This window comes from Saccopteryx leptura, chromosome 2, assembly GCF_036850995.1.
Source record: "Saccopteryx leptura isolate mSacLep1 chromosome 2, mSacLep1_pri_phased_curated, whole genome shotgun sequence".
In the NCBI taxonomy this organism is placed as follows: domain Eukaryota; kingdom Metazoa; phylum Chordata; class Mammalia; order Chiroptera; family Emballonuridae; genus Saccopteryx; species Saccopteryx leptura.
Genome location: NC_089504.1, coordinates 382,307,682 through 382,368,403, shown reverse-complemented (window position 1 = coordinate 382,368,403; position 60,722 = coordinate 382,307,682). Strand labels below are relative to the sequence as shown.

At 46.8% G+C, this 60,722-nt stretch overlaps 1 protein-coding gene across 1 annotated transcript; it reads right to left on the bottom strand.

Annotated features, from left to right (window-relative positions):
* Window positions 1-712: 712 nt before the first annotated feature.
* Window positions 713-55,694, bottom strand: UBE2L3 (ubiquitin conjugating enzyme E2 L3). Its single transcript, XM_066365451.1, has 4 exons — window positions 55,612-55,694; window positions 26,066-26,161; window positions 14,094-14,280; window positions 713-2,671 (listed from the first exon to the last, which is right to left on the bottom strand). The coding sequence occupies exons 1-4, from the start codon at window positions 55,636-55,638 to the stop codon at window positions 2,517-2,519; spliced, it is 465 nt and encodes a 154-aa protein (XP_066221548.1). The 5' UTR covers window positions 55,639-55,694; the 3' UTR covers window positions 713-2,516.
* Between the last annotated feature and the right edge of the window lie 5,028 nt (window positions 55,695-60,722).

The following is a 60,722-nucleotide window of genomic DNA, read 5'->3' as shown; positions in this document are numbered from 1 at the left end:
TCCTCTTCAGACCTCAATAATCTGGACTCTTCAGCCTTTTCTGCTCTTGTTGGGAAAGACTTCTATGTACCTCTTTTGGAGGCTGAGACTGGAGAGAGAGGAGTAAAAGCTGCAGGAGACCAGAGGCCACAGCCACCCCTGCCCACCTCTAAAAGCACAGGCCCCCAGCACTGACCACCGCCAGTAAGGAAGAAACCCACACGACCACACCAGTGTTGGAGAGCATTTTTATTAAGGGCAGCAGAACGGGATTGCAGCATCTTAGAAAGCCTATTCTCTGCCATGGGTGGCAGGGGCAGGGAGGAAAGGGAGGACCAGGCCCACTTTGGTTCGGTTCAGGCAGGTGTGAATTCCTGAGCAGGCTTAGGTCAGTGGTGACAGCTCTCCCCTTCCCTAAAGGACCCAACTATTGTGAAACTGCCAGGGTGCCAGCGTGCTCAAAGCCTGCCTTGAGGGCTCAACAACCAACCACGGCCTCCTTCTCCCAGGGCAAACCATGGCGTACAATACCAGGGCCGAGTCCCCCAAGGGGCTGCTGGCTTTGATACAGGTATCCTCACGTGGTGAACAAAAAAGTAAGGGGTGACAGGCAGGCCAAACTACACTGGTAGAAACATAAAGCAATGGGATAGTTTCCAAAAATGGTAATCATTTTGGATTCAGAGAAGCAACAATGGTGGCTTATTTAGATCATTTCTGACGGATTTTGGCATTTATTAAAATCTGTGAGTGAAGTAAGTCTACCATCATCTTCCTGCTAATGACACAATATGTGGAAATGCCGACCCAGCCCTCCGGACATCTCCAGAACCTGCCTCTTGAGTATCTAGGACTAAAGAAGCTGAGTTAATTGACACACTGCAGGGGCCACGCACCTGGACAACTAAACATTATGCTGCCTAACCTACCCATCACTCCCATTTCTGCACAGGTAAAAAACCAAGCTGTGTTACAGGTCATAAATCCTGGAAAGTCCTCAAGTTTTAGAAATAAATTTAAAATAAAGCAAAGTTTTCTTAAGTCATTTCTCCACAAAATCTAGTACCCCAGAGAGCCAAAAATGGAAGCCAACAGTGGCAGAAGTGTATATAGCGACGCATGGCTTTGGGACCATTGGCTTCCTCTGGGTGTCAGTGACATGTATTCTCTACTATTTCAGTCCCACCTGCTTTGAAAAAGACAGTAACATTCAAATCCTTACAAGTTTATCTGAGGATAAATTCTAAGGTCAATTTTTATTTCTACAAAAAAAGGCAGTCAAAACAATATAAAACACATGTAAAGGATATTATTGAGTGAGCTTCAAGTGGAGCTTGACTCTGCAAAGGCTGTGAGTCCAGAGGGAGAGGGAAGGCCATCTTGTTCCTGGGTCAGTCTGGCTGGTTGTTTCGAAGGAAAAGGCCGGAGGCCAGTCGGGTGCTGCTGACCCCAGACTGGTACTGGCTATAGCCAAGTCCTGCCAATTCCAACCCCGCAAAGGGTCAAACCATGCTGAGGGAGGGCTGAGATGGGGCTGCTGCACTGAGGATTTGGAGAGTGAGCTCCGTGGCACGTTCGGATGGAGCCTGCTGACAGGTGAGTGTGAAATTTCAAATGGATATTCTGGCTTTAGCGTTGTCTGCAATGACAAGCACATCTTCTAAAATGGCTGCAGAGAAGAGCGCCAACCTTTGACCTCAGAAGCCTCTCTGAAGAGAAATTCCTCACACAAGTGCAGCGTCGTCCTCCGGCTGGCAGGCCCTCCCCTGGGGTGGCCACAGACCTGATATTGCAGGGTTTCCCCAAGCAGGCTGGGCCAGGCTGGAGTTCAGTCATCCACAGACATCAGGGTTGACTTTTAATCAACATATTGTGGTATCATTGGTCAGAGTTTTACATAAGAGCTGGGTCTCCCTTTTCACAGCTTTTTTGGGGGGTTGGTAGTGGTGGTGGTGGTGGTGATAGTAGTTATTTGTTTTAAAAATTTTTTAAAAAGATACTATAAATTGGAACCAGGACAATTTGAACAAACTCCCACACTGGGCAGTGCAAGATGAGAGAAGAGAAGCCACCAGACTGGACAGAGCTGTCTCTTCTCCTTTGTGGAGGAGATATGGCATGGGTCTGGGGAAGTGAATGAGTGAAAAATAAACTGAATGCAGGAAAGTGGGAGTTGCAAGGGCAGGGGAAGAAAGGGGAACCACAACCTTTTATTTTAAACCTTAAGGTCTAAATGTAAATCGAATATTTTGGATAAATTGGGACAAGAAAAGAAACACCATTCTTTAAGAGTAGAATGAAGCAGTGATTTTTAAAACAAAGAAAGCAGAACTAGAACATCTTAAATTTTTAATCCTTTCTTTACAGGTTACCTAGATCACTTTTGATTAAGAAAACTGTAGAAAGTTAGTAACTGCCACAAGCGAACACCAGGCGGTGGCACCTGTCAATTTTCCACAGAGTCCTGCTTTGCGGGGTGTCTCAATGCACTGCTCGGGGTCTCTGCTCACACTCGCTGGAATCAATTGTGGCAGATTTTAGTCCACAGGTCGCTTTTCCCCATATTTCTTTGTAAACTCTTCAGCATTCTTACAGAATTTTTTACGGTCCTTAGAGTATTCTTCAGCTAGGTCAGCCCGAAGTGGGTGCTCAGGCTGGGGGTCATTCACCAGTGCTATGAGGGACTGGATTACTGCCAAGAAAAGGAGAAAAGCATTGATGGTTAAAATAGTCTCAGAAAGAGCCAGGCAAGATGTGCAACTCTGACCTGAAACGTATATAATTTTAAACAATGTCACCTCAATAAATTCAATAGCTTGACCAGGTGGTGGCGCAGTGGATAGAGCGTTGGACTGGGATGCGGAAGGACCCAAGTTCGAGACCCCCAAGGTCTCCAGCTTGAGCGCGGGCTCATCTGGTTTGAGCAAAAAAAAGCTCACCAGCTTGGACCCAAGGTCGCTGGCTCGAGCAAGGGGTTACTCAGTATGCTGAAAGCCTGCAGTCAAGGCACATATGAGAAAGCAATCAATGAACTAAGGAGTCCCAAAGAAAAACTGATGATTGATGCTTCTCATCTCTCTCCGTTCCTGTCTGTCCCTATCTATTCCTCTCTGACTCTCTCTCTGTCCCTGTAAATAAATAAATAAATTCAATAAAAAAATTTAAAAATAGGTTGTGGCTGGTTGGCTCAGTGGTAGAGTATTGGCCCAACATGTAGATGTCCCAGTTTTTTTTTTATTGTTGTTGTTTTTTAAAAAGATTTTATTTATTCATTTGAGAGGAAGAAGAGAGATAGAGAAGGGAGGAGGAGCTGGAAGCATCAACTCCCATATGTGCCTTGACCAGGCAAGCCCAGGGCTTGGAACCAGCGACCTCAACATTTCCAGGTTGACACTTTATCCACTGTGCCACCACAGGTCAGGCTAGATGTCCCAGGTTTAATTCCCAGTCAGGGTACACAGGAGAAGCAACCACCTGCTTCTCTACCTCTCCCTCTCCCCCAAACCTTTCTTTTCTCCTCCTACAGCCATGCTTGATTGATTGAGTGTGTGGGCCCCAGGCACTGAGGATGGCTCAGTGAAGCCTTCACCTCAGGTGCTAGAAATAGCTCAGTTGCAAGCATGGCCCCAAATGGGCAGAGCATTGGGATTGCCAGGTGGATCCCGGTCACTTGAAAAAATAAAAAATTTTAAATAATAAAGTGCAATTTAAAAAAAGGTATTCAACTCTGACTCTAATACTGATGTACATCTATGTGCTTCTAAGATATATCTACGTGTCCTAATTTACCCAAAATTCTAACCACCAGCACTTAACTTTCTCTGTGATTAGGAGAAAGTGATGGACAATAAACAGTCAACAGGAGTAACTGTTCAGAATGAGGCCTCCTCCTCCCCCAGGAACCTTCTTGAATGGACACCGTGAGGATGTCCCAACCCCTAATCACTCCTATCCCTCTCTGAACTCTGGAGACTTCAGGCCTGGCACACTCACTGTCTCTCTCTCTCTTTCTCATGCACACATGCAGCTTTTCCAGGGCAGGACTGGGTGATGTTCCAGAACTGCGTTCAGTTCAGCGTAGTTTCAATGAGTATGAGAATGAAGGGTATGAGATAGGCCTGCACCATGTAAATGAGCCCACCCTGAAAGACCCCAAGGACTTTCTGAACCAGCTGAGAAAGGTTCATTTGACCACCTTGTCTAACCACTGGGAAGTTAAGCCCCAGTGGCATCACACTGTCCATTCCAGAGGCAAAAGTTACACTAATGGCTTGGGGTGGGTTCTACAATGCTACCCCAAAGAGCAATAAATCTTAGATATGCTAGAAGGCTAGCCCTGCCTGGATCAGAAAGCTAATGAGGGAATTGAAGGTGGGAGAGGGAGATCAGGGAAAAAGAAGTATGGAAGGTCCAGGAGTCCCATGCCTCCTCAAAGTGGGTGCATGCATCCACCACACCTTTTCATATATACTTCCTCTTACCCCCTGACTTCATCAGGACCAGTTCCCCCAGAATGCTGCATTCCTTCCCATTGCCACATTCCTAGCAAAAAGACCACCTCTCCTCTGGAATGCCAATACCATGGATTCCTTTATCAGGGGCCCATGTTTTTCATGCCAGCATTATCAGGAATGGATTAAAATGCTAGTGCTGAATGAGGGGAACAGCACAAAGTACTCCTGTCCAGGAATCCAAAATACGCCTGCCCCATATCTGCTACCAAATGAGACAGAAGCCATCAAGGGTTCCCATGACCATAGTGGGCACAGGTGAGATAGGGAAATCAAGGCAGGAAAGGGTCACACTGCAGGATAATGGGGCCAAGGCTAAGCAAGGAGGAAGGATGTCTGGGCAAGAAGGGTGGACTGTGAATAGCAAGCAGGAATGAAAGACCTGGAAGTTTCTCTGCAGGTCAGGGCAGTCTCTAATTCAATATCCATGCCACTCTCAAGGACACTATACCTGTAGTATTTCTAACAGGAATCACATCCTGTTAGAGGTATCTTTTTATCTCCTTTCTTTCTTTTTAAAGATTTATTTATTTTTTATTCAGTGAGAGGAGGGGAGGCAGAGAGACAGACTCTCATATGCACCCAATGGGGGACCCACCCCACAAGCCCACTAGGGGGCGATGCCCTGCCCATCTGGGGTTTTGTTCCACCGCTTAGCGACTGACCAAGCTCTTCTTAGAACCTGAGGCAGAGGCCATGGAGTCATCATCAGTGCCTGGGGTCAAACTTGATCCAACTGAGCCATGGCTGCAGGAGGAAAAGAGGAAGAGAGCGAGAGAGCGAGAGAGAGAAGAGAGAAGAGAGAGGGGGGATGTGGAGAAGCAAATGGGCGCTTCTCTTGTGTACCCTGACCAGGAATCGAACCCGGGACATCCACACACAGGCCAATGCTCTACCACTGAGTCAACTGGCCAGGGCTTTAAAGATTTTATTTACTGATTTTACTGGGGGTGGGGGTGGGGAGTGGAGTGAGAAACCAACTCATAGTTGTTTCACTTTAGTTGTTCATTGATTGGTTGTCCTATGTGCCTTGATTGGGCAAGCCAGGCGTTTCAAACCGGTGACCTCAGTATTCCAAGTCAACCCTTTATCCATTGCGCCACCAGCAAGACTATCCACAAGCCAGGCTATCTCTCTTATTTCAAAATGCATCCCTTCTATATTTGATTCTTACCTACCTGAGCAGAAATGATCATAAAGCTATTTTGCTTATTCTTATTTCCCCAACTTCAACCATTGGTATTCCACTATTTGCCATATATCCACATACAGCCTAAATAAAAATTTACTTAATATATTTCTCAAAATTCCACTTTTTTTTTTTTTAACAGAGAGAGAGAGACAGACAGGGACAGACAGACAGGAACGGAGAGCTGAGAAGCATCAATCATTAGTTTTTCATTGCGCGATGTGACACCTTAGTTCATTGATTGCTTTCTCATATGTGCCTTGACCACGGGCCTTCAGCAGACCGAGTAACCCCTTGCTCGAACCAGTGACCTTGGGTCTAAGCTGGTGAGCTTTGCTCAAGCCAGATGAGCCCGTGCTCAAGCTGGTGACCTCGGGGTCTCGAACCTGGGTCCTCCACATCCTAGTCTGACGCTCTATCCACTGCGCCACCGCCTGGTCAGGCTCCACTTTTTAATATAAATGTTCTATCTATCTATCTATCTATCTATCTATATTTTTTAGAAAGAGAGATGAGTAACAACTTGTAGTTGTGGAACTTTTTAGTTGTTCAGTAATTGCTTCTCAAATGTGTCTTGACAGGGGTAAGGGTGGGGGCGGGGGCAGCTCCAACTGAGCCAGTGACACTTTGCTCAACCCAGCAACCTTGGGCTCAATCTAGACAAGCCAGACAAGTACTCAAGCTGGTGACCTCAGAGTTTTGAACCTGGGACCTCAGCCTCCCAGGTCGGCGCTCTATCTGCTGTACAATCACCAGTCAGGCAACATATAAATATTTTAAAAGTAAATGTTAATAACTCAAATGGAAAATCCCTTTTACTTTCCATAAACAAAAGGCATGCATCAACTAAAGGACAAAGAACCCCACGTCGAAACAGTCACACACAAACATTAAAATAAGCAACTAAGGCTACCTCCTGTCAGGTCAAGGGAGGCGAACACACTGGGACACTCTTCCAAACAGAACCGTACAGCTTCTCTAAAACACTGTGCTCAGCTCACAGGCTACGCTGTAGTTCAGTGCACTCCCAAGATTCTCGACCCCTCACATCCAGACACAAGACTGCTCCATTTTCCTTTGTTTTTCTTTTTTTTTTTTTTTGTATTTTTCCACAGCTGGAAACGGGGAGAGACAGTCAAACAGACTCCCGCATGCGCCCAACCGGGATCCACCCGGCACGCCCGTCAGGGGCGATGCTCTGCCCACCAGGGGGCGATGCTCTGCCCCTCCAGGGCGTTGCTCTGCCACGACCAGAGCCACTCTAGCGCCTGGGGCAGAGGCCAAGGAGCCATCCCCAGCGCCCGGGACATCTTTGCTCCAATGGAGCCTTGGCTGCGGGAGGGGAAGAGAGAGACAGAGAGGAAGGAGGGGGGGGTGGAGAAGCAAATGGGCGCCTCTCCTATGTGACCTGGCCGGGAATCGAACCCGGGTCCCCCGCACGCCAGGCCGACTCTCTACCGCTGAGCCAACCAGCCAGGGCCTCCTTTGTTTTTCTTTTCTTTTTTTTTTTTTTCATTTTTCTGAAGCTGGAAACAGGGAGAGACAGTCAGACAGACTCCCGCATGCGCCCGACCGGGATCCACCCGGCACGCCCACCAGGGGCGACGCTCTGCCCACCAGGGGGCGATGCTCTGCCCCTCCGGGGCGTCGCCATGTTGCGACCAGAGCCACGCTAGCGCCTGAGAGGCAGAGGCCACAGAGCCATCCCCAGCGCCCGGGCCATCTTTGCTCCAATGGAGCCTTGGCTGCGGGAGGGGAAGAGAGAGACAGAGAGGAACACGCGGCGGAGGGGTGGAGAAGCAAATGGGCGCTTCTCCTGTGTGCCCTGGCCGGGAACCGAACCCGGGTCCTCCGCACGCTAGGCCGACGCTCTACCGCTGAGCCAACCGGCCAGGGCTTCCTTTGTTTTTCTTGATTTCATTTATAGCATGCTAATATGCTACTTAGAGCACGGAGGGATAGAGCAAAGAAATAAAATGGAGTCTCTGTGATCATGTTGCTAAATTATTAAAATCAAGTAGGCTGAGGTATGAGGCATGCCTTAACCAGTCTTAAGTTTCTGAATTTGCACCAGATTGCTATGCACATCAGATTACTGTGTGTCAATGCTTGGACATACATCAAACCTTCAGATGAGCCTGACCAGGCGGTGGCGCAGTGGATGGAGCATCGGACTGGGATGCAGAGGACCCGGGCTCGAGACCCCGAGGTCACCAACTTGAGCGCAGGCTCATCTGTTTAGAGCAAAAGCTCACCAGCTTGGACCCAAGTTCGCTGGCTCGAGCAAGGGGTTACTCAGTCTGCTGTAGCCCCACAGTCAAGGCACATATGAGAAAGCATTCAATGAACAACTAAAGTGTCGCAATGTGCAACGAAAAACTAATGATTGATGCTTCTCATCTCTCCGTTCCTGTCTGTCTGTTCCTGTCTATCTCCCTCACTGACTCTCTCTGTCTCTGTAAAAACAAACAAACAAAAAAAACCACCTTCAGATGAGCCTGACCAGGCGATGGCACAGTGGATGGAGCGTCAGACTGGGATGCTGAGGAACCAGGTTTGGGACCCTGAGGTCACCAGCTTGAGCGCAGGCTCATCTGGTTTGAGCAAGGGCTCACCAGCTTGGACCTAAGGTCGCTGGCTCTAGCAAGGGGTTGCTCGGTCTGCTGAAGGCCCGTGGTCAAGGCACATATGAGAAAGCAATCAATGAACAACTAAGGTGTCGCAATGCGCAATGAAAAACTAATGATTGATGTTGCTAATCTCTTCGTTCCTGTCTGTCCCTGTCTATCCCTCTCTCTGACTCTGTCCCTGTAAAAAAAAACCCAAAAACCTTCAGATGACCATCCAAATAACTTCAAGAAGAAATTGTTCCACTGTCCAGACAATGGACATCTACAAATCACTTTTTTGGACCAATCCTGATGCTAAATATGCAGGACTGGCCTTGGCTCAGCAATAGTGTCAGCCTGGTGTGTGGAAGTCCTGGGTTCAGTTCCCACTCAGGACACACAGGAGAGGTGACAATCTGCTCTCCACCCCCAACCTCTCTTTCTTTCTTTCTTTCTCTCTCTCTCTCTCTCTTCGTCCTCCTCCTGCATCCATGGCTCGATTGGTTCAAGCACATCAGCCTGGGCGCTGAGGATGGCTCCATGGAGCCTCCACCTCAGGTGCTAAAAATAGCTTGGTTGCAAGCGGCCCTAGATGGGCACAACATCAACCCTAGATGGGAGTTGCAAAGTGGATCCCAGTCAGGGCGCATACAGAAGTCTGTCTTTGTATCTCCTCTACTCTCAAAAAAACACAAAACACAAAATAACCGCAGGACCGATTCTTTTCAGGAATGTACTTTTCACTCCAAGAACCAACCCCCCTCAGCTTTTCTTTCTCCTTTGAAATATTTCTACATTATGCCCAGTGTGTTGCCAGACTGCAAATTCTAAGAAGCTTGAATAAATCTTCTTGCAAAGCCTCTTCACTCTTTGAGTCCAACAGCATAAATAGGTGGCTTCTTGTGTCCCCCCCCCCCCATGATTAGAAAGGGTTTTGTAGCAGAACTGCTGCTTCATTAGCATTTCAGGACCCCATAGAATTGAATGCTTTGGGGCAGATGTGAGCAGGCTCTGATTACATTTCAAGTTTTCCTGCCCACCCTCTGTTATGGATATTCAGGCTCTCAGCTTCTTACTATGATTATCTTAATACCGAATATATTAGTATAAAATCATATGGTAATTATTAAGGCATGCTTTTTTTTTCTTTTTCTTTTTTTTACATTTTTTATTTATTCATTTTTTTAGAGAGAGGAGACACAGAGAAAGAGACAGAGAGAGGAAAGAGATAGAAAGAACAGAAGGAGGAGCAGGAAGCATCAACTCCCATATGTGCCTTGACCAGACATGCTTTTCAAAAGATACTTTGCAAGTTTGCTACTTGTCTTTAATTCTTTCCTGAGAACTTGGTTTTACTTATTTGATCAAATCTAAATATTTTCTCAAGTCGCCTGACCAGGTGGTTGCGCAGGGGATACAGTGTCGGCCTAGGAGGCTGAGGACTGAGGTTCAAAACCCTGAGGTCACCACCAGCTTGAGCACAGGCTCATCAGGCTTGAGTGCAGGGTCACTGGCTCAGCTGGAGGACCCCGGACAAGGCACATATAAGAAAGCAATCAATGAACAACTAAGGTGCTACAACAAAGAGTTAATGCTTCTCATCTCTCTCCCTTCCTGTCTGTCCCTCTCTAAACAAATAAATATATTTTCAAGTTTATTTAGTAGTCCTGATGAGTATTTCCTTCTTTCTATGTTCCTTTGGGCGCATTTCTGGCTCCTCAGCTAAACCCAGCTAAGCTTATCCCGTTTTGATAGTAAGAACATTGATAGCTATGACTGCTTGTCGAATTGCAGCTATGGACCTATCTCATCATTTTATTTTTCATTTCTTGATTTGAGAGAGACAGACAGAAATATCAATCATCCCTGTATGTACCCTGATCGGGGACTGAACCTGAAACCTTTGCATATCAGGACAATGCTCTAACCAACCAAGCTATCTATCTGGTCAGGACTCTTTCTTTCTTTCTTTCTTTTTAAATTTTTTTAATTTTATTTATTCATTTTAGAGAGGTGAGAGAGGGAGAAAGAGAAAGAGAGAGAGAGAGAGGAGAGAGAGACAGGGGGGAGGAGCTGGAAGCACCAACTCCCACATGTGCCCTGACCAGGCAAGCCCAGGGTTTCGAACCAGTGATCTCAGCATTTCCAGGTCGACACTTTATCCACTGCGCCACCACAGGTCAGGCCAGGACTCTTTCTTTCTTTATAATTTACTGATTGATTTGAGGGAGGGAGTAAAAAGAAAAGAAGAGAAGAAAGAGAGAGAGAAATAGGGAAAGAGAAGCATTCATTTGCTGTTCCACTTGGCTGTATACCCATTGGTCATTTCCCATATGTGCCCTGACTAGGAATTGAACCTATAAACCTTGGTGTTTCAAGATGATGCTCTGATTGAGATAACCAGCCAGGGGGTCTCACCATTTTGTGGGTATATAATAGTATGCTCATTTTACTTTATAAATGTCTGGCCAGGGTTTCTTGATCTCATTCTTGACCCAAATGCTCCCAGAAACACATGCTTTTACTCCAAAATTTACCTCTTATTCACTCATTATACAGGGTATGGCAAAAGTAGGTTTACAGTTGTTTGTATGGAAAACAGTATAATGACGAGTAATAATACAAGAATAAAATGTTTTGTGTACTTACAAGAGAAATTCTACTTTTGTCCCACCCTGTATACGATCAGAGAACAGAGTCTATAAAATTTCCTCATTTTTGTTCTTATTGACAGTTTTTTTATAATAGAGGATGTTAACACTATAATTTTCCCCATTATATGGAGATCTAGGGTGCTTCATTCTCAGAGTAGCATGTGAATGGTGCCTTCAGTGGACTGCATTATAAAAATGTTAACTAATCTATCCTGGCTGGGTAGCTCAGTTGGTTATAGCATTGTCATGATACGCCAAGACTGTGAGCTCACTCCCCAGTCAGGACACACACAAGAATCAACCAATGAAAAAAAAAAAAGAATCAACCAATGAATTCATAAATACCGCATTTCCCCATGTATAACATGCATCTTAATTTTGGGGCCCAAAATTTGAAAAATAAAATGTATTACATAAAATTATTGAACTCAAGTTTCTTTTGTAGTTTTTGTTTGTTTGTTTTTTTAAAGTGGCAGAGAGAGAGTCAGAGAGAGGGATAGATAGGGACAGACAGACAGGAACGGAGAGAGATGAGAACCATCAAATCATTAGTTTTTTCGTTGCGACACCTTAGTTGTTCATTGATTGCTTCCTCATATGTGCCTTGAACATGGGGCTGCAGCAGACGGAGTAACCCCTTGCTCGAGCCAGTGACCTTGGGTACAAGCTGGTGAGCTTTTGCTCAAACCAGATGAGCCTGCGCTCAAGCTGAAGACCTCGAGGTCTCGAACCTGGGTCCTCCGCATCCCAGTCCAACGCACTTTATCCACTGTGCCACTGCCCAGTCAGGCAAACTCAAGTTTTCATCATAAAATTCATACAACTCCTCATCACAGTCAGAACTCCCATCCATTAGCTTGTCCTTATCTGTGTCTGATGACGAATCACTGTCTTCAACAATGAGTGCAAAAACAAGTGTGAAAAAGTGGGAAATCCAAGTGAAGAACTACAACTACTATATAAAACGCACCCAGTTTTCAGACCCCAAATTTTTCAAAACAAGGTGTCTTATACATGGGGAAATATAGTAAGTGGAACAACAAATTGATGTATCTTTCTTTCCCCCTTCTTCTCTCACTGAAATCAATAAAAAGATTCCTCAGTTATAAATTTTTTTCTAAATGTTAACTAGCCTTATCCTGTTTGTTGTATTTCTTAAGTCCTTTTTATAAATTTTATCTACTTGATTTGTTATAATAGTGTACAGGGGATCAAAACATTCAATTTGTAATTGTTTTATTTTTCTCTATATAATTTTATTTTAATTTTTTACTTATTGATTTTTAGATAGAGGGGAAAGAGAGAAAAAAAAGAAAGAGAAAGAGAAAGAGAAAAAGGGGGGAGAAGTGGGAAGCATCAAGTCATAGTAGTTCCTTCCCGTATGTGCCTTGACCTTGGGCACGCCCAGAGTTTCAAACCAGAGACCTCAGTGTTCCATGTCAACGCTTTATCCACTGCGCCACCACAGGTTAGGCCATATAATTTTATGTTGTTTTACACCTATAGAATCAGTATTATGCTGGCTTTGTTACTAGCTATATCTTATATGTCATCTCATTAAATCACCCAACTGAGCTCTTGCTCTGCTGCTAAGATATCTACTGGAACCAGACACACGACTGAGCAAAACTAGTTTACTAGTTTCTCCTGGTATTATTATTGCCAACTCCTACAAGCTTCCGGTTTGATATAATTTTGCCTTGTTTCTAACTTTTCTCAAGCTATTTCTGCTGCTTTACCTTAAAAAAAAAAGAGAAAAATTCACATGCCAAAAAATACTCTTTTAAAAGTATTTACCAGAATATTTTTATCAACCCAAAATAGGAATAATCAGCCCTCTTGGGAAGCCAGCCCCTGTAAGAGGTGACAAAACACTTTTCCTTGTGTTTATCTCCTGCAAGTCTCTCTAATCCTGGTGTGTCACAACACATCTTGTCCAGCCCACCTTCCACCTGTTAGTCTGGACTGGAAGGATTTCCCCTCCCCAGACATGGTGTTTAATACATACAATTTGGCAAATGTTCCTTGCCAGCTACAGGCTTCCAACACAAAGCCAGGAATTTGTGTAGAAAAGGAAAAAAAATCAGGCACATGCACTTATTCGCTTTGTTAAGCTTTTATAAATGTCAATTTGTACACGACCATGTGCCAAGTCTACTGGAGATCTTTCTATTCTGACTCAGCATTTAGCACCCACTCCTTTCCACTACTTGGTTGTGTTGAGTCTGAGGCTGAACTGTCCATGTGAAAGACTTTCACTCCATCTTCCAGGGGTTCTACTGAAAAATGACTAGATCATTCACTGAAAAACCACTTGTAACCTCGCAAATTCCAGCAAAGACCTTATAATGGTTTGACTGGTTACTTATAAGAAAGCCACCCAAAATACAAGATTAGGACTTCAAAAGAAAGTTCTGGAATTAGGAAATAAAAACAAGATGTAGTCCATAACAAAATCTAGTAACTTCCAGGGGACAAGGGGGAACAACAATAACAAATTAAGTACTCCCCCCAACCAAATGAGCATGTGTATGTTTACACAGAGACATCAGGACACACGGACACACATGGCCACATCCAACTCCAGGAAGTTCCAGGCCTGCTAAAGCCAACTATGTACTTTCATCTGGGAACACAGGTCTTGAGTCTGACTGTACTCCTACCCCCACAACACCCACTACGAGCCACTGGCTTTCTGTTGCTGCCTACTAGGTGGCTTTGGCTTGTCTTTTAGTCTAAAGGCCCTCTCCAATCTCCCTTTGCCCTCCATATCTAAGTACACATGCTAACTGCTGTGTGAGGCTACCTTAAATACTATTCCACCTTTCCAATTGAGGCAGCCCCATAATCCTTCATGAAAACTCCCAGGAATAGTGTTTACATGCCTCACTGCATAGGCAGCAAGTACTGGGCTGGTCTGTCTACATGTATCCTCACTCCTCAAATACCTGCACAGGTCAAAAGTCTGACTGAGATGTGCCATGCCCACAGACTGGTGGGACCTCAAGCAACACTGTGTGTGCATTAAAGCTGGTAAGGTAAGATTTCTCTGGACTATGTGTGACACAACATTAGCAGGCACTGAGGAACCCCTGTCCTACAGCAGCATACCCAGAAGAGCACCATCAGAGGACACAGGATTATGCCTTACCTTGGTCGGTTTTGGTTGCTGGCTTCCAGTTTTCAGCACTAATTACTGGCAGGCAGACCTGCCCCTTTTCATCGATGTTGGGATGATAGATCTTTGTTTTAAATGTGATCTTCGGTGGTTTGAATGGGTACTCTGCTGGAAAGTTTATTTCGATTCTGAAAGCCCCCTTATCATAGGGAGGGTTGTCCTGCAGGGAAATAGAAAAGAGCAAAATGAACACACATGGTAAACAAATCTACAGCTTAGACAGGAATGTTCACTTCACTTGATCATTAATTTATTTCAAGTGGTGTATTAACTGAAGCTTTGTTACCTTTAGGGCAACTAACAATCAGTATTTCTACAGCAAGATGTCTGCTAAACTATGAAAAGTTCTGAGATTGATGTTCTGCTATATTCTCTTTAAACAGACTTTATTTATTTAACAAAGAGATAGGGACAAATAGACAGGAAGGGAGAGAGATGAGAAGCATCAACTCATGGTTGCAGCACCTTAGTTATTCATTGATTGCTTTCTCATATGTGCCTTGATGGGGGACTCCAGCCGAGCCAGTGACCCTGCGCTCAAGCCAGTGAGCCCACACTCAAGATGGAGACCTTGGCTTTCAAACCTGGGTCAACAGCATCCCAGGCCGACACTCTAACCACTGCACAACTGCTTCGTCAGGCTAAATAGACTTTATTATTATTTTCTTTTTAAATTAATTTTAATTTATTGTGTTAACATGAATTCAAGTGTCCAACTCAATATAATTCCATTACTCCCACCCCCCCTTGCTGGGCCCTCCCCCGTCCCTATTATTATTATTATTATTATTTTTAAAGTTGAACAGTTTCTGGTATCACAATATAGAAAAAGGCATTCAAAGGGATCAGTGATATCTAGAAGACTTGGTATAAACTCCAAATGGAAAATGAAAATTAATTTTCTGGTGCTTTAGAATAATCTTGAAAGTCTGAAATGTGACTATTACAGGCTAGTTTCTTCTTCATTTCTCTGGTTTTCTCTTGGATGGGAGATGAGCAGGGAGTTGGGGGTAAACGATTCCTGAACTCACTCCTCAGAGGATTTTGGTCTCCTTATGGACAACCACCTTGGTCACGGACATAACAGACTTTATTTTTAAAAGCAGTTTTAGAGGCCCTGGCCGGTTTGCTCAGTGGTAGAGCGTCGGCCTGTTGTGCAGGAGTCCCGGGTCTGATTCCAGGCTAGGGCACACAGGAGATGTGCCCATCTGCTTCTCCACCCCTCCCCCTCTCCTTCCTCTCTGTCTCTCTCTTCCCCTCCCGCAGCCAAGGCTCCATTGGAGCAAAGTTGGCCGGGGCGCTGAGGATGGCTCCATGGCCTCTGCCTCAGGCGCTAGAATGGCCCTGGTTGCAATAGAGCAATGCCCCAGATGGGCAGAGCATTGCCCCTGGTGGGCATGCTGGGTGGATCCCAGTCGGGCGCATGTAGGAGTCTGACTGCCTCCCCGTTTCCAACTTCAGGAAAATACAAAAAAAAAAAAAAGGCAGTTTTTGTTTCACCGCAAAATATTGCCCTGGCCTACACTCCCCAACTATCAACATCTTACAATAGATAGCATGGTATATTTGTTATAATCGATCATCCCACAGTGACACATCATTATCACCCAGATTCCACAGTTTACATTAGAGTTCACTCTGTTGGTGTTGTACATATGGTATCATACACTATAGTTGGAATCATACAGTAGGTAGTCTTTTTTTTTTTTTTTTTTTTTTTACAGACGTCAAGAGATAGGGACAGACAGACAGGAATGCAGAGAGATAAGCATCAATCATCAGTTTTTTGTTGCGACATCTTAGTTGTTCATTGATTGCTTTCTCATATGTGCCTTGACCGTGGGCTTTCAGCAGACCGAGTAACCCCTTGCTCAAGCCAGTGACCTTGGGTCCAAGCTAGTGAGCTTTTTGCTCAAGCCAGATGAGCCTGCACTATCCACTGCACCACCACCTGGTCAGGCGGTAGCCTTTTTATACTGGCTTCTTTCACTAAGCACTTTGCATTTTTATTATTTTTTTGTATTTTTCTGAAGCTGGAAACGGGGAGAGACAGACAGACTCCCGCATGCGCCCGACCGGGATCCACCCAGCACGCCCACCAGGGGGCGATGCTCTGCCCCTCCGGGGTGTCGCTCTGTTGCGACCAGAGCCACTCTAGCGCCTGGGGCAGAGGCCAAGGGCCATCCCCAGTGCCTGGGCCATCTTTGCTCCAATGGAGCCTCGCTGTAGGAAGGGAAGAGAGAGACAGAGAGGAAGGAGAGGGGGAGGGGTGGAGAAGCAGATGGGCGCTTCTCCTGTGTGCCCTGGCCGGAAATCGAACCCAGGACTTCTGCACGCCAGGCCGACGCTCTACCACTGAGCCAACCGGCCAGGGGCACTTTGCATTTAAGGTTCCTCCATGTCTTTAAGTTTAAAAAATTTGGCTCTGCTGACTAATGAGTTTGCTGACCACTGCACTAAATAATACTCCATTGTTTAGATGTACCACAGCTGAATTGTCAATTCATCTACTGAAGGGCATCTTGGTTACCTCCAAGTTTTGGCCATTACCAAAAAAAAAAACTCCTATAAATATCTGGATGCAGGTTTTTACGTAGACATAAACTTTCAATTCCTTTGACTTAAATACAAGGAGCGTGACAGCTGGATTGTAGGGTAAGAATATGTTTAGTTTTGTAAGAAATCACCAAAACTTCTGGCTGGGTAGCTCAGTTGATTAGAGTGTTGATCCAATACGCCATCATTATGTGTTTAATCCCTGGTCAGGGCACATACAAGAAACATACATAAGTGAAACAACAAATCAATGTTTTTTTACCTCTCTCTCTCCTTTCCTCTCCCTCTAAAATCAATCAATAAATTTTATTTATTTATTTATGTATGTATGTATTTGTAAGTGAGGAGGGGGAGAGGGAGAAAGGAAGGGAGGAAGGGGAAAGATGAGAAACATTAATTTGCAGTTGCATAACTTTAATTGTTTATTGCTTCTCATATATGCCTTCATGGGGGCTGGAGATGGGGGACTCCAGTGGAGCCAGTGACCCCTTGCTCAAGCCAGTGATCTTGGGCTTCAAACCAGTGACCTCTGGACTCAAGCCAGCGACGACAGACATGACTCCACGCTCAAGCTGGCGACCTAGGGGTTTCTTTTTCTTTCAGTGTTTATTTTATTGACTTTAGAAAGAAAGGAGGGGAGACACAGAAACAGGAACATCAATCTGTTCCTGTATTTTCCCTGCCTGAGGATCAAATCGGCAACCTCTGTGTTTTGGAACGAGGCTCTAACCAACTGAGCCACCTAGCCAAGGCTGGGATTTTGAATCTGGGTCTTCAGCATCCCAAGTCAAAGCTCTAGCCCACGGGTCCCCAAACTTTTTACACAGGGGGCCAGTTCACAGTCCCTCAGACCACTGGAGGGCCAGACTATAAAAAAAACTATGAACAAATCCCTATGCACACTGCACATATCTTATTTTAAAGTAAAAAAACAAAACAGGAACAAATACAATATTTAAAGTAAAGACAAGTAAATTTAAATCAATAAACTGACCAGTATTTCAATGGGAACTACGGGCCTGCTTTTGGCTAATGAGATGGTCAATGTCCAATTCCACATTTGTCACTGCTAGATGTAACAAGTGATGTGACGTGCTTCCGGAGCCGAGAGGCGTGCATCCCACGTCACTGGAAGTAGTACTGTATGTGAGCGATGCCATGCTTTGCGTCTCTCACTGACCACCAATGAAAGAGGTACCCCTTCTGGAAGTGCGGCAGGGGCCGGATAAATGGCCTCAGGGGGCCGCATGTGGCCCACGGGCCGTAGTTTGGGGACCCCTGCTCTAGCCACTGTGCCACCACAGGCCAGGCCAGTCTCTGTTTTCTTTCTCTCTTTCTCCCTTCCCCTCCCCTCCCTTTTCTTTTGTGACAGTGAGTGGGACAGACAGACAGGAAGGGAGAGAGATGAGAAGCATCAATTCTTTATCAATTGCAGCACCCTAGTTGCTCGATTGCTTTCTCATATGTGCCCTGACCCAGGGGCTACAATAGACCGAGTGACCCCCTTGCTCAAGCCAGAGACCTTCACCTCAAGCTGGTGAGCCTTGTTCAAACCAGATGAGCCTGCGCTCAAGCCAGCAACCTTGGGGTTTCAAACCTGAGTCCTCCACGTCCCAGTCCGATGCTCTATCCACTGCACCACTGCCTGGTCAGGCTAGTCTTTGTTTTCTTATTGTTGAGTTTTAAGAGTTCTTTGGCCCTGGCCGGTTTGCTCAGTGGTAGAGCGTCGGCCTGGCGTGCAGGGGACCCAGGTTCAATTCCCGGCCAGGGCACATAGGAGAAGCGCCCATTTGCTTCTCCACCCCCCCCTCCTTCCTCTCTGTCTCTCTCTTCCCCTCCCGCAGCCAAGGCTCCATTGGAGCAAAGATGGCCCAGGCGCTGGGGATGGCTCCTTGGCCTCTGCCCCAGGCGCTAGAGTGGCTCTGGTCACGGCAGAGCGACGCCCCAGAGGGGCAGAGCATCGCCCCCTGGTGGGCGTGCCAGGTGGATCCCGGTCGGGCGCATGCGGGAGTCTGTCTGACTGTCTCTTCCCGTTTCCAGCTTCAGAAAAATACAAAAAAAAAAAAAAAAAAAAAGAGTTCTTTGTATATTTTGGATAACAGCTCTATATCAAATGTCTTCTGCATATCTCTATTTTTTTAAAATATTAAGAGTCACACCAGAGGTAAAGAACCCAACCCAAATGACCGTGAGTGTTGACTCACTCTAGATCCTGGCCAGCTTAGTCTCGCCAGGAGGAGATAGCTGGATAGCTGGTCCCTAGCTGGTTGCTAGGCAGGGCCAGAGCCATGCCCCATGCTCTTGTTCCTATGACCACTCAAAGATCTAGTCCCCAGGCCCTGGACACTCGAATGGCTTAAGAGCCTCAGAGAGATACCCGAAGGAAAAAAAAAAACCTCTGCAACTTAAAACCACAAGAGATAGCACCTCACACGTGTTAGAAGGCTACCATCAATAAATCCACAAATGACAAGAACTTGTAAGGATCTGGAGAAAAAGGAACTGTTACACTATTGGTGGGATTGCAAATTAGTGCACCCACTATGGAAAACAGTATGGAGGTTTTTAACCTCAAAAAGTTACAAACAAAACTGACTTATGACCCAGCGAGATTCCTCTTTTGGGAATTTATCCGAAGAAGTCCAAAACACTAATTCCAAATAATACACGCACCCCTATGTTTGTTGTAGTGTTATTTACAATAGCCAAGTTATGAAAGGATCCCAAGCAATCCAACAGATGAGTGAATAAAAAAAGCTGTGGTACATATACACGATGGAATATTGCTCAGCCATTAAAAAAAACATACGAAACCTACCATTTGCGAAAGCATGGATAGACCAAGAGGGTATTATGCTCAGTAAAATAAGTCATCAGAGAAAGACAAATATAATTTCACTTATACGTGGAATCTAAAGTATAAAATAAATAAACAAAATTAAAACAGACTCGCCTGACCAGGCGGTGGTGCAGTGGATAGAGCGTCGGACTAGGATGCAGAGGATCCAGGTTCGAGACCTGAGGTCGCCAGCTTGAGTGCGGGCTCATCTGGTTTGAGCAAAACTCACCAGCTTTGACCCAAGGTCACTGGCTCAAGCAAGGGGTTTCTCAGTCTGCTGTAGCCCCACAGTCAAGGCACATTTAAGAAAGCAATCAATGAACAACTAAGGTGTTGAAACGAAAAACTAATGATTGATGCTTCTCATCTCTCTCCGTTCCTGTCTGTCTGTTCCTATCTATCCCTCTTTCTGATCTGTCTTTGTAAAAAAAAAAAAAAAAGAAAGAAAGAAAGAAAAAAACTTAAAACAGACTCATAGACATAAAGAAAGAACTGGTGGAGAGGGTTGGGGTACTCGGTATAAGAGGTGAAGAGACTAAGCAGCACCAACTGGCAGTTCTAAAACAGTCATGCTGACTTAAGTCAAGCTTAAGACATACAGTCAATAATATTGTGATAACTATGTATGATGCCAGTTGAGATACTAGAAATATAGAGGTAACACTATGTAAGGTATAGGACTGTCTAACCCCTAAGCTAGACACATTAAACCAACACAAAAGAACACTGAAAGAAAAAAGGAACAGAGTCTCAGCTGTTCCTCCAGCTTCCCCTCACCTATAGAGCTGAGCAAGGACAAAAACCTAAAACACTGACACTACCAAATGCTGGGAGGATGTGTCAATGAGCAACTCTAACTGTTGGTAGGAATAGAAAAGAACTTCCTCACACGAACAAAAAGCCACATATGAAAACCTTGAAGCCTACATCATAATCATTGGTAAAATCAGGAGCAATACAAGGGCGCACACTTTTGCCACTCCTATTCAACATAGTATTTGGTACTTCTAACTAGGTTAATCAGGCAAGAAAAAAAAGATAAAAGATATCCAAATTGGAAAGGAAGAAGTAAAACTACTATTCAGAAAAGACAAGATCTTATACGTAGAAAATTCTAAACACTAAACACACATAAAAAATAAAAATGTTTTTCTTCCTTTTTTTCAAAGTAAGAGGAGGATAGATAGAGAGACAGACTCCCACATGTGCCCCACCCTGGGATCCACTCAGCAACCCCCATCTGGGGCCAATGCTCTGAGTATCTTGGGCCATGTTTGCAACCAAGTTATTTTTACTGCCTGAGGTGGAGGCTCCACAGAGCCATCCTCAGCGCCCAGGGCCGATGTGCTCAAACTAATCAAAGCCACGGCTGCAGGAGTAGGGAGAGAGAAAAGGGAGGGAGGAGGGGTGGAGCAGATGGTGGCTTCTCCTGTATGCATCACTAGGAATCAAACCCGGGACATCTACACACTGGGCCGACACTACCAATCAGCCAACAAAAAAAACCTTTTAATAAATGAACAATTTGCAGGACATGTCTACTAGTGGTGGTGCTGTGGATAGAGCATCACCCGGGACACTGAGGTCAAAATCCTGATGTTGCCGGCTTAAGCCCAAAGGTTGCTGGCTTGAGCAAAGGGTCACTTACTGGATCAGCTGGAGACTCCTGGTCAAGGCACGTATAAGAAATCAATGAACAACTAAAGTGAAGCAACTATGAGTTTATGCTTCCCATCTCTCTCTCTTCCTGTCTCTGTCTCAATCTCTCTCTCAAATATATATATATATATTTTAAAAAGAATAGATAACAAAATATAGTTAATGTTGTACAACTGAAACATATACTACTGTATGTAAACTGTAACTGAAAAAAAACTTTGTAGGACACAAAATCAACAAATGATTATCAGTTGCATTTCTACACACTAACAATGAACAATCTAAAAAGAAAATTAAGAAAGCAATTCCATTTATAATAACACTGAGAATAAAATACCTAGGAATAAATTTAACTAAGGAGGCCGTTAAAGACTTTATGTTTGTGTCCCCTCCAAATTCAACCTGCAGTGTGGCTACATTTAGAGTATAGAAGTAATTAAGGTTAAATGATGTCTAGGGTGTCATAACTTTTTTTTTTTTTTTTTACATTGACAGAGAGTCAGAGAGAGGGATAGATAGGGACAGACAGACAGGAACGAAGAGAGATGAGAAGCATCAATCATTAGATTTTCATTGGGACATCTTAGTTGTTCATTGATTGCTTTCTCATATGTGCCCTGACCATGGGGCTGCAGTAGACTGAGTAACCCCTTGCTCGAGCCAGTGACCTTTGGTCCAAGCTGGTGAGCTTTGCTCAAACCAGATGAGCCTGCGGCTCAAGCTGGCGACCTCAGTCTCGAACCTGGATCCTCAGCATCCCAGTCCAACGCTCTATCCACTGCACCACTGCCCAGTCAGGCTATGGTGTCATGCCTTTGTCAGCCTGGCCTGCTTTCACCGTAGCAGGTAGAATTTCCTATATTGACCCAGCCCCTACTCCTACTGCGCAGAAAGACCTGAGGCTCAGGTGTGAGGTACTAGTAAGGACCCTGGAGGGATGAGTTCCCAACTGGTTCCTTGAAATTCCTCTCACAGCAACTGAGGGGCCCTGGGCAGTGATTTCAAGAAGAAATGAAAGAGGAATGGCAAGAGGCAGTGTGAGCCTGACCAGGTGGTGGCGCAGTGGATACAGCATTGGACTGGGATGCAGAAGACCCAGGTTCTAGACCCCGAGGTCGCCAGCTTGAGCGAGGGCTCATCTGGTTTGAGCAAAGCTCACCAGCTTGAGCCCAAGATTGCTGGCTCGAGCAAGAGGTTACTCAGTCTGCTGAAGGCCCGCGGTCAAGGCACATATGAGAAAGCAATCAATGAACTAAGGTGTTGCAATGCACAACGAAAAACTAATGATTGATGCTTCTCATCTCTCCGTTCCTGTCTGTCTGTCCCTGTCTATCCCTCTCCCTCTCTCTGACTCTCTCTCTGTCTCTATTTAAAAAAAAAAAAAAAAAGGCAGTGTGAGTAGGGGTGAGGGCAGCCCTGGTCATGGCCTACTATCTCTGGGCAAACTTCCCCAAATGGAAGGTGAAGCTTGGGCTGAGACTCTCCCTAGAACCTTGGCTCAAGCACACTGGGATTCTACCAGCCAGTCACCACCTTGGGCTTAATGAGACGATAGCTGTTCCACAGGCTCTACCAACATAACACCAGAGGGAGGCCTTGGTATGCACTCAGGTCAGAACCTGCTTGACAACCATCTCTTGAAGCCGGCCTGTATGTAGTCTTTCAGGCCACTGAGCTCACAGTGTAGACCAGTGGTAGTCAACCTGGTCCCTACCACCCACTAGTGGGCGTTCCAGCTTTCATGGTGGGCGGTAGCAGAGCAACCGAAGTATAAATAAAAAGATAAGATTTAACTATAGTAAGTTGTTTTATAGATTTATTCTGCCAAACTTAGTGAAAATCTGACATAAAGTACTTGGTAAGTAATTATTATTATATGCTTTAACTTGCTGTAACTCTGCTTTATAAATTTTATAAAGTAAAGTTACTTCCCTACTTTATAAATCACCATTACTATGGAACCGGTGGGCAGTTAGAAAATTTTACTACTAACAGAGATACAAAAGTAGGTGGTAGGTATAAAAAGGTTGACTACCCCTGGTGTAGACCATCCAAGTCTGACTGCTTAATGTTGTCCCATTCATTCTTTATCAGTTTTCAAATGATCCAGGCTACCTTTTTATATCAGCAGGATATAAAATCTCAATTAGAAAAGGGTCATCCTGCCCTGGCCAGATAGCTCAGTTGGTTAGAGCATCTTCCCAAAGTGCAGAGGTTGCCAGTTTTTTGTTTTTTTTTCCCTGAAGCTGGAAACGGGGAGAGACAGTCAGACAGACTCCCACATGTGCCCGACCAGGATCCACCTGGCACGCCCACCAGGGGGCAACGCTCTGCCCACCAGGGGGCGATGCTCTGCCCCTCTGGGGCGTCATTCTGTTGCAACCGGAGCCACTCTAGAGCCTGGGGCAGAGGCCAAGGAGCCATCCCCAGCACCCGGGCCATCTTTGCTCCAATGGAGCCTCGGCTGCGGGAGGGGAAGAGAGAGACAGAGAGGAAGGAGAGGGGGAGGGGTGGAGAAGCAGATGGGCGCTTCTCCTGTGTGCCCTGGCCAGGAATTAAACCCGGGACTTCTGCATGCCAGGCTGACGCTCTACCACTGAGCCAACCGGCCAGGGCCGAGGTTGCCAGTTTTATCCCAGGTCAGGGCACAGACAGGAACAGATCAATGTTCCTGTCTGTCTCTATTCCTCTCTCTTACTTTCCTTTAAAAAAAAGAAAGAGCCTGACCTGTGGTGGCGCAGTGGATAAAGCACTGACCTAAGGTCGATGGTTCGAAGCCCTGGGCTTGTCTGGTCAAGGCACATATGGCAGTTGATGCTTCCTGCTCCTCCCCACCTTTTCTCTCCATCTGTCTGTCTGTCTCTCCCCTCTCTAAAATGAATAAAGTCTTAAAAAAGGGGGGAGGTCATCCTTCCACTTAGCCTCTATGGCAGGGAAGGGCTGGGATCAGTGCCTGACACTCCCCAGTCAGGGGCTTCTCCACTATCCACACCTGTGCCCTGAGCCCCACCAACTCAAGACTGCAGAAATCTAAAGGACTCCATCTTCAAAACCCGAATAGATACTCTCGGGTTAAAATTTTTTCAGTGTGTACTGAGACTACAAAGTATATCTTTCCTCATTCAAATGAATATGAAAATAAACTCCTGGCTGGTTGGCCCAGCATTAGAGCTTTGGCCTGGCATGTGGATGTCCCAAGTTCGATTCCCAGCCAGGGCACATACGAAAAGCGCCCATCTGCTTCTCCACCCTCCCCCTCTCCTTTCTCTCTATCTCTCTCTTCCCCTGCCACAGCCAAGGCTCCATTGGAGCAAAGTTGGCCTGGGTGCTGAGGATGGCTCCATGCCTCTGCCTTAGGCACTAGAATGGCTCTGGTTGTGACGGAGCATCACCCCCTGGTGGGCATGCCGGTTGGATCCCAGTTGGGCACATGCTGGAGTTTGTCTCTCTACCTCCCCGCTTCTTACTTCAGAAAAATACCAAAAAAAAGGAAGGCATGACCTATACCAGCATCAAGAAGAAAGTATCTATATGTATGGCCTTGGTAAAGCAACCAATCTACCCATCAGGAAAGATTTTATAGACGATACAGGGCAGGGTCAGGCATAGGGAAAGGGCCTGAGGCTCATATGGAAAATGTGGAGAAGAAAAGAGAAGATGGGTGGATGCAGAAGAACAGGGAGGAAAGAGAGCACATCGGAATAAGGTCCCAGCTGTGAGACAGAGAGACAAGGCAGACAATATCAAGTTAGGATGCCTCGTGGACAGATGGTACGATTCTAGGGAGAAGGCAGGAATGAAAGCAAAGAGGAGGTTCCATCACATACAGTAACCTTGCAACCAATGATGCTGGAAAAAGCAGGGATTCAAAAATAAATAAATAAATAAATAAATAAATAAATAAATAAAGCAGGGATTCCAATAAACAAAACAGAATGAAAGAAAGGTAAGAAACTAAACTAAATCCATATCTAAGACTTAAGAGGAAGCAACAGAAGAGGAGCAAATAGCACACTGGTTATAGAACATGAAGCTGGCACATAAGAGTGGGCTCCAAAGGCTGGGGAGGGCAAGAGGGGTGCACAGTGCCAGGGCTGTGAAGACTAAGGGGAGCTTGTGTGCATGGTGTAAAGTAGTTTACGAGAGCAGGAGAAATTGGGATCACAAAATAGAGTTAGTAGAGAACAAGTCTCTTGAGGTGTGAGGAAATGAAAGGTTGGAGAAAGAGCAGACACTAAATCAAGAAGCACTAAAATCATAGGAAAGCTGCTCTTAGGGGAACCTGGAGCCTGCCTGAAGACAGAAGTCAGTGAAACAGGGATCGAGAGCCATGTGGGGCAGACAATGGAGGCATAAACTCCAGCAAGGATAGTGGGTGAAGGGAGCAGGTGGGCCATGAAGCAAAGGGATTTGAGACAAACGGGAAGCACAGAGTGGAGGGTACCAGGAATAAAGCCTGGAACAGGGGTGTCCAGAGGGTAAGAGACACAGATGTAAGCCCAGGCAGGAAAGCAAAGTGAAGATCTAGATGGGAACACCCGCCATCTCCCAAGAGAGGTCAGAGAAGGCAGTCCTATCTAGACAAATGAAGACAGGCCAAGAGAAGCCAGGGAAGACAGGAGCACAGACACACACTCCACTCCCTCCTGGGGTCAATAATAACAGACCTAGAAAGTTTGGGACCCCCAAAATGTTACAAAACCAGCACAAAGTTGGGATTCTACACAGGACTCTAAGGCTATGGTCCCTACCTCATTACCCTAAAGTGACTGCCCACCTCTGTGCATCTGTTGGTTGCCTATATTAAAAGTCTCCTTGGGAATAAAGAGATAAGCCCAACAGTACGCACATCAACTTGAGAATAATCTGATAAGAAGTGTTCAATACTCACAGGAACAATAAGCCCTTGCCAAGTCAATAAATTAGCTTCATCAACCTGGATGTTACGGAAGTTTTTCATTCCACATTTGCGGATTTCTTCAAGCTCCTGTTGATTGACAAAGCATAAAGGGGTGTCAAATAGGGGAAAGCACCACATATTAAGATCCCTCCTGATGCCCTCAAATTAAAACAAGTGCCAACACCACTGATGATAAAATTTCAGAGTGTGGACTAGACCATGCCTGATCTAGTTAAGAGGCCCAGAGCCACAGTGGTTCCCTCAACCCATGCCCCAGACCAAGACAAGCCCCCAAATTGGTGGTGAACCCAGGGTACTTAGCCAGGTAAATAACTGTGCTTCTACGAAAGCACTGCCTCCTCTTTGAGCTGTTGTCACTATGCAGCAGGGGCACAAGAAAGGTACTACAGACCTGACTTCTTCCAACCGAGATTCATTAAACACTGACTATGTATCAGAGAGTGAGAATATAAAGATGAATAAAGTGGGACCAGGAGAACACTCAGTTTTCTACCTAACACTAAAAGTGCAATTTCAGCACTCCATCTTAGCATGGGCACACAGCAAAGAGAATAACTATTCAGTCTGGAATGGGAGGGGGACAGAAAACCTTCATTGAGCTTCAGTTTCTTCAGCTGCAAAACAGGGATAGCAAGGCCCAAAGCTGTAGACAACAAAGGGGAAACCACATTGGAAGCAACAGAACCCCTTGCAAATAGGAGGAATTATTATTATACACTCAAAACAGAAAATACCAATTCACCCAGAAAGCACGATTACCCTGACTACTTCAAGGTTCTGCCTGAGATGTACTTAGTCTAAAATTGCCCATCAGTTGTTGTTTTTCAAGTGTGCACCAGACTGACATTTCCCACTGCTTTACCTACTTAAGTAAACATCCGATAGGTGTTATAGCCCAAGCCACCCATCATGTGCCTGCCAGCATCCCAACGTCTTCCATTCTCAGATACCTGGAGTGACACGCTGTCCCCCAATTCCCCAAGCTGGCCTCTTATCCATGGCACAACATCCTCCTCCACATCTTTTGAGTGCCTTCTCTTACGCAACCTTGGAACATCACCCACCTGAGCTCTGCCTCCTCTGCTAGGCTAGAAGGACAGCTTCCTCACTGGCCTGGCTTCCTCCTTGGTGGTCCAATCAGTGAACCCCTCCAGAACTGGGAGGTCCCTCCTTGTTTAGTGCTCTGGCTCACAATGGCACGGAGGCTCTGAATCAGCTCCCACATAAAGCCTGAAAGGTATCTGCACCCCTTATTCCAATAATACAGCTGACAGTTTACCCTGGGGACACAATTTCCAAGGAAGGGGAACTGAGCCAGTGCTACAGGTTCTAGGTTGGAGAATGTGCAGTATATCTGGCATGAAGTGGGCCAAGGACAACACATCAAATAATGTGCAAGAGGAAGTTGGGACACACTGGTACTTCATGACAGGCAACAGGCCCTAGCTTATTCTCACAGGGTTATGCTGCTTGTCAACCCTTGCTGCCCACCACAATAGTCTTGGTCTGGGCCCTAGCCTAGGAAATTCTGGTTCAGCAAGTATGAGGTGGAGTTTAAAATGGGGATTTTTAACAAGCTACGGTGAGATTAAAGAACTGCTGCCACTGAGAGATTGAGTTCCATGTCTAACATTTCAGTGAGGAAAAGTGCTATAGGCAATGGCTGTGATCCCTGCAGTAGAGAAAGCATGGAACCTGAGAGACCATTTAACCTGCTGCCATCTTGGTCCTCCTGCTAATGTCTGGGACTGATCAGAAATGCTCAACTGGGGATTATGCAGTCTGGGCAAATTTAGGAGAAGGAAAAGGCCTCACAACCACACCTTGGCCCACTCCTCTTCAAACAGAATGTAAGCTTTGTGAGGGGAGGTTAGAGGACAGGGATCAGAAAGCCTCAGAAGCTTATGGTCAAGCCCTGGCCCAGCAGCTAAGTTAGTTAAGAGAGTTGTCCCGATTCAACAAGGCTGCAGGTCAGGGCACATACAAGACTCAACCAATGAATGCATAAATAAATGGAACAACAAATCTACGTTTCTCTCTCTCTAAAAATTAATAAATAATTTATTTTAAAAGAAAAAGAAGCTAATGGCTGTGCTCTGTCAAACACCTGCTTAATAATCAGGTTAGTGAACAGATGGGAAGCTGGGACATGGGGAAGGAAAAAGGGCTCTAGGATGTAAAGGAGTCTCTATATATTTTGATTTTCTGTTCCTTAGCTCAAGATACTAGAGCTAAGGCCCTGTCTGGCTGGGTAGCTCAGTTGGTTAGAGCCAATATGCCAAGATTGTAGGTTCAATTCCCGGACAGGGCACATTCAAGAATCAACCAATGAATAAATAAGTGGAACAACAAATCAACGTGTCTCTCTCTTTCTCTCTCTAAAAATCCATCAATAAATAAAAATTAAGATAATCGAGTTAAGATCCCTGGCTAGAGACATAAGATACCATGTCCCTTGAGGGATGAAACCTACCAAGCTATCAAAAATGCAGAGAGGAGGAAAAATTCCAGATAGAACTTTGAAATTAGACAATCAGAAAAAAAAGAAACAACACAGGAGAATATATTCATGGGAGAGAATACCTTTTTTTTTTTTTAACAGAGACAGAGAATCAGAGAGAGAGAGATAGATAGGGACAGACAGATAGGAACGGAGAGAGATGAGAAGCATCAATTATCAGTTTTTAATTGTGGCACTTTACTTGTTCATTGATTGCTTTCTCATATGTGCCTTGACCGGGAGGCTACAGTAGACTGAGTACCCCTTGCTCGAGCCAGCGACCTTGGGTCCAAGCTGGTGAGCTTTTTGCTCAAACCAGATGAGCCCGCACTCAAGCTGGCAACCTCGGGGTCTCGAACCTGGGTCCTCCACATCCCAATCCGACGCTCTATCCACTGCGCCACTGCCTGGTCAGGCGAGAATACATTTTTTTTTTTTTTGTATTTTTCTGAAGCTGGAAACGGGGAGAGACAGTCAGACAGACTCCCACATGCGCCCGACAGGAATCCACCCGGCACGCCCACCAGGGGCGACGCTCTGCCCACCAGGGGGCGATGCTCTGCCCCTCCGGGGGCATCGCTTTGCCGAGACCAGAGCCACTCTAGCGCCTGGGGCAGAGGCCAAGGAGCCATTCCCAGCGCCCGGGCCATCTTTGCTCCAATGGAGCCTCGGCTGCAGGAGGGGAAGAGAGAGAGAGGAAGGAGGGGTGGGGGGTGGAGAAGAAAATGGGCGCTTCTCCTATGTGCCCTGGCCAGGAAACAACCCGGGTCCCCCGCACGCCAGGCCGACGCTCTACCGCTGAGCCAACCGGCCAGGGCCAGAGAATACATTTTAAAATAATATAAAACTTATTTTTTATGACTTCAGAAATCCATACTCTAACAACATGAAGTATGGGTGATAAACACAAGCAGGAAAATTTCCAAAGAATTACAAAAACATGGCAAGATGGGGTTCAACAGTAATATGGCATTGGGAAACTTCATCTTACCCCAGCCAGGTAGCTCAGTTGGTTAGAATGTTGCCCTAATATACCACGGTTGTAGGTTCAATCCCCAGTCCTGGTACACACAAGAATCAACCAATGTTTAAAGCCTGACCCAACCTACTCTTCTACCTGGTCTCTGAGCATAGTCTCCTCTACATCTAATATACTTGACCTCAGTCATGCACCGCATGCTTTCACATGTTTGTACCTTTGCATATGAATGGAATGCCTTTGGCCTTCTTCGCCTGCCACGAATTTCTATCATTTTTTAAAAGTATGCATACAGGAAAAAAAATCTCAGCCTGACTTGTGGGGGCGCAGTGGATCAAGCGTCGACCTGGAACACTGAGGTCTCCAGTTCGAAACCCTTATCGTGCCTGGTCAAGGCACATATGGGAGGTGATGATTCCTCCTCCTCTTTCCCTTCTCTCTTTCCCCTCCTCCTCTCTAAAATGAATAAAAAAGTCTTAAAAAAAAATTAAACAATAAAAACATAAATAAGTGGAACAAATCGATGTTTCTCTCTCCCCCAATCTCCCCCCTCCCTCTCTCTAAAAATCAATAAATTTCTTTATTTTTTTTATTTATTTTTTTTTTTTTACAGGGACAGAGAGAGAGTCAGAGAGAGGGATAGCTAGGGACAGACAGACAGGAACGGAGAGAGATGAGAAGCATCAATCATCAGTTTTTCGTTGTGCCTTGACAGCAGGCCTTCAGCAGACCGAGTAACCCCTTGCTCAAGCCAGCGACCTTGGGTCCAAGCTGGTGAGCTTTTGCTCAAACCAGATGAGCCCGTGCTCAAGCTGGCGATCTCAGGGTCTCGAACCTGGGTCCTCCGCGTCCCAGTCTGACGCTCTATCCACTGCGCCACCGCCTGGTCAGGCTAAAAAAATGTTTTTAAAGAAAAACTGAGCCCTGGCTGGTTTGCTCAGTAGATAGAGCATTGGCCCCAAGTATGGACACCCTGGGTTCAATTCCCAGGTCAGGGCACACAGGAGAAGCAACCCTATGCTTCTCCTACTCTCCCTCTCCCACTCCCCTCCCTCTTCCCTTCCACAGCCAGTGGCTCTACTGGTTCCAGGATCATCTCCAGGTACTGAGAATAGCTCGGTTCGTCTGAGGGAGAACCAGCCTCAGGCACTAAAAATAGCTCCACTGATTCCAGCATCAGCTCTAGATAGGGGCTGCAGGGTAGATCCTGGATGGGGGATATGCCAAAGTCTGTCTCACTATCTCCCCTCCTTTCACTTAAAAAAAGAAAAGAAAAAAACTGAATCTTGCTCAAGGAAAGGGGAGGAACAAATGCGTACCATATATAGGGCTGAAGGAGGGCACCTATTGATGTTTTTTTTTTTTTTTTTTTATTTATTCATTCATTTTAGAGAGGAGAGAGAAAGGGAGAGAGAGAAACAGAGAGACAAAAAGAGAAGGTGGGGAGGAGCTGGAAGCATCAACTCCCATATGTGCCTTGACCAGGCAAGCCTAGGGTTTCGAACCGGCGACCTCAGCTTTTCCAGGTTAACGCTTTATTCACTGCACCACCACAGGTCAGGCCCTATTGATGTTTTTTTTTGTTTGTTTTTTTGGTTTTTTTTTTTTTCATTTTTCTGAAGCTGGAAACAGGGAGAGACAGTCAGACAGACTCCCGCATGCGCCCGACCGGGATCCACCCGGCACGCCCACCATGGGGCGACGCTCTGCCCACCAGGGGGCGATGCTCTGCCCATCCTGGGCGTCGCCATGTTGCGACCAGAGCCACTCTAGCGCCTGAGGCAGAGGCCACAGAGCCATCCCCAGCGCCCGGGCCATCTTTGCTCCAATGGAGCCTTGGCTGCGGGAGGGGAAGAGAGAGACAGAGAGGAAAGCGCAGCGGAGGGGTGGAGAAGCAAATGGGTGCTTCTCCTGTGTGCCCTGGCCGGCCTATTGATGTTTTGATAACAAAAGACACATGAACAGAGAGAGACAAAAGCCATGAAGTGGGAGGAGGAGGCACACACATCCTGGCAGCACTAATGGTGGCAGGGCTGGGAGGCACAGGGAATCCAAAGTGCAGCTATCAGATAAACCCTCACCTTATGTCAAGCTCACCAAAGACTGAAGAGGCAACTTCCTTTGCATAATTCTAACCAACTGAATATAAGGCAGAAGAGACAGAAACAAGACAAACAAACAAGTCCATAATACCCAGGGAACACTGGAAAGCCAGCACCCTAGGAATGTTTCCCAACAGGGTGGTGCCAGCATCCAGCAGGACTCTGCACGTGAGCATCCCCAGCCCCACCCCACTAGCTGCCAAGTATTGTGATACCACCCCACCCTGATTTCTCAATCTTCTCAAGAGCCCAGCTGTTGAGAACTATTGGCACCACCATAGGCCAAGATGCTAAAAGTCCTGCATTGCACAAGATGATCCTGCAAACAAGAACTGTTCAAACCAAAATGCTAATCACATCTCCACCAAGGAGAACAACTTAGAGAAGATGGATTCAGGTCATTCAAAGGAAAGACAGGTTTATCTGAAGGAATAAAACTCGAAAAGGCAAGATGACTTAAGCTAATGACAAACCCTTAAGCAAAATTGCATCCGTCACTGAGAATGTAAGGAAACCAATGTAAATTCAAGAGTTCAAATTTACAATTTCAAATAATAGATGAAAGGACCTGACAACAACAACAAAAAAGTGCGAGGGAGGTCCCACTCTAGAACAAAGTTAGGAAGAACAAGGCCAACAATGACGGAAACTTACAAAATATGCATGCCCCACAAAGGTTTGTTTCAGTTCTGCTCAGAGCAAGAAGCAGTCCTCAGTCAGCTTCTCTGGGCTGATGGCACAATGCTGACAAACCAAGAGATGAGAGCTCAAAGGAAAGCAGAACCAGCCAACTCACACATTCTTTCTCCCATGGGGGAAGCAGGCTTGCCAGCCAGGGTAAGTGATAAGGGAGAAAGAGCAGTGCTTCTCATAATGAGGTCCACGTCTGAGCCCAGACGTGTATCTCAGTCTACTGCAGGATATGAGAGAGCCTGGATTTGCTTCTCAGCTCTTAAAAGGGGGCAAAGCTAATCCCCCCCACCCCCTGAAACTCAGAGAGCTTGATCCCACTACAAGCCAAAGTGTGGCATGCAGCAGAAACAGACCACTGCCTAACAGCTCTGCAGACACTAATAAGGAGATGGCCCTGGCCCCAGCAGGAGAGCACTACTCCAAGTCCTGCACAGAAGGCTCAGCTCAATCAGTCTACACAATAGCACTCCTATCATACAACTCACATACGTGCATCAGAGTTTGGGCAATGTATTTAATAAAGTTCTTTTTTTTTCCTTTGGAGGTCTATGATGGGCCTGGAAAGCTGACTGTTTAAAAATCTCCCAGAGTATTACTCACATGTGGCCTGACTGAGAACCCCTCAGGAGGCAGTGAATCTTAACTAGCTTGTGGCCATGGTCCTCTTTAAGATATCCAGACAGAGGAAAAATCAGCTGTGCGAGTCAGGGCTGCTTCAGATGTCAAATCAATGCTCTACACCAGCAAGTTTCAAAGCAGGGGGTGCTTGTAGTTTTCAAAAGCACGTTCCATATCATCCAGTCATTTTTGTTTGCAAAGTAGAAAAGATGTGTTGTCCCCTTAAAAAACTACAGGAAGTAATGGTGAATGCCATCTTCTTGGCTGTTGAGGCTGGGCTGGGAAAGAGGAGAAGCGCTCCTCTAGGAGCCTGCAGATCAGAGCGTGGGAGGCCCAGCAGGCAACAGCAGAGGGTAACAGCTTCATGGAAGAGAGGCTCTGAGGCCGGCCTTGAAGGATAGGGAAAGTTGAACTTCTGGAGAGAAGAGAACAGGCATCCATGTGTGGGAAATGTACTCAAAGACATAGAAGAAATCATGAGGGGGTATGTTAGGGAAGCAGCTGGGAACTGAGTTTGGCTAGAGCGATTATTAATTTTGGTGGCCGGTTGGCTCAGTGGTAGAGCGTCAGCCTGGCGTGCAGGAGTCCCGGGTTCGATTCGGGACACAAGAGAAGCACCCATCTGCCTCTCCATCCCTCCCCCTCTCCTTCCTCTCTGTCTCTCTCTTCCCCTCCCGCAGCCAGGGCTCCATTGGAGCAAAGTTGGCCGGGGCGCTGAGGATGGCTCTATGGCCTCTGCCTCAAGCACTAGAATGGCTCTGGTTGCAACAAAGCAACACCCCAGATGAGCACAGCATCGCCCCCTGGTGGGCATGCCGGGGTGGATCCCGGTGGGGCAAGTGCGGGAGTCTGTCTGACTGCCTCCCCTTTCCAACTTCAGGAAAAAAAAAAAAAAAGAGTAACTTTGGAGACTCCACCAGGGTAGGCTACCAAGCTGTTGGGGAAGTTGTTCATCACCCACAAGAGGTGGGGGTGGGGACAGGGGTAGAGAGGGTAGAGGGAGGGGAGAAGAGAAAGACTGACTCATGCCCAGGCCCCACCCTACACCTACAGAATCAGAACTTTCTGAATTAAGGGGAGCACCTGTGCCTGGGGCTCCTCAGGTGACGACGAGGTGCACTCTTACTTAAGATACTGATGCCCTGATTAATTTAGTGTCATTTCCATGGGGTTAGAAAAAAGCTAAAAGAGCTAACACCTCGTCCTGACCTGTGGTGGCACAGTGGATAAAGCACCAAACTGGAGCGCTGAGATCACTGGTTTGAAACCCTGGGCTTGCCTGGTCAAAGCACATATGAAAGTTGATGCTTCGTGCTCCACCCCCATTCTCTCTCTCTCTCCGCTAAAATGAATAAATAAATAAATGAAAATAAAATTTTTTTTTTCTGAAGCTGGAAACAGGGAGAGACAGTCAGACAGACTCCCACATGCGCCCGACCAGGATCCACCCGGCACGCCCACCAGGGGCGATGCTCTGCCCCTCCGGGGCGTCGCTCTGTCGCGACCAGAGCCACTCTAGCGCCTGGGGCAGAGGCCAAGGAGCCATCCCCAGCGCCCGGGCCATCTTTGCTCCAATGGAGCCTTGGCTGCGGGAGGGGAAGAGAGAGATGGGGGGGTGTGTGTGTGTGGAGAAGCAAATGGGCGCTTCTCCTATGTGCCCTGGCCGGGAATCGAACCTGGGTTCCCCGCACGCCAGGCCGACGCTCTACCGCTGAGCCAACCGGCCAGGGCCAATAATTTTAAAAATAAAAAGAGCTAATACCTCTCACTTAGCCAGGCACATGGAAACAATGTTAGTTTTAATTTTTTTTTTTTAAGAAGTGAATGCTGAGCCCTGGCTGGATAGCTTGGTTGGAGTATTGTCCTGAAGCGCAGAGGTTGCTAGTTCGATCCCTGGTCAGAACACATACAGGAATAGCTTGATATATATTCTATATATAAACAATATTTTGATTTGGCAGGTGGTTGCTTCAACAGCTGTCAAATCATCAGAGGACCAGAAAGAGCAGAGGCCTCTGGGTCAGACAGGCCTGGGCTCAACCCTCTTGGCCCCACCCTCCAACTAACCTCAAGTTCTAAGTGTCTACTACAGTCTTACGAACAAACAAACAAGCAAATAGCCTAAGCGGTGGCGTGGTGGATGGAACACTGTCCTGGGACACTGAGGACCCAGGTTAAAAACCCCCGAGGATCGCTGGCTTGAGCATGGGATCCCAGACATGACCTCAAAGTCGCTGGCTCAACTATAGCCCCTCCCCCAAAGGCATATGTGAGAAAGCAATCAATGAACAACTAAGGTACCGCAACTATGAGTTGATGTTTCTCATCTCCCTTCCTGTCTGTCTGTCCCTGTCTGCCCCGCCCTCCACACTGCTAAAATAAATGAAAGTGAAAAGCCTGACCTGTGGTGGCACAGTGGGTAAAGCATTGACCCAGAATGCTGATGTTACCAGTTCATAACCCCAGGGCTTGACCAGTCAAAGCACAAGAAGCAACTACTACGAGTTGATGCTTCCTGCTCCTCCTGCCCCTCCATGCTTTCTCTCACTTCTAAAATCAACAAGTAAAATTATTTATTTTGTATTTATTCATTTTAGAGAGGAGAGTGAGTGTGTGCCTGGAGGGGGGGGCAGGAAGCATCAACTCCCATATGTGCATTGACCAGGCAAGTCCAAGGTTCCAAACCAGCGACCTCAGCGTTCCAGGTGGACACTTTATCCACTGTGCCACCATAGGTCAGGCTAAAATCTTTTTTTTTTCTCTCATTTTTTTAGAGAGGAGAGGGAGAGACAGAGAGAGAGAGAGAGAGAGAAAGGAGAGACAGAGAGAGAGAAGGGGGGGAGGAGCTGGAAGCATCAACTCCCATATGTGCCTTGACCAGGCAAGCCCAGGGTTTCGAACCGGCAACCTCAGCATTTCCAGGTCGACGCTTTATCCACTGCGCCACCACAGGTCAGGCTAAAATCATTTTTTTAAAGGTGACTGGAGGGGAGATAGTAAGGCAGACTCCCGCATGTGCCCTAACCAGGATCCACCTGGCAACCCTAGTCTGGGGCCAAGGCTCGAGTACTGAGCTATTTTTAGCACCTGAGGTGATGCACTCCAACAGAGCTATACTCATCACCCTGAGGCCATGCTCAAACCAATCATGTCATTGGCTGCGGGTGGAGAAGAGGGAGGCAAGGGGGAGAGAGAAAGGAGAAGCAGACGGTTTTCTTGTGTGTCCTGACTGGGAATCGAACCCGGGGCTTCCACACAACGGGCTAATGCTCTATTACTGAATCATCGGCCAGGGCCAGTAAGTAAAATCTTAAAATAAAAAACAAAAAAAAGCCCTGGCCTGACCTGTGGTGGCGCAGTGGGATAAAGCGTCGACCTGGAACACTGAGGTTGCCAGTTCGAAACCCTGGGCTTGCCTGGTCAAGGCACATATGGGAGTTGATGCTTCTTGCTCCTCCCCCTTCTCTCTCTCTCTCTCTAGCCCCTCTCTCTAAAAATCAATAAATAAAATATTAAAAAAAAAAAAAAAAAAAAAAGCCCTGGATGGTTAGCTCAGTTAGAGCATCATTCCAAAATGACAAGGTTGTGGATTTGATCCCTGGTCAGTGTATATATGGGAAGCAACCAATGAATGCACAACTAAGTGAAACAACAAATGAATGTTTCCCTTCTCATTCCCTCTCTCTGTTTCTCTAAAAATCAGTTAAAAAAATAAAGAAATAAGCCCAGCCAGATAGTTCAGTTGGTTGGAGCATCATCCAGAAGCGCAGAAGTTGCTGGTTTGATCCCTGGTCAGGGCACATACAGGAACAGCTCAATGTCTAAAAATAAAGTAAGAAACCTACTGCACAAGGCCCTAATGAGAATTACAATGTTATATAGCACTTACCACCTCAGTAGGTACTCAATTAATGGTAGTTTCACTCCCTTCCATAATTGTATCACTATACTTTTTTTTAAAATTATTTTTAATTTTTTAAAGGTTTTATTTTATTTATTTATTTTCTTTTTACAGGGACAGAGAGCGAGTCAGAGAGAGGGATAAACAGGAACAGACAGACAGGAATGAAGAGAGATGAGAAGCATCAATCATCAGTTTTTTGTGCAACATCTTAGTTGTTCATTGATTGCTTTCTCATATGTGCCTTGACCGCGGGCCTTCAGCAGACCGAGTAACCTCTTGCTCAAGCCAGCGACCTTGGGTACAAGTTGGTGAGCTGGGGGTCTCGAACCTGGGTCTTCTGCATTCCAGTCCGACACTCTATCCACTGCGCCACCGCCTCATCAGGCTAATTATTTTTATTTATTCATCTTAGAGGAGAGGGAGGGAGGGAGGGAGGGAGAGAAAGTGGGGGAAAGAGTAGCAGGAAGCATCAACTCCCATATGTGCCTTGACTGGGCAAGCCCAGGGTTTAGAACCAGCGACCTCAGCATTCCAGGTTGACGCTTGATCCACTGTGCCACCACAGGTCAGGTGCAGATTTCACATTTCTATTGTCTTTTGTTGCTTTCCTGTGACTGGTCAAAAGTGCACCATGACTTTACGGACACACTGTAGTATCAACAGCCTATGACCAGAATTCATGGGGTCTTAAATTAGAAATCAATATGTTTATGGGCCTGAGCAGGCAGTGGCGCAGTGGATAGAGCGTTGAACTGGGATGCGGAAGACCCAGGTTCGAGACCCCAAGGTCACCAGCTTGAGTGCAGACTCATCTGGTTTGAGCAAAAAGCTCACCAGCTTGAGCCCTAGGGCGCTGGCTCCAGCAAGGGGTTCCTCGGTCTGCTGAAGGCCCGCGGTCAAGGCATATATGAGAAAGCAATCAACGAACAATTAAGGTGTTGCAATGAAAAACTGATGATTGATGCTTCTCATCTCTCTCCCTTCCTGTCTGTCCCTGTCTATCCCTCTCTCTGACTCTCTCTGTCCCTGTTTAAAAAAAAAAAAAAAAAAAAAGACACTGAGAGAAAGCCTGACCAGGTGGTGGGGCAATGGATAGAACATTGACCTGAGATGCTGAAGAACAGGTTCGAAATCCCGAGGTTGCTGGCTTGAGTCAGAGCCAATGGCTCAACTGGAGCTCCTCCCTCGCTGTCAAGGCATGTATAAGAAGCAATCAATGAACTACAGTGACTCAACTATGAGTTGATGTTTCTCATTTCTCTCCCTTCCTGTCTCTCTCTCTCTGAAAAACCAATGAGTGCACAACTAAATAGAACTAAGCAGAGCAATGAGTTAATGCTTCTCTTTCTCTCTCCTTTCCTTTTTTCTTTTCCCTTGCCCTCTCTTTTTTAAAATCAATAGAAAACAAATGTTTAACTATTAAAAATAAACACTGCCTGACCAGACAGTGGTGTAGTGGATAGAGCGTCGGATTGGGACGCGGAGGACCTAGGTTTGAAACCAAGGTCGCTAGCTTGAGCGCGGATTCATCTGGCTCGAGCAAGGGGTCACTCAGTCTGCTGTAGCCTCCCAGTCAAAGCACATATGAGAAATCAATCAATGAACAACTAAGGTGCCGCAACAAAGAATTGATACTTCTCATCTCTCCCTTCCTGTCTGTCCCTATCTATCCCTCTCTCTGTCACAAAAAATAAACAAACACTGAGAAAGAGAAGGGTGAGAAGCAGTTGGTTGTGACAATAGTCTGCAATATTTACAATGAACAGCACATAGGATCTGAATGGAAGTTCACGACAAACCAAGATAGGCAAATCAGGCATATCAGCTTCATGTTAGATGATAAAACCAGGTTCAGAGACGCCCAAGTCACAGCCTTGTACAGGGCAAGGACAGACTAGAGCCAGAGCCAGAGCCAGAGCCAGAGCCAGAAACCACTCCTTTGTAAACATCTCAACCACACAAAGCAGTTAGGGTGGGGAATACCTCCACTGGAAATGGACAGCACAGGGGCTCCTATTTCTGGAGCAGGATCCTAGGAGGGCTTAGCTTGATCTGGAATAGCACTTTCCAAGATTTATAATGACAACAGCATGAATTTATATAGTATTTACCCTAGCCCTTCACAGCTAACCAGTCATTTTAAGTGTTTACATTGTGCAAGGAATGTTTCTAGGCTCCTCCTGGTCAAACAAAACAAAACCTGGCAGATAGAGCCAGATGTCTGCAGGAAAATAACACAAATCTGCCTTAAATCTAAGAATCAGATCACTCTCAAAATATCAGCTACACAATTGGGAGGACATTAGTAATTTGAAAGAGCTACTCCTTGTTTTTTGTGTGACTGTAATAAAGTGACTACTTTAGACAGAAATGCACTTTCCAAGGTTGTACAAAGCAACCAGGGGCAATGACACTAAATCATGAGTTCATTGGGCTCTGGCTGGTTAGCTTAGTCGGTTAGAGTGTCATCCCAAAATACCAACATTGCAGGCTCAATCCCCAGTCAGTGTATATATGGGAAGCGACCAGTGAATGCACAACTAAGTGGAACAACAAATGAATGCTTTTCTCTCTGTCTCTCTCTTCCTTCCTTTCTTTCTCTTAAAAATCAATAAAAAATAAATATGACTTCAATGTAATTTTTTTTAAATCTGTAATTCTTCCTTTTTTAAAAAGATTTTATTTATTCATTATAGAGAGGGGAGAGAGAGAGAGAAAGAGAGAGAGAGAGAGAAGGGGGAGCCGGAAGCATCAACTCCCATATGTGCCTTGACCAGGCAAGCCCAGGGTTTTGAACCGGCAACCTCAGCGTTTCCAGGTTGACGCTTTATCCACTGCGCCACCACAGGTCAGGCGACTTCAATGTAATTTAATAAAGTAAATCTAATACGCATAAGGCTTCAGTTCAGAGTCCCCAAACACAATTCTTTTTTTTTTTTTCTTACAGAAACATAGAGAGTCAGAGAGAGGAATAGACAGGGACAGACAAGAACGGAGAGAGATGAGAAGCATCAATCATCAGTTTTTCATTGCGACACCTCAGTTGTTCATTGATTGCTTTCTCATATGTGCCTTGACCATGGGCCTTCAGCAGACCGAGTAACCCTTTGCCTGAGCCAGCGACCTTAGGTCCAAGCTGGTGAGCTTTTGCTCAAACCAGATGAGCCTGTGCTCAAGCTGGTGACCTCAGAGTCTCGAACCTGGGCCCTCCGCATCGCAGATGCGCCATCGCCTGGTCAGGCCCCAAACACAATTTTTTTTTTTTGTATTTTTCCGAAGCTGGAAACGGGGAGGCAGTCAGATAGACTCCCACATGCGCCCGACCAGGATCCACCCGGCATGCCCACCAGGGGGCGATGCTCTGACCATCTTGGGGCATTGCTCTGCTGCAATCAGAGCCATTCTAGCACCTGAGGCAGAAGCCACAGAGCCTCCTCAGTGCCCGGGCCAACTTTGCTCCAGTGGAGCCTTGGCTGCGGGAGGGGAAGAGAGAGACAGAGAGGAAGGAGAGGGGGAGGGGTGGAGAAGCAGATGGGCACTTCTCCTGTGTGCCCTGGCCGGGAATCGAACCCGGGACTCCTGCACGCCAGGCCGACGCTCTACCACTGAGCCAACCGGCCAGGGCCCCAAACACAATTCTTTATTTCAATTAAACACTCAGCAAGGAGGGTGGGACCCACACCAACATATTTCCCCTTCTATGGGTCGGCAGTATGCTAGCTATCTTACACTTAGTTATTATCATAACTTATATACACTCAATTATTCTCATAACACTTTGAAGGTTTCATTATCCCCTTTGGAGGTATTTGGACTCTGAGACTAAAGGTGTAGACACAAACGAGTTCAAGGCAGAAATCAAGATCTAAACTCTAGTCCGTTACTCAGCCACAGCACACTGCTCCAGAGAGGTGCGCCACTTGTCAAAAGGTCATTCTAGCCTGACCAGGTGGTGGCGCAGTGGATAAAGCGTCGGACTGGGATGCGGAAGGACCCAGGTTCGAGACCCCGAGGTCGCCAGCCTGAGCGCAGGCTCATCTGGCTTGAGCAAAGAGCTCACCAGCTTAGACCCAAGGTCGCTGGATCCAGCAGGGGGTTACTCGGTCTGCTGAAGGCCCGCGGTCAAGGCACATGTGAGAAAGCAATCAATGAACAACTAAGAAGTTGCAACACGCAACGAGAAACTGATGATTGATGCTTCTCATCTCTCTCCGTTCCTGTCTGTCTGTCCCTGTCTATCTCTGCCTCTGTAAAAAAAAAAAAAAAAAAAAAAAAAAAAAAAAAAGGGTCATTCTAAGAGGACATGACTAAAGAGAACACTCAGCACAGGCTACAAAGAATGCACTACCCACACACCTCTGGGCAAGCATACCCCAAACCTCAAATCTGTGGGCTCTCATGCCAGCTCCACGACAGTCAGCTTCCAGCCATCAGCCTCGCTCCTGGAATGTATTTCTATCTTCATCTGAACATGGGTGTGCCTGGCCTTCTTGACCTACATCTCACACTCCAGAGTCAAGCACCCCTCATCAGACTGAGAGCTCCTTGAAGGCTGGGATACAATTCAAGTCTGTCCATACCAGACACAATGACACAGAGCCAGAAACAGGGTAAGTGAGAATGGCAATTACTTGTGAAAAACATGTGGTGGATCCTTACATGTTAGCTTGTATGCTCTGGTTTTTCCTAACAACAGGTACACTAGTATGAAGCAGATACTTACAAACCATCTCAGAAAAGAAGGGCTCAAAGCTGTTCAACTTTTGAGTTATACTCTCTCCTTCATTCAATGGCAGTCAGGTAACATCCTTTCTTAGAAAGATAGTGAGGGCAGGCCCTGGCTGGTGGTTCAGTGGATAGAGCGCTGGCCCAGTATATGGATATTACGGGTTTGATTCCCAGCCAGGGCACACAGAAGTGACCATCTACTTCTCCGTCCCTCCCTTCCCCACCTCTCTCTCTTCTCCTCCTGTAGCCAGTGGCTCAATTGATTTGAGTGTGGCCACGGGTGCTGAGGATAGCTCTGTTGAGCACTTCAGCCTCAGGTGCTAAAAATAGCTCAGTACTCAAGCATTAACCCCCAGATGGGGTTGCAGGGTGCATCCTGGTCGGGCACAGGCAGAAGTCTGCCTCACTATCTCCTTTCTTCTCACCTAAAACAGAGGGAGGGAGAGAGAGAGGGAAAGAGAAAGGGGGGGTGAAAGGGACAGAGGGAGGTAGTGAAGCCAAGTAACTCAGTTGGTTAGAGCAGTGGTTCTCAACCTGTGGGTCAACCCACAGGTTGAGAACCGCTGGGTTAGAGCATCATCCTGATACACCAAGACTGCAGGTGCAATCTCTGGTCAGGGCACATACAAGAATCAACCAATGAAAGCATAAATAAGTGGAACAAGTCAATTCTCTCTCTCCTCCTTCCTCTCTCCCTTAAAAAAGGGGGGGGGGTAGCATCATGAGCACCATTTCTTTTTGTTTGTTTGTTTGTTTACAGGGACAGAGAGAGAGAGACAGACAGACAGACAGGAACGGAGAGATGAGAAGCATCAATTATCAGTTTTTCGTTGTGACACCTTAATTGTTCATTGATTGCTTTTTCATATGTGCCTAGACCACAGGCCTTTAGCAGACCGAGTAAGCCCTTGCTCAAGCCAGCGACCTTGGGTCCAAGCTGGTGAGCTTTTTGCTCAAGCCAGATGAGCCGGCACTCAAGCTGGCGACCTCGGGGTCTCGAACCTGGGTCCTCGGCATCCCAGTCCAACGCTCTATCCACTGCGCCACTGCATGGTCAGGCATGAGCACTGTTTCTGACGTTAGTAACTGCTTTGGTGGCTTATGTCTCCTGGGCGAAGAGTTGTCAAAACAGCATTTCACCCCTCTGCTTAACTGTGCTAGTAAGAAGTAGAAGCAAAATCTGACAAGATAATGAAGCACAGAAAACTATAATCAACACAGATCTGGAACTGTTAAAAATAGAACAAAACTATGACCTAAAGTGAATCCTACTCTCCACCTTATCGCTCCTTAAAAACCAAAGCAGCCATGTGAAGTCAAGAGCAAGACCCTAGGAATAGGGAGAACTGAGTAGTGAGTGCACCTACTGGCCTGTGGGTGGCACCCTATAAGATTCCTTGACAGCCTCCTCTCTGTCAAGGTCCTTCTCAAAGCTCTGGAATTCTAAAGACACTGTGAAGCACCAGGAGTAGAAAAGGAACAGCCAACAAAAACAACCTTTCTCAACCTTTCTGCTTCAAGGCTGAAAGACAAAAAACAATACTATTATTTCTGGGACTCCAACTACTTATTCAAGAGTTTTCTTCAAGCCTGAACCGGCGGTGGAGCAGTGAAGAGTGTTGGCCTGGGACCATGAGGACCCAGGTTGCCAGCTTGAGCATGGGATCATAGACATGACCCCATGGTCCCTGGCTTGAGCTAGGGGTCATTCACCCTGCTGGAGCCCCTAGTCAAGGCACATATGAGAAAGTAATCAATGAACTAAGGTGTAGCAACAAAGAATCGATGCTTCTCATCTCTTTCCCTCCCTTCCTGTCTGTCCCTCACTAAAAAAAAAAAAAAAAGTTTCCTTCAAATCCCTGACCGCGTCCTGGCCGGTTGGCTCAGCGGTAGAGCGTCGGCCTGGCGTGCAGGGGACCCGGGTTCGATTCCTGGCCAGGGCACATAGGAGAAGCGCCCATTTGCTTCTCCACCCCCCCCCTTCCTCTCTGACTCTCTTCCCCTCCCACAGCCAAGGCTTCATTGGAGCAAAGATGGCCCGGGCGCTGGGGATGGCTTCTTGGCCTCTGCTCCAGGTGCTAGAGTGGCTCTGGTCGCGGCAGAGCGACGCCACGGAGGGGCAGAGCATCACCCCCTGGTGGGCAGAGCATTGCCCCTGGTGGGCGTGCCGGGTGGATCCCGGTCGGGCGCATGCGGGAGTCTGTCTGACTGTCTCTCCCCGTTTCCAGCTTCAGAAAAATACAAAAAAAAAAAAAAAATCCCTGACCGCACCACCTAGCTCAGTACTTTCTGTTGCCTTTCATAGCACCTAGGCTCATTTTTGGACACAGTCATTACCTTGTGTACACACTCAGGACAATTAAGAAAAAATACATAGGGAGGCCCTGGCCGGTTGGCTCAGCGGTAGAGCATCGGCCTGGCGTGCAGGAGTCCCGGGTTCGATTTCCGGCCAGGGCACACAGGAGAAGCACTCATCTGCTTCTCCACCCATCCCCCTCTCCTTCCTCTCTGTCTCTCTTCCCCTCCTGCAGCGAGGCTCCATTGGAGCAAAGATGGCCGGGTGCTGGGGATGGCTCTGTGGCCTCTGCCTCAGGCGCTAGAATGGCTCTGGACGCAATAGAGCGACGCCCCAGAGGGGCAAAGCATCGCCCCCTGGTGGGCATGCCGGGTGGATCCCGGTCGGGCGCATGCGGGAGTCTGTCTGACTGCCTCCCCGTTTCCAGCTTTGGAAAAATGAAAAATAAATAAATAAAATAAATAAAAATGTTTAAAAAAGAAAAAATACACAGGGAGAAATTCTAAGACAAAGTTTAAATTTCAAAGCCTTTTGATTTTGTTAGTAAACATTTTAAAACAAAGACATTCACACAGCTGTCTTGGTAGACCTTTAACCCTAAGAACAGGTAATTTCAAGAGGCAGAAGGCCTTGACCAGTTGGCTCAGTGGTAGAGTCAGCCCGGCATATGGATGTCCTGGGTTTAATTCCCGGTCAGGGCACATGGGAGAAACAGGAGGTGTGATTATCTGCTTCTCCACCCCTTCCCTTCCTCTTCTCTCTCTTCCTCTTACTCTTTCTCTTCCTCCTCCCGTAGCCATGGCTCAACAGGTTTGAGGGAATTGGCCTCAGGTGCTGAAGATGGCTCTATGGCCTCCACCTCAGGCGCTAAAAAATGGCTTGGTTGCCGAGCAACAGAGCAATAGGCCCAAATGGGCAAAGCATCACTTCTAGTGGACTTGCCGGATGGATCCCAGTCGGGGCACATGTGGGAGTCTGTCTCTCTGCCTCTCACTTTAAAAAAAAAAAAAAAAGGCAGCAGGAGAGCACTGCAGGTAAGAGAATGGGCTCTGCATTGGTGGTAAGATCATGTCATTTCTATCATTCCTCGAAACCCTCCCCTCCTGTGAGGCCACTTTCCTCATTGCCCTGGAAACTGTCTTCCTCACTCCCAACAGTAATATCTACATGTATCTTACTTAATATATGCCAAGCACTCTTCTGAGCATTTGATTTATATCAACTCAATTAACCTTCACAAACAAAGTAACTACTGCACAGAGAGGTTAACTAACTTTCCCAGGTTAACTCAGCTAAGATGCTGTAGGCCCAGGACCCAAACTCCAGAACTTGACGCTTAACTGCTAAGGTGAATTCTCCCTCAACACTTTGCTCTGAATAGAAGACCCTTTCCTCTCCCTTTTTTTCAATTGAGAATAGGGTTAAAGTTAGCTATGCTTTCAAGAACAAACAGAATGAGGCTGGCCAGAGTAGATACACACAGGCAAAAGACCTCACAAGTGCGAGGCCTGTCACTTCTCATGGATGCTGCAGGAGAGCATACACCTGACTCCTCAACTGAAAAGCTATGGCATCTCTCTGCCACCTGTCCTTAAACCCATTGGCATCTCCCTCCATGATGCCTATTCATGGAGAGGCAGCTCTCCCAGTGGCTGGCTGGAGAACTTAGTCCTACCAAGGCAGAGGGAGGGAGGGATCCTAGTTTTGGAGAGCCAAGTGTGCTAGATAGACATGCTCCAGCCTAGAGTAAAACCAGGCCAGTTCCCCAGTGCTTCTGGAAAGTACCTCAGGGGTTGGCCTAACTAAAACCCAAAGAGGGGACAGCACAAGGTCAGGAGCATGCAGCCATACTGGGAGTAGGTAGATTGTTTCTGGGGTTCCTCAGGGCATCTCTCTTTACTATGGCCCACATTCACTCTAAGGGATGAAAGCTATTCAACCTCACTGGAGTCCAGACCCCTCTCCTCAACTACCCAAACTCTATTCATTCTGAGAGGAGAGACCAAGTTCCATCTCCTTTTCCATGTTAGAGGGTCTTTCCCTCGCCTGTACTCCATTATTAGGTTGGCAAAGAGTGGAGAGACCAGTATTTCTTTGTTCTAGGTACATGCCATTCTTCTCCCTCACCGAGCTCCTCCAGGACAGAGCTCAGAGAAGGTGTCCCTTGAGCTGAGTCTTAAAAGACTAGTCTTACCTGACTGATAGTGGTGCAGTGGATAGAGCACAGACCTAGGACGTTAAGGTCCCAAGTTCGAAATCTCAAGGTCGCTGATTTCAGCACGTGCTCAGCCAGCTTGAGCGCAGGGTCGCCAGCTTGAGCGTGGGATAATCAACATGATCTCATGGTTGCTGACTTGAGCAAGAGGTCACTGGCTCAGCTGAAGCCCCCTGGTCAAGGCATGTATGATAATCAACCAATGAACAACTAAACTGCCACAACTAAGAGTCAATGCTTCTCATCTCTCTCCCATCCTCTCTCTAAAAAAGACAAGAAGTCTTAAAAGACAAAAAGGCAGAGAAAAGACAAGGATGCTCATCAAGCGACGCAGGGTGTGCACAGCATGCCATGTCAGGGCAAGTGGGGAGAAAAAAGACTGGCAAGACCAGAATTTGAAAGACTATGGCAAGCAACGTGGATTTTTACTTTTTTTTTTTTTTTTTTTCATTTTTCCGAAGCTGGAAACGGGGAGGCAGTCAGACAGACTCCCGCATGCGCCCCACCGGTATCCACCCGGCATGCCCACCAGGGGACGATGCTCTGCCCCTCTGGGGCCTCGCTCTGTCACATCCAGAGCCATTCTAGCGTCTGAGGCAGAGGCCACAGAGCCATCCTCAGAGCCTGGGCCATCTTTGCTCCAATGGAGCCTCGGCTGCAGGAGGGGAAGAGAGAGACAGAGAGGAAGGAGAGGGGGAGGGGTGGAGAAGCAGATGGGCGCTTCTCCTGTGTGCCCTGGCCGGGAATCAAACCAGGGACTCACGCACGCCAGGCCAATGCTCTACCGCTGAGCCAACCGGCCAGGGCTGCAACGTGAATTTTTAAACAGAGTCCTGACCTACTCAATTTCGTTCCAATCTCAGAGCAGGGCTTGGATCGGTACACTTACTTCTCTTGGATGAACTGCTGGCTAGGGAATCATGTAGGACTAAGCATAGATTGACTGGTAAGAAATAAAAGGAAACCACCAAGGAATCTGATGTAGGTGTCCTGCCATAAATAACGGTAGCTTAGCCTGACCAGGCGGTGGCACAGTGGATAGAGCGTCGGACTGGGATGTGGAGGACAGAGGTTCAAAACCCGAGGTTGCCCTGGCTGGTTGGCTCAGTGGTAGAGCATCGGCCTGGCGTGCAGGAGTCCAGGGTTCAATTCCCAGCCAGGGCACACAGGAGAAGCGCCCATCTGCATTCTCCACCCTTCCCCCCTCTCCTCTCTCTCTATCTCTCTCTCTTCCCCTCCTGCAGCCAAGGCTCCATTGGAGCAAAGATGGCCTGGGCGCTGAGGATGGCCCCATGGCTTCCACCTCAGGCGCTAGAATGGCTCCAGTTGCAATGGAGCAACGCCCCAGATAGGCAGAGCATCGCCCCCTAGTTGGCATGCTGCATGGATCCTGATTGGGCACATGAGGGAGTCTGTCTGTCTGCCTTCCTGCTTCTCACTTCAGAAAAATACAAAAAAAAATAAATAAATAAAAGCAAACTAGTTTACTGCTGAGTAAAATTAATTCCAAGGAATGAACTGGTATTTAGTGACTCCTCCTACTCACTCACAAGTAATAATAAATTGAAAGTATACCAACATGAAGTCCTGAGTAAACATCATTTAAACAGCATTAAAAGACTGTTACAAACCTCAAGTACCCATCTCAACATTTACACCATAACAACTAATAGAATGTCAACTCCTCTCTTAAATTCACAAATTATCCTACTGAGAAAGCCCTTCTGGGAAGATACTCAGCTGGAGGGCCCTTAGGGAAGAAGTGTGCAAATGAGAGGCTGAAAATAAATGATCAAACTGCAATCAATTTCCTTAGCCACACCTTCAGGTACCACTTTTGTAGCTATTTCCCTCCTGATTTGAAGCAATGGTTACAACAATCTGGTTGTTGCCATCCATGCTGAATTAGCCACCTGCAAATTAAAAACTATTTAATGTTTTATTAACATTGTAATTCCTAAATTGGGTTCTGAAAAAGGCTAATCCTTTTGGCCAGCGATTTTCAACCTTTTCCATCTCATGGCACATACAAATTACTACAACTCTGTGGCCCACCAAAAATATATATATATATATTTTGCCAACCTGACCTTCCCTCTTCCAAAAAAAAAGGAGGTATAATTCTGATTCACTAACACTGGACGGCTAATGCTGAGTTGGCAGTTGTCACCTTTTTGGCCCTGGCTCAGTGGTAGAGCGTCGGCCTGGAGTGCGGGGGACCCCGGTTCGATTCCCGGCCAGGGCACATAGGAGAAGCGCCCATTTGCTTCTCCACCCCCCCCTCCTTCCTCTCTTGTCTCTCTCTTCCCCTCCCGCAGCCGGGACTCCATTGGAGCGGGGATGGCTCCTTGGCCTCTGTCCCGGGCGCTGGAGTGGCTCTGGTCGCAGAGGAGCGATGCAGATGGGGGGGGGGGGGGGCAGAGCATCGCCCCTTGGTGGGCGGAGCGTCGCCCCTGGTGGGCGTGCCGGGTGGATCCCAGTCGGGCGCATGCGGGAGTCTGTCTGGCCGTCTCTCCCCGATTCCAGTTTCAGAAAAGTACCAAAAAAAAAAAAAAAAAAAATCAAACCAGAGACCTCAGGCTCAAGCCTCGGCTCAAACTCAGTGCTCCAGGCTGATGCTCCATCCACGGCGGTGCCACCACTGGTTGTGCAAATGTTTTTTATTTTATTTATTTATTTTTATAACAATGGCCTTTTCTTTTTTTGAAGATTTTGTCTGATTTTAACAGAGCAAAGGGAGTGGGGTAGTGAGAAATATTAACTTATAGTTGCTTCAGTTTAGTTGCTCCTTGCTTGCATTTGCCTCAACCTGGCAAGCCCAGGGTTTTGACCTCAGCGTTCCAGGTCAAAGCTCTATCCACTGCACCACCACAGGCCAGGTGCAGCAAATTTTTTTTTTCCCAGAGAGAGAGAGGGATAGACAGGGACAGACAGACAGGAACGGAGAGAGATGAGAAGCATCAATCACTAGTTTTTCATTGTGCGCTGCAACACCTTAGTTGTTCATTGATTGCTTTCTCATATGTGCCTTGACTGCGGGCCTTCAGCAGACCGAGTAACCCCTTGCTGGAGCCAGCAACCTTGGGTTCAAGCTGGTGGGCTTTTTGCTCAAACCAGATGAGCCTGAGCTCAAGCTGGCGACCTCGGGATCTCGAACCTGGGTCTTCTGCATCCCAGTCCAATGCTCTATCCACTGCGCCACCGCCTGGTCAGGCGCAAATGTTTTTTTAAATTAAGACTTTATCAGCATTATGCCAAGTGAAATAAGCAAGTCAAAGGCAAGTGCCATATAATTTCACTCATATATGGACTCATGAATAAGCAAGCAAAATAGACACAAATTCATAGAGAGTAAGTAGACAGCTGTCAGAGGGTAAGAGTTGAGTGAGGGTGGTGAAGAGACTGAGCAAAAAAGGACCCCCCCCAAAAAAGGAGAGAAAAATTCATGGACACAGAATTTGGTAAACAAATGTGGTAATTGCAGGGAGGGGGAAAGGTATAATGGGTGACAAATGGCAATGAAGACTTGAATTGGGGGGGAGGTGAACCCCCAATAAAGAATACAAAGATGTACTGTAAAACTGGGTACCTGAAACCTGAAAAATTATCTTAAACAGTGTCACCCCAATAAATTCAATTTAAAAAAATTAAAAATAGCCTTAGCCAGGTGGCTCAGCAGATAAAGCATCAACCTGGTGCACAGAGGTCATGGGATTGATCCTCAGACAAGGCAAGTATGAGAGGCAATCAATGAGTGCATAACTGAATGGAACGAGTTGATGCTTCTCTCTCTCAAATCAATGGGGAAAAAATTTTTTTAATAAAGATTTTAACCTAACCTGTGGTGGCACAGTGGATAAAGAGTGAACATAGATGCCTGACCAGGTGGTGGTACAGTATAGATAGAGCGCCAGATTGAGACACAGAGGACCAGGTTGGAAACCCTGAGGTTACTAGCTTGAGCCCCAAGGTCACTGGCTTGAGCAAGGGGTCACTTACTCTGCTAGAGCCTCCTGGTCAAGGCACATATGAGAAAGCAATCAATTAACAATTAAGGAGCCGCAATGAAGAACTGATGCTTCTCATTTCTCTCCCTTCCTGTCTGTCTGTCCCTATCTGTCCCCTCTCTCTGTCTCTCTCTGTCACTGAAAATAAAAAAGAGTGAATGTAGAATGCTGAGGTTGCCGATTCAAAGCCCTGGGCTTGCCCAGTCAAGGCACATATGACAAGCAACCAATGAACAACTAAAGTGAAGCAACTATGAGTTGATGCTTCACACTCCCCTCTTTCTCCGTAAAATAAATAAAACCTTTTTAAAAATGTTTTTTACACCATCTGCAATCATTGTTACAAAGAAATTTCTGATTCTGAGTGTCCTACAAAGTACGTAGTTTTTGAGGAGCCTGACTTGTGGTGGTGCAGTGAATAAAGCGTCGATCTGGAACGTTGAAGTCACCCATTCGAAACCCTGGGCTTGCCTAATCAAAGCACATATGGGAGTTGACGCTTCCTGCGCCTCCCCCCTTCTCTCTCTTTCTCCCCTCTCTAAAATGAATAAATAAAATCTTTTTTAAAAAGTAGTTTTTGAAGAAATCTGAAGTTATTTCAAGATGTAATTCATTTGTTTATTCAACATATTTACTTTTCACCACTGAAAATCCCTTTAGGCTGGCCTATGGTGGACAGTGAACAGAGCATTGACCTGGAATGCTGAGGTTGCCCATTTGAAACCTTGGGCTTGCTCAGTCAAGGCTCATACAACAAGCAAGCAATGAACAACTAAAGTGAAGCAACTTATTTCTCCCTCATCCTTTCTCTATAAAAATAAAGTCTTTTTTCTTCTTCCTTTTTTGTGACAGAGACAGAGAGAGACAGATAGGGAGAGATGAGAAGCATCAATTCTTCGTTGCGGCACCTTAGTTGTTCATTGATTGCTTTCTTTTTTTTTCTTTTTTTTTTAAATATTTTATTTATTGATTTTTTTTTTTTTTTAGAGAGAGAGGAGTGAGAGAGAGAGAGAAAGGAGCAGAAAGCATCAACTCCCATATGTGCCTTGACCAGGCAAGCCCAAGGTTTCGAACCGGCAACCTCAGTGTTTCAGGTTGACGCTTTATCCCACTGCGCCACCACAGGTCAGGCCATTGATTGCTTTCTCACATGTGCCTTGTCCAGGGGCTACAGCAGACTGAGTGACCCCTTGCTCAAGCCAGCAAACTTGGGCTTAAACTGGTGAGCCTTGCTCAAACCAGATGAGCCAGCGCTCAAGTTGGCAACCTCAGGGTTTTGAACCTGGGTCCTCCCCGTCGCAGTCCTACGCTCTATCCACTGCACCACGCCTGGTCAAGCAATAAATAAAGTCTTAAAAAAAAAAGAAAAGAAAGAAAATCACTTTAGCTTGACCTGTGGTGGCACAATGGATAAAGTGTCAACCTGTAATACTAAGGTTGCTGGTTAGAAACCGTGGGCTTGCTTGGTCAAGGCATATACAACAGCAATCAATGAACAACTAAAGTGAAGCAACTATGAGTTTATACTTCTTATCTCCCCCTCCTTCTCTCTCCTCTCTCTCTACATATAATCAATAAATAAGGCCCTGGCCGGTTGGCTCGGCAGTAGAGTGTCGACCCAGCATGTGAAAGTCCCGGGTTGGATTCTAGTCAAGGCACACAGGAAAAAGGATCATCTGCTTCTCCCCCTCTCCCCTCCCACAGCCATGGCTCCAATGAGCAAGTTGGCCCTGGGCGCTGAGAATGGCTCCATGGCCTCACCTCAAGTGCTAAAATAATTCGGTTGCTGAGCAACAGAGCAGTGGCTCCAGATGGGCAGAACATCAGCTCCAGATAGGGGCTGCTGGGTGGATCCCTGTGGGGGCACATGCAGGAGTCTGTTTCTCTGCCTCTCACCTGATTTAAAAATATAAATAAATAAAATAAAATAAATCTTTAAAAAAGGCCTGACCAGGCGGTGGCATAGTGGATAGAGCATCAAACTGGGATGCGGAGGACCCAGGTTTGAGACCCCGAGGTCACCAGCTTGAGCATGGGCTCATCTGGTTTGAGCAAAAAGCTCACAAGCTTGGACCCAAGGTCACTGGCTCAAGCAAGGGGTTACTTGGTCTGCCGAAGGCCCGTGGTCAAGGCACATAAGAGAAAGCAATCAATGAATGACTAAGGTGTCGCAAGGAAAAACTGATGATTGATGCTTCTCATCTCTCTCCGTTCCTGTCTGTCCCTATCTAGCCCTCTCTCTGTCCCTGTAAAATAAATAAATAAATAAATAAATAAATAAATAAATAAATAAATAAATAAATAAAAGAGTGACAAGCATGGAATTTGGAGACAAGGAGATTTAGTATCTCATCACTCCCCACTCAGTTCTGCTACTCAACCTTAAGCAACACTCAACCTCTATCTACCACTCACAATTTTCTCATTTGTAGAATAAAGATGACAATATACTAACTTTAAGTGTAACTGAAAAGAACTTACGTAAACCTAGGATCTAGTACCTAATAGGTACTCAGTTAATGCTACATGTTTTTTTCTAAGCTCAAATTTGTTTAAACATACAAAAAATTAAAAAACCATAACAACTTCCCTCTCAAACTCCTAGGAGCCTGGGAACCCCAAATTGAGTTAACTGAGCTAGACCACAGGATACCGAGAGGAAGTCAGAACCCAATAGGTAAAACACGCCTAATTAATACAAATCAGATTGTGACAGTGCTCAAAGAGAAACAGAAAGAAAGTGCTGTAGGAGCATTTAAGATCTTGCTTCCTGGCAACTGTAAGTTTTGGATCAAATAAACTCATAAAAAATATCTTAAAAAGAAAGGGAAAGAAAAAAGAAAGTGCTCCCGGGTTCGATTCCAGACCAGGGCACACAGGAGAAGCGCCCATCTGCTTCTCCACCCCTCCCTCTCTCCTTCTTCTCTGTCTCTCTCTTCCCCTCCCGCAGCCAAGGCTCCATTGGAGCAAAGTTGGCCCAGGGCGCTGGGGATGGCTCTATGGCCTCTGCCTCAGGCGCTAGAATGGCTCTGGTTGCAACAGAGCAACGCCCCAGACGGGCAGAGCATTGCCCCCTGGTGGGCATGCCGGGTGGATCCTGGTCAGGTGCATGCGGGAGTCTGACTGCCTCCCTGTTTCCAACTTCAGAAAAATACAAAAAAAAAAAAAAACCCACCAAAGAAAGTGCTATAGTTACACACAAAAAAACAAAACAACTCATTCTGAAGGGAGACCACACACATTAACAGCAGAGCTGGCTTTGGAAATGAACCTGGGCCTTCCCTGGATAGGAAGAGAAGCAAAAGGAAGGCAGACATTCTCAGATCGAGCAAACAGCAAGTGCAAAGGGAGACCACATAACATGCAAGAGCAGGGGGCTTTGGAATCAAAACTGATATCACAGCTCACTTTTTCTCCCTGATAGAAAAACTTGGGCAAGCCAAAGAATCTCTCTACATTCCATTTTCTCATGTACAAAATGGGAATAATACCGTCCATTTCACCAGGGAGTAAACATGATCATGAACGTGTAAGGCTGCACAGAGTAAAAGCTTTAACAACAACAACCCAAAGGTAGCTACTGTGAAGGTGAAAGGGAAGTGGGGAAGCCAAGGGGCAGGACAGAAGAGACTTAACAGATTACTTTCAGTCAACCTAAGGGTCTCACATGCCACATAAAAAGTTAGAATTAACTGCTGAGGACAAAAAACCACAAAGGTTGTTTTCAGTAGGAGTAGAAGGATTAAATATTTGCTTTACAAAAAGAACTCTGGCCTGACCAGTGGTGGTGCAGTGGATAGAGCATCAGCCTGGATGCTGAGGTCTCAGGTTCGAAACCCCAAATTTGCCAGCTTGAGCGTGGGATTGCTGGTTTGAGTGTGGGATTGTCTACATAATCCCCTGGTCGCTGGTTTGAACCCAAACTCACTGGCTGGACTGGAGCCCCCCTGCAGGCACTTATGAGAAGCAAGCAATGAATAACTAAAGTGCAGCCACTACCAGTTGATGCTTCTCATCTTCCTCCCTTCCTGTTTCTTGTCTCTCAAAAGAGAGAGAGAGAGAGAGAGAGAGAGAGAGAAAGAACACTGGTGTCCTTAAGAGGTAATCAGAAGAAAGTACTCAGGAGGGCACCTAAGAAATAAGGGTATGAATTCAAGTAATTTCAGTGAGATTAAGAAGGAAGGCACACCCTCAAGAAATCTTTCTACAGTAAAATTCAGATGATTTAACGGGTGACCGCATTTAAGAAGCTGAGTAGGGAAATAAGTGATCAACAGTCCTCTTATCTGGGTGACTGGTAGTGTCAACGACAGAAGAGATTAGGACTGCTCTTTTCTACCCACTTCCAACAGAGTTTTATGAAGTTAAATGTCGTCGCCAGCTCTTGTGAACAAAAGGAAATGTGCTCAGGGAGAGAAGGCCCAGAGGCTGTAATTCCAAGTTCAATGTTCAGTTCTACCAAGCACTGCTCTCCCCAGGAGGAAGCCCAGCTCTTTAAGTTCCCTCAGGAAACCAGCTCCTGGTCTTTTTTATTTCCGTCCGGGTGCAGCCCTACAGCTACCGGACAACCGACTCAAATGCTGACGAGATCCGCTCTAAAGGACGCCGGCAAACAAGGGAAAGAATTAAGCCAATTTAGCATCTGTATTCCTCACCCAAGGAGCCAATTAGCAAGAAAGCACCCCGCTGCATTCAAGATACAAAGTACCAAGTTATTTTTAAAAACTTTGGCTGGTTATGATTCGAACGACTGAAGCCACCCCACCACCACCACCACCAAATGGCACTTTGCTTCATTAGGGAAAGGAGATCGGGATGACTAAGTGGTGGGCAGGACAGGAGACGGGAAAGGAGAACGCGCCGCAATCCCGGCCGACCTCACGCCTTCCTGAAGTTGGAATTTGCCGCTGTGTGACTCTGCAGTCACAAGCCAACAGTTTGGTAGAACCCAACGCAATTTCAAAAGACCCACCAAAAACTGACCTAACTTTCATCGCCCGGCACCCTCCTTCCTTACCGAGCCTAAACCTCCCGGCCTCCCAGCCTCCCGAGCTGCGGCCCAGGGCGGGGCGGGTCCGCGGCGCGGGCTCCCGGTCCGGGCTCCAGCGCTCAGGCCTTAGCTGCAAGCGCCCGGTTTGAGGCCACCCGGCCGAGCCCCCACATCAACGCCGCCCCCACTTATGGGAAGCGGCTGCCGCGAAGAGGGGAACCTGGCTATGCTCCCGGCGGAGGGCAGCGTGGACACCTGGGACCGGGCTGAGGGGCCGGTAGCGGCTACCAGCGCGGCCTCCCGCCCAGGCTGAGGCCTAGGCGGCCCCGTTAGCTCCTTCAGTCCGCGCACGGTCCGGGGGGAGGCAGGGCCACGTACAGTGGAAGGCTAAGCGGCGGGGCCCCGATGAGCCCCAGCTCGTCGTGGAGGCCCCAAGCTCAAGACGCTGCCCCCCGCCCGGCCGGCGCCAGAGAATGGCTTTTACCTTCATCAGCCTCCTGCTAGCCGCCATCTTGGATCTGGTGCTGCTGCTTTCCCAGTGTGCATCGCGGCCGCCCCGGCGGCTGAAGCCCCCGCACTTCCTGGAGCGGGGGAGGGGCGGGCAAGGCGGGGCACCGGATGTGCAAAACGCCTACTGTGTGCCGGCCACAGTGCTAGGTAGACTTGGTTGAAAGGAGCATGTAGTGACCTGTCTTTATGGGGTGTCCAATTAATGGCAATTAAAAACAGTGCCTAGCATGTAGGTGCGCAATAAATATTGGTCACACAACATCATTAAAGAACCGGGATTAGCCTGGCCTGTGGTGAGGAAGTGGATAAGCATAGACCTGGAATGCTGAGGTCCCTGGTTGGAAACCCTGGGCTTGTCCAGTCAAGGCACAGAGGACAAGCAATCAATGAACTAAAGTGAAGCAACAAAGAGTTGATACTTCTTGGTCCCCCACCTCCTCTCTTCTCTCTCTGGAAAATCAATAAATGAAGTCTTAAAAAAAAAAAAAAAAACCCTGCCATATTTTAAAAATAATAAATAAATAACCAGGATTATTTCAAGCACTGCTAAAGCGCAGTGAAGAAAACAAACTGGGTGATGGAAAAATGACTGTAGGGATCTACTTTTCATTGGTAAGTCAAAAAAGTCTTACCGAGGAAATAGTATAAATAATAATAGCTAACACTAGACCATTAACAGCCCCATTTTGTGGGAAACAGAGCCATGGAGAAGCCCAGTGATTTGCCCAAGGTTATGCAGCCAAGTAAGAACAGAGATTTGAAGGATGAGAAGGAGCAGCGGGGAGGCTTGGAGGAGAATGTTTTTGTTTTTTGTTTTTTAATTTTTTTACAGAGACAGAGAGAGAGTCAGAGTGAGGGATAGACAGGGACAGACAGACAGGAATGGAGAGATGAGAAGCATCAATCATTAGTTTTTCGCTGTTCATTGCGACACCTTAGTTCATTGATTGCTTTCTCATATGTGCCTTGACCATGGGCCTTCAGCAGACCGAGTAACCCTTTGCTTAAGCCAGCGACCTTGGGTCCAAGCTGGTGAATTTTTGCTCAAACCAAATGAGCCCATGCTCAAGCTGGCGACCTCGGGGTCTCAAACCTCGGTCTTCCACATCCCAGTCTGATGCTCTATCCACTGAGCCACCGCCGGTCGGGCTGGAGGTGAATGTTTCAAGCAGGAGAAATGACACTGGCAAAGACCATGAATGAGGCTGTCTGGGTGGTAGGCAGCCAGAATTGAGTATGAAGGATTTCAGGGAGTGGGGAAAGCAGATAACAAACTGTGGAGGGCCTTGAAGGAAAGAGAGGGATTTGGCTTTTCTTCGTGTGCTGTGAGAGAGAGCCCCCTGATGAATGTGGGTAGCAACCAAATAGTCAGATGTAGGTGTTTAAGGAGAGCACTCTTACTGAATAATGGAGAATGGAAGTAGGTAGGAGGATGAGAAGAAGATGAGGGGTCCTTTGGAAGCCTATTGCAGCCATCCAGGCAAAGAGATGATAATGGTTTGGACCTAAGGTGGCAGTGCAGGCAAAGAGAAGACTGCAGTTTCAGAGCACACTTACCCCTTGTGAAGGAGTATTTCTCCATTTTAACAGCAATCAGTTTCCCAGGAAAGGAGAGAAGAAAAGAGCACTGGAAATATATAGCCTGAAATAGAACTAGCCTCCTACACAGTTCAGGAGTCCAGGCTTGACAATAAGAAGGAGTGGGAGAGCCTGACCAGGCAGTGGCACAGTGGATAGAGCATCGGACTGGGATGCGAGGACCCAGGTTCGAGACCCCGAGGTCACCAGCTTGAGTGCAGGGTCATCTGGTTTGAGCAAAGCTCACCAGCTTGGACCCAAGGTTGCTGGCTCAAGCAAGGGGTTACTTGGTCTGCTGAGGGCCCATGGTCAAGGCACATATGATAAAGCAATCAATGAACAACTAAGGTGTCGCAATGAGCAAGAAAAACTAATGATTGATGCTTCTCATCTCTCTGTTCCTGTCTATCCCTCTCTCTGACTCTGGAAAGAAAGAAAGAGAGAGAGAGAGGAAGGAAGGAAGGAAGGAAGAAAGGAAGGAAGGAAGGAAGGAAGGAAGGAAGGAAGGAAGGAAGGAAGGAAGGAAGGAGTGGGAGACAGACTAGATGACAGCTTCATATAATCAAGGAACCTCTGTCTTTTATCTAACCCAGGGCCATCACACAGTGGGTGCTTAATAAACATTTGGCAGCCTGACCTGTGGTGGCGCAGTGGATAAAGCGTCGACCTGGAAATGCTGAGGTCGCCGGTTCAAAACCCTGGGCTTGCCTGGTCAAGGCACATATGGGAGTTGATGCTTCCTGCTCCTCCCCACCTTCTCTCTCTGTCTCTCTCTCCTCTCTCTCTCCCTCTCTGTCTCTCTCTCTCCCTTTCTCTCTCCTCTCTAAAATTAATAAATAAAATTTAAAAAAATTAAAAAAATAAACACCAGTATACCGAAAGGTAGTTTAAAACACTAAATAAATAAATAAAATAAACATTTGGCAAATGTATGAGGGACTCCACCAACTACCTCCCCAGAGTTATGGAGGACTTGAAAGTCTGGCCTGGGGACTGACTCCACAGTCCTATTGTGTGTACTGGGCCCGGTGCTTAGTGGGCCCAGGTCCAAGAAAGAACACAACTTTATTGGGAACTGCTTCCACCTATGGAAAACCACAGTTTCAGAAAGGGATCCTGCCCTGAAGAATTCCAAGCCAGTTCAGGAAGCACAATGCATATTCTTGACCTCAACATGCTAAACTGAGCCTGATCAGGTGGTGACACAGTGGATAGAGCATTGGACTGGGATGCGGCAGACCCAGGTTCGAGACCTGAGGTCGCCAGCTTGAGCGCAGGCTCATCTGGTTTGAGCAAGGCTCACCTCAAGCAAGGGGTTACTCGGTCTGCTGAAGGCCCACGGTCAAGGCATATATGAGAAAGCAATCAATGAACAACTAAGATGTCGCAACGAAAAACTGATGATTGATGCTTCTCATCTCTCTTCGTTCCTGTCTGTCTGTCCCTATCTGTCTCTCTCTCTGTCACTGTAAAAATAAATAAATAAAATTAAAAAAAAAAACATGCTAAACTGAGAATAGAGGCTAGTATTGGGAGAGGTCAAGTGCTGAGAACTAGCCTTTGCTGTAGCATCCTCCTGCACCCTCACCTCTGTTCTGCAAGATGGCTCCCTTGCACCTACTTTGCAGGTGGGGAACCAAGGAACTGAGGTAAAGAGTGTCCTTGTTAAATAAGCATGCAGGAAATGTACCTAGTCCCAGTGGAAAGCTGCCTGGTCTTTGGGGCTCCTCTCCTGCTCTGGCTTCTGGTCACACCAGCTCCATCCTCCACTGAGCTAACCCTTGTCATTCAGACATGATCTTTTTATGCCACCTCCAGAGTCCCCCATCAAAAGTGGCCTCTGGCCCTGGCCGGTTGGCTCAGTGGTAGAGCGTCGGCCTGGCATGCAGGAGTCCCAGGTTCGATTCCCGGCCAGGGCACACAAGAGGGGCGCCCACCTGCTTCTCCATCCCTCCCCTTCTCCTTCCTCTCTCTCTCTTCCCCTCCCGCAGCCAAGCTCCATTGGAGCAAAGATGGCCCGGGCGCTGAGGATGGCTCTGTGGCCTCTGCCTCAGGCGCTAGAATGGCTCTGATTGCCGCAGAGCGAAGCCCCAGATGGGCAGAGCATCGCCCCCTGGTGGGCATGCCAAGTGGATCCTGGTAGGGCGCATGCAGGAGTTTGACTGCCTTCCCATTTCCAACCTCAGAAAAATACACACACACACACAAAAAGTGGCCTCTTCCGGCCTGACCTGTGGTGGCACAGTGGATAAAGCGTCAACGTGGAATGCTGAGGTTGCCGGTTCAAAACCCTAGGCTTGCCTGGTGAAGGCACATATGGGAGTTGATGCTTCCTGCTTCTCCCTCCCCCCCCCTCTCATTCTCTCTCCTCTCTAAAAATTAGTAAAAGTGCCTGACCAGGCAGTGGCGCAGTGGATAGAGCATCGAACTGGGATGCGGAAGACCCAGGTTCGAGACCCTGAGGTCACCAGCTTGAGCGCAGGCTCATCTGGTTTGAGCAAAAGCTCACCAGCTTGAAACCAAGGTCGCTGGCTCCAGCAAGGGGTTACTCGGTCTGCTGAAGGCCCGCGATCAAGGCACATGAGAAAGCAATCAATGAACAACTAAGGTGTTGCAACGTGCAATGAAAAACTAATGATTGATGCTTCTCATCTCTCTCCATTCCTGTCTATCCCTCTCTCTGACTCACTCTCTGTCTCTGTAAAAAAAAAAAAAAAAATTAATAAAAGTAAAAAAAAATTAAAAATAAATAAATAAGTAAATAAATAAATAATTTTTTTTAAGTGTCCTCTTCCTCCTTCTGGATTTCAGGCTCTTCTGCTCAAACTTATCATATGCTGTTCCTTTCTCCAATCAGCAGAGGTTCCTGGGTATTCATCTGCTAGGTTCAGAGTGGGAGATACAAAGGTGGCACCTGCCATCAAAGGGTGCAGCATCCTGTGCAGGCATCAAGAAAATAACAGAAGGGAAGGTGGAAGGGTTTGGTGAGTTATGGAGGTTCAGAGGAGAGACCTGACAGAGTCTGGTGGAAGGGCTAGAGATGGAAGAAGTTCTGCAACAGAAGAGATGATAAGAGACATTGCAGGAAATTGGCAATGGGCACTCATACTCATTACGCCTGACTGCGTGCCTGGCACTGGGTGCTGGACATTTGTACCTACCACTAAGTGCATTACTGCCACAGAGCAATACTAAGATACAGTGTATTTTATTCCCTGACTGGGCGGTGGCGCAGTGGATAGAGCATCAGACTAGGGTGCAGAGGACCCAGTTTTAAAACCCCCATGTCGCCTGACCTGTGGTGGCACAGTGGATAAAGCGTCGACCTGGAACACTGAGGTTGCCGGTTCGAAACCTTGGGCTTGCCTGGTCAAAGTACATATGGGAGTTGATGCTTCCAGCTCCTCCCCCCTTCTCTTTCTCTCTCTGCTCTTTCTCCCTCTCTGTCTCTCTCTCTCTCTCCTCTCTAAAAATGAATAAATTAAAAAAAATTTTTAATTAAAAAAA

Excerpts from the sequence above, each read along its gene's own strand:
- UBE2L3 (XM_066365451.1), bottom strand. The coding sequence starts at position 55,638 with ATGGCGGCTAGCAGGAGGCTGATGAAG. Across the intron at positions 26,162-55,611 it reads CTAGCAGGAGGCTGATGAAG|GAGCTTGAAGAAATCCGCAA; the intron begins GTAAAAGCCATT and ends GTCAATCAACAG. Across the intron at positions 2,672-14,093 it reads AGCAACCAAAACCGACCAAG|TAATCCAGTCCCTCATAGCA; the intron begins GTAAGGCATAAT and ends TTTTCTTGGCAG.